This window comes from Taudactylus pleione, unplaced genomic scaffold, assembly GCF_031769625.1.
Source record: "Taudactylus pleione unplaced genomic scaffold, aTauple2 ptg000587l, whole genome shotgun sequence".
In the NCBI taxonomy this organism is placed as follows: domain Eukaryota; kingdom Metazoa; phylum Chordata; class Amphibia; order Anura; family Myobatrachidae; genus Taudactylus; species Taudactylus pleione.
In genome coordinates, this window is record NW_028284989.1 from 2214987 (window position 1) to 2287075 (window position 72089).

The following is a 72089-nucleotide window of genomic DNA, read 5'->3' on the forward strand; positions in this document are numbered from 1 at the left end:
AGGATCGATTTATATTACTTTGTTCATTTATTACTTTATTGTTATATTATATATATTATTTTATAGGTTTATTCTTATTTTAGTATATATTTATTATTTTATAGTTGTATTCTTAGTTTATTCTATATATTTATTAGTTTATAGTTTTATTCTTAGTTTATTGTATATATTTATTAGTTTATAGTTTTATTCTTATTTTATTGTTCATAGTTATTATTTTATAGGATTATTCTTATTTTATTTTATATATATATAGATTATTGTATAGTTATATTCTTATTATATTTACCTCATTATTTTCTATTTACTGTATATTTTTAGTTAGATTTTCTATTTACAGTATATATTAGATTTTTATTTATTTTTATATTGATTGTAATATAATGGGGATCCAGGGCTTGGTTCTCCTTCCTTGCTTATGGGTTTTCTGGACCTGTGTCGGTGTCATCACCACCTTGACATTGACGATTATTGAAGGGCATGTCAACACCTCTGTACCATACATCAGGTAAGCCATATAATAATAATAATGATAATATAGTGGCTGATTCAGAGATGTAAGCTATGCCGATATTTATGCTGATATTTATTTGAGCGATTAACTGTAAACTGCGCATTTACTCGCAGTGTGATTGGCAGTCGGGGAGTATTTGGGGGAGGTAACGGGGAGTGGTGGGAAAAGGCCGGCGTACACCGACGCAGCAGCGGCAACAGCGCCAATAACATACTAATCAGAGTCAGGACGATAGTGATATATGAGGCTGTCAGAGCAGACAGGCAGGGTGGATGGCAAGGCCTGGGTAATGGGGAGATATAACAGTCACATAGTTGGCACCTGTGTTATATTAATTCTCAGTTATGTTTATTCTTTTCATAGTGATACCGGGAACTACTACCCAGAGTCTCTGGTATTTACCATCGTGTTCTCCATCTCTGCTGCCCTTGGTAAGTGTCTCATATACATTGTGTATAAAATAAATTTCTTGTTAATGTTACTGAAATGCTTCTATGATAACTAGGACCCTCATCTTACCCGCACGTTCCCCTGTCCCACCCCCATCACACCTGGTGACTTTCTACATTCACCATGTAACCGCCATCCAGCGCAAACTGCCGCTGCACCCGCCTCCTCCTCGCCTGCTCTGGGTCCTAGTGCTAAGCAGTTATGCCTACAGCACGTGGCAGGATGCCCTGCTGCCAGCTCCCAGCAGCCTCTCCTCACACCTATTTTGCATTATAACATGCCATACTGTGATCATTATAATAGGAGCTGGTAGCTGTCAGCAGGTTATGTCTGGGGGTCCTCAGTAAGCTGGAACCAAGAACTACATCAGCCAGTGTAACAGAAGTGCTTAGTGTGAGTGCCCAGGAGTAGTGTATAGTTATGTGATTACAGCTCTGTAATATCCCTGGGTACAGACGCAGCTTGTTATGGTGAGATAAATGGCATGACAGGGCATGTTACACTGATCATACCTTCTGCCTGTAATCACACTGCACTATAGTGTTAGTACTGCTCAGTGGCTGAGGTTCCTTATGTTATGATTGGCTGTGATCCTGGCAGCTTGCAGGAATGCATGGACTGGCACACGGGTGTACAGGGGAACCCAGATTAGCTGCACTGCCTGTAGGCCCCGTCCCCTACTCTAGGGGTCAGGTTTCAGACCGTGCACTCAAGTTATACATTGTTACATTACTAGCGGGTCAGTAACCTGGTGGAGCAGAATGATGGATGAATTTGGGCGCTTGATTTGTTTCTACAGAAACTACACTGAGATTACCCCTCCTGCCAGTCATAGTGGGTGGTTCTGACACACCCCTGTCCCCCTCTGTTACAAAGGGACCCTGGCATTTGCATGTTGGCCAAGTTCCTCTGTGGTTACTGTTCCTCCCTGTAGGCTTGGGCCCCTACCACTGCGTTTCCTGCTGGGGCCCTTCATGCCCCAGTCTAACACTGCTTGCAGGCACCTATTCCCACCATTTGGCTATACAATAATACTTATTGCCGCTATTCTCAGTGATTTGGGAACTATTTTTGGAGCTATTAATAATGAATTTAATGCAGGGACCAGTGCTCTGATAATAAGTGATACATATAATATTTCCCCGCTAATGGGAGCAGTGAAGGTTACAGTGCTGGCTCCTGTCCCGGCAGTGTTACCAGCCATAGGTCACGTATGCTCACTGTGACTGCTGCAGGAAGTGGGAGGAGCTACCTGGATCCATCTTCACAGTCTAGAAGCTCCTCCCACAGGAAGATGGAGCTACTGTAGCTAACTGAGGCCACGGTCCCAGCACTTATAGCTTTCACACCCTGATACACTAGCACAATGGCATTATGGGGATGGCAGAGGGCTGCGATTCTGCAATATCTCCTGCATTAGTGATAATCATCTGGACGCTTACAAAATACACACACTTTCCCCGCTCAGTGTAAATGTTAGCTAAATGTATAGATATACTCTTTTACACAATGTCACCTAGTTTCTAATTATGAAGATGCGACCACTTTGCTTTGAGCTGACAGATACTCCCATAGACTAGAGTGCTCACGGCCACTTACAGTATGTGAGATAATGGATGGAGTAACGGAGTGTGTGTGCACATGAATATACTCTGCAGTCCCCCAGACCTGCCCCAGCATCGGCTCCTGTATGCGCCCATGTGCACCACCACTCCCTTGCAGTATAGAGATTATTCATCGAAAATAAAACCGGGTGTGTGCATTCTACTGTATGCAATTCCCCAAAAGGGCACAGGGCAGGGACGGAATAATAACTACATTTGCTGACAGTCTATAGAGAGAGACCCTATAAATCTATGACTTTCACTAAGCGTTGTTTATACAGATTATATTATGTGTATAGCTCATATGGGATGCAGTCAATATCCCGGCAAAGGGGATACCGGGCGCTTAGAATACTGGCACCGGAATACCAACACCTGTCAGAATCCTGGCACTGACATTCCGAGCGCCAGCATCCCGAAGGTAAGTAGCGAGGTTAGAGGGAGGGTTAGGCACTAGGGGGTGAGGGTTAGGTTTGGGGTGCAGGGGGAGGTTAGGTTTAGGCAGCAGGGAGGGAGGGTTAGGGGTAGGAGAAGGGTTAGGATGCCTACTGACATTTTTCAGTACCCTAACCCTGTCGGGATGCCAGCGTCAGGATTTTGACTGTTGGGATCCCAAGCGTCAGCATTCTGTACCCAACCTGTTCATATATATGATAATATGAGAAGCAAATGGTATTTTCATTCAGGAACAAATGTAAAACTGATGGGATAATATAATTTATTGTTGCTGTTTCAGAAGCATGCACAATGTACATCATGTACAAAAGAATGACCATCGGAAGCAGTGACGGGGAACATAGCCGCCATATTGGCCAGATGATCCTGCTGCTGGTAGGACTGATGTCACCTGCAGGGATTCTACTTCTGGCTATTTTCCAGGTTTGTAAACTCACCAAAGACTTCTTACAATAAGAAACCCCCTGGCTGATAATTTCATTACCTAGCCCAGTGGTTCCCAAACTTTTTTGAACCACGGCACCCTAGAGTATCAGAATTGTTTTCATGGCACCCGTAAGCCAAACGTTTGTTATTGAGAAATGTAGTGAAGTAGTAAAGTGAAGTACATTGTGCTGATCTGTCATCCTTAGGGTCAGTTATGTGGTGGTGGACAGGTTTTACACTTCTGTTTGTCCTCATATTTACATTACATTGACCATAAATTATTTGATTTGGAGCTGGACCACCAACTTGAGGCACCCCTGCAAGTGTCCCAAGGCACCTCAGGGTGCCACGGCGCACAGTTTGGGAACCACTGACCTAGCCTAATGGTTAGGAAGCCTTAAAATAGGATCCTCCCCTCTACGCCCTGATGGGACAAAGGTAATTTCACTGGGGAATAATCAGCTAATGTAGCTGCAGGTTTGAGTCTATATGGGAGAAATAGAAGCAATTATGGGCCTATGATTCAGCAAGGAACGCAAGTACCCAGCCAATGAGGAAATATGCTATTCAATGCACACACACTGCAACCGCAGCACAAAATGCAGACGCCTTCAATATATAATGCCACCCACCTACCTTCACTCACAGCCTGAGTAGCCTGCAAGATAGCGGAAACATCGGTAACATTGAGAACAACCATCGGAACCTTTAGTGGTTGCCCTGACCTCACTCAGGATTTGACCAACTTCCTGCACGCAGTAAGAGCTCAGGCTGCGCAGGACCTCGCAATGGCTAATTTATGCACGCCCCTGCAAAGGCATTCAAATGCACTGGCACGCCTGCGTTTGGGCGACCCACCCCCCGTTACCACCCACAAACGGCACTTCCTGTCAATCAATATCAGAAGGGTCTGCGTACACACTGCGTGTAGCCTGCGTACCCTTAACCGATCGCACTGGCTAGTTTGCGCATGAGCGACGCATGCGCAGTGCAAACAAATCGGCCATGTGTGTGTGTGTGTTAGAATGAAGATCATGATACAATATGTTATGATGCGGACTGATGACATGCACAAAGCTTTATTGGATCATTCTATACCATGACTACAGAACGTTGAAATATAAGCTCACATATATTGTATCTGTTTTTGTTTTAGATGAAACTCCATCCAGGATGGCACTCGGGAGGATCACTGCTGGCTATTGGAATGGGGTCGGCCTACAGCATCTTCCAGGCTATCTGTCTGCACAAGTTTTCTAAGTGCAACAAATATATCAGCTGCCTTAGAACAGTACTTTGTCTGCTAATAACAGTAACTATGCTTACACGTATCCTTTTCATGTGACAAATTTGGGTTCAACTGTCTGGAGGCGGAGCTGTGGGCGGGGCTTTGGTGGGGCGGAGCCAAATTTTATCTATATTTATATTTTTAGATTTGTCAAAGTTTGGGCTGTGGGGGTGGGTGTTATTATAACATCTCAATCTATCATATAATAAGTCTATACAAACACAGAAGTATAGGAGAGAAAACACCCACCCACGGCAAAGCACAATCCATACTAAATATAGGAGAATCCACATCGATTCTACATATGGAATGGTTATGTTATACCGGCACTGGTTCAAATCCCGACGCCAGAAGCCCGAACGCTGAAGATCCCAACAGGGGTGGTAAGTATACTATCCCTACACCTCTCCTCCCCTAACCCTCCATCTTTTGATGCCGTACCCTAAACACCCCCCCCCAGTGCCTAACCCTAACCCCTACCCGGTGGTGCCTAAACCTAACCCCCCCTACCTCACCCTAACCCTCCTGGGGGGGCTGCCTAAACCTACTCCCCCCCCCCCCCCCCGGGGATGCGTAACGCTAACCCCCTCTCCTCATAGCCCAAACCTAGCCCTCCGTGGATGTGCCTAACCCTAATCTCCCCCCGAGGGTCCCTAAACCTAACCCCCACATCCCCAGGGAAACTGCGCTACTTACCGTAGCCCGGACATTCGTGATTCTGGCGTTCGGGATGCCGGCACAGGTATCCTGATCTCCTTTGGGATATCGGTGTTGGCATTTTGCCAGGCAACGGGATTCCGGCATCGGTGTTTCGGCAGCTTGCATCCCATATGCCGGCAATTTAACTACATCCCCTACATATATAAGACAACCTGGATCCATACTAAAGATATTGAAGAAGGCGGATTCATAATAAATACATTGAAAAGCTGGATCAGTGTAACATAGTGATATGTCCTCATGCACCTAGCCTCAATACACCACGCAGCATGACTTGCCTGGTGTGATGAGGCCCCAGGTCCTGTGCTATACTGCTAGCGTCAGGCGCTTATTTTGATGAAATGCATCTGTCTCAATACGGTGTGATTAGGACGCACCAACAGACTGTGCTGATTACTGTGACGTGACACCTGTATATATGTGTGCTCCTGAGTCTGTATATAGGAGACTGTGCTGATTAATGTGACATATGACACCTGTATATCTGTATGCACCTGAGTCTGTATATAGGAGACTGTGCTGATTAATGTGACACCTGTATATCTGTGTACACCTGAGACTGTATATAGGAGATTGCGCTGAGTAATGTGATATGTGACACTTGTATATCTGTGTGCACCTGAGACTGTGCTGAGTAATGTGATATGTGACACCTGTATATCTGTGTGCACCTGAGTCTGTATATAGGAGACTGTGCTGAGTAATGTAATATGTGACACCTGTATATCTGTGTGCTCCTGATTCTGTATATAGGAGACTGTGCTGAGTAATGTGATATGTGACACCTGTATATCTGTGTGCACCTGAGTCTGTATATAGGAGACGGTGCTGAGTAATGTGATATATGACACCTGTATACCTGTATGCACATGAGTCTGTATATAGGAGACTGTGCTGAGTAATGTGATATGTGACACCTGTATATCTGTGTGCTCCTGAGTCTGTATATGGGAGACTGTGCTGAGTAATGTAATATGTGACACCTGTATATCTGTGTGCTCCAGAGTCTGTATATAGGAGACTGTGCTGAGTAATGTGATATGTGACACCTGTATATCTGTGTGCACCTGATTCTGTATATAGGAGACGGTGCTGAGTAATGTGATATGTGACACCTGTATATCTGTGTGCACCTGAGTCTGTATATAGGAGACGGTGCTGAGTAATGTGATATATGACACCTGTATACCTGTATGCACATGAGTCTGTATATAGGAGACTGTGCTGAGTAATGTAATATGTGACACCTGTATATCTGTGTGCTCCTGAGTCTGTATATGGGAGACTGTGCTGAGTAATGTGATATGTGACACCTGTATACCTGTGTGCACCTGAGTCTGTATATGGGAGACTGTGCTGAGTAATGTGATACCTGTATATCTGTGTGCTCCTGAGTGTGTATATAGGAGACTGTGGTGAGTAATGTGATATGTGACACCTGTATATCTGTGTGCACCTGAGTCTGTATACAGGAGACTGTGCTGAGTAATGTAATATGTGACACCTGTATATCTGTGTGCTGCTGAGTCTGTATATAGGAGACTGTGCTGATTACTGTGATATGTGACACTTGTATATCTGTGTGCACCTGAGTCTGTATATAGGAGACTGTGCTGAGTAATGTAATATGTGACACCTGTATATCTGTGTGCTCCTGATTCTGTATATAGGAGACTGTGCTGAGTAATGTGATATGTGACACCTGTATATCTGTGTGCACCTGAGTCTGTATATAGGAGACGGTGCTGAGTAATGTGATATATGACACCTGTATACCTGTATGCACATGAGTCTGTATATAGGAGACTGTGCTGAGTAATGTGATATGTGACACCTGTATATCTGTGTGCTCCTGAGTCTGTATATGGGAGACTGTGCTGAGTAATGTAATATGTGACACCTGTATATCTGTGTGCTCCAGAGTCTGTATATAGGAGACTGTGCTGAGTAATGTGATATGTGACACCTGTATATCTGTGTGCACCTGATTCTGTATATAGGAGACGGTGCTGAGTAATGTGATATGTGACACCTGTATATCTGTGTGCACCTGAGTCTGTATATAGGAGACGGTGCTGAGTAATGTGATATATGACACCTGTATACCTGTATGCACATGAGTCTGTATATAGGAGACTGTGCTGAGTAATGTAATATGTGACACCTGTATATCTGTGTGCTCCTGAGTCTGTATATGGGAGACTGTGCTGAGTAATGTGATATGTGACACCTGTATACCTGTGTGCACCTGAGTCTGTATATGGGAGACTGTGCTGAGTAATGTGATACCTGTATATCTGTGTGCTCCTGAGTGTGTATATAGGAGACTGTGGTGAGTAATGTGATATGTGACACCTGTATATCTGTGTGCACCTGAGTCTGTATACAGGAGACTGTGCTGAGTAATGTAATATGTGACACCTGTATATCTGTGTGCTGCTGAGTCTGTATATAGGAGACTGTGCTGATTACTGTGATATGTGACACTTGTATATCTGTGTGCACCTGAGTCTGTATATAGGAGACTGTGCTGAGTAATGTAATATGTGACACCTGTATATCTGTGTGCTCCTGATTCTGTATATAGGAGACTGTGCTGAGTAATGTGATATGTGACACCTGTATATCTGTGTGCACCTGAGTCTGTATATAGGAGACTGTGCTGAGTAATGTGATATATGACACCTGTATACCTGTATGCACATGAGTCTGTATATAGGAGACTGTGCTGAGTAATGTGATATGTGACACCTGTATATCTGTGTGCTCCTGAGGCTGTATATAGGAGACTGTGCTGAGTAATGTGATATGTGACACCTGTATATCTGTGTGCTCCTGATTCTGTATATAGGAGACTGTGCTGATTACTGTGATATGTGACACTTGTATATCTGTGTGCACCTGAGTCTGTATATAGGAGACTGTGCTGAGTAATGTGATATGTGACACTTGTATATCTGTGTGCACCTGAGTCTGTATATAGGAGATTGCGCTGAGTAATGTGCTATGTGACACTTGTATATCTGTGTGCACCTGAGTCTGTATATAGGAGATTGCGCTGAGTAATGTGATATGTGACACCTGTATATCTGTGTGCACCTGAGTCTGTTTATAGGAGACTGTGCTGAGTAATGTGATATGTGACACTTGTATATCTGTGTGCACCTGAGTCTGTATATAGGAGACTGTGCTGAGTGATGTGATATGTGACACCTGTATATCTGTGTGCACCTGAGTCTGTATATGGGAGACTGTGCTGAGTAATGTGATATGTGACACCTGTATATCTGTGTGCTCCTGAGTCTGTATATAGGAGACTGTGCTGAGTAATGTGATATGTGACACCTGTATATCTGTGTGCTCCTGAGTCTGTATATAGGAGACTGTGCTGAGTAACGTGATATGTGACACCTGTATATCTGTGTGCTCCTGAGTCTGTATATAGGAGACTGTGCTGAGTAATGTGATACCTGTATATCTGTGTGTACTTGAGTCTGTATATGGGAGACTGTGCTGAGTAATGTGATATGTGACACCTGTATATCTGTGTGCTCCTGAGTCTGTATATAGGAGACTGTGCTGAGTAATGTGATATGTGACACCTGTATATCTGTGTGCTCCTGAGTCTGTATATAGGAGACTGTGCTGAGTAACGTGATATGTGACACCTGTATATCTGTGTGCTCCTGAGTCTGTATATAGGAGACTGTGCTGAGTAACGTGATATGTGACACCTGTATATCTGTGTGCTCCTGAGTCTGTATATAGGAGACTGTGCTGAGTAATGTGATATGTGACACCTGTATATCTGTGTGCTCCTGAGTGTGTATATAGGAGACTGCGCTGAGTAATGTGATATGTGACACTTGTATATCTGTGTGCTCCTGAGTGTGTATATAGGAGACTGTGCTGAGTAATGTGATATGTGACACTTGTATATCTGTGTGCTCCTGAGTGTGTATATAGGAGACTGTGCTGAGTAATGTGATATGTGACAACTGTATATCTGTGTGCTCCTGAGTCTGTATATAAGAGACTGTGCTGAGTAATGTGATATGTGACACCTGTATATCTGTGTGCACCTGAGTCTGTATGTAGGAGACTGTGCTGAGTAATGTGATATGTGACACCTGTATATCTGTGTGCACCTGAGTCTGTATGTAGGAGACTGTGCTGAGTAATGTGATATGTGACACCTGTATATCTGTGTGCTCCTGATTCTGTATATAGGAGACTGTGCTGATTACTGTGATATGTGACACTTGTATATCTGTGTGTACCTGAGTCTGTATATAGGAGACTGTGCTGAGTAATGTAATATGTGACACCTGTATATCTGTGTGCTCCTGATTCTGTATATAGGAGACTGTGCTGAGTAATGTGATATGTGACACCTGTATATCTGTGTGCACCTGAGTCTGTATATAGGAGACGGTGCTGAGTAATGTGATATATGACACCTGTATACCTGTATGCACATGAGTCTGTATATAGGAGACTGTGCTGAGTAATGTGATATGTGACACCTGTATACCTGTATGCACATGAGTCTGTATATAGGAGACTGTGCTGAGTAATGTGATATGTGACACCTGTATATCTGTGTGCTCCTGAGTCTGTATATAGGAGACTGTGCTGAGTAATGTAATATGTGACACCTGTATATCTGTGTGCTCCTGAGGCTGTATATAGGAGACTGTGCTGAGTAATGTGATATGTGACACCTGTATATCTGTGTGCTCCTGATTCTGTATATAGGAGACTGTGCTGATTACTGTGATATGTGACACTTGTATATCTGTGTGCACCTGAGTCTGTATATAGGAGACTGTGCTGAGTAATGTGATATGTGACACTTGTATATCTGTGTGCACCTGAGTCTGTATATAGGAGATTGCGCAGAGTAATGTGCTATGTGACACTTGTATATCTGTGTGCACCTGAGTCTGTATATAGGAGATTGCGCTGAGTAATGTGATATGTGACACCTGTATATCTGTGTGCACCTGAGTCTGTATATAGGAGACTGTGCTGAGTAATGTGATATGTGACACCTGTATATCTGTGTGCACCTGAGTCTGTATATTGGAGACTGATGAGTAATGTGATATGTTACACCTGTATATCTGTGTGCACCTGAGTCTGTATATAGGAGACTGTGCTGAGTAATGTGATATGTGACACCTGTATATCTGTGTGCACCTGAGTCTGTATATGGGAGACTGTGCTGAGTAATGTGATATGTGACACCTGTATATCTGTGTGCACCTGAGTCTGTATATGGGAGACTGTGCTGAGTAATGTGATATGTGACACCTGTATATCTGTGTGCACCTGAGTCTGTATATAGGACACTGCGCTGAGTAATGTGATATGTGACACCTGTATATCTGTGTGCTCCTGAGTCTGTATATGGGAGACTGTGCTGAGTGATGTGATATGTGACACCTGTATATCTGTATGCACCTGAGTCTGTATATGGGAGACTGTGCTGAGTGATGTGATATGTGACACCTGTATATCTGTGTGCACCTGAGTGTATATAGGACACTGCGCTGAGTAATGTGATATGTGACACCTGTATATCTGTGTGCACCTGAGTCTGTATATAGGAGACTGCGCCGAGTAATGTGATATGTGACACCTGTATATCTGTGTGCACCTGAGTCTGTATATGGGAGACTGTGCTGAGTAATGTGATATGTGACACCTGTATATCTGTGTGCACCTGAGTCTGTATATAGGAGACTGTGCTGAGTGATGTGATATGTGACACCTGTATATCTGTGTGCACCTGAGTCTGTATATAGGAGACTGCGCTGAGTAATGTGATATGTGACGCCTGTATATCTGTGTGCACCTGAGTCTGTATATGGGAGACTGTGCTGAGTGATGTGATATGTGACACCTGTATATCTGTGTGCACCTGAGTCTGTATATGGGAGACTGTGCTGAGTAATGTGATATGTGACACCTGTATATCTGTGTGCACCTGAGTCTGTATATGGGAGACTGTGCTGAGTAATGTGATATGTGACACCTGTATATCTGTGTGCACCTGAGTCTGTATATGGGAGACTGTGCTGAGAGATGTGACATGTGACACCTGTATATCTGTGTGCTCCTGAGTCTGTATATAGGAGACTGTGCTGAGTAACGTGATATGTGACACTTGTATATCTGTGTGCTCCTGAGTCTGTATATAGGAGACTGTGCTGAGTAATGTGATATGTGACACCTGTATATCTGTGTGCTCCTGAGTCTGTATATAGCAGACTGCACTGAGTAATGTGATATGTGACACTTGTATATCTGTGTGCTCCTGAGTCTGTATATAGGAGACTGTGCTGAGTAACGTGATATGTGACACTTGTATATCTGTGTGCTCCTGAGTCTGTATATAGGAGACTGTGCTGAGTAATGTGATATGTGACACCTGTATATCTGTGTGCTCCTGAGTCTGTATATAGGAGACTGTGCTGAGTAATGTGATATGTGACACCTGTATATCTGTGTGCTCCTGAGTCTGTATATAGCAGACTGCACTGAGTAATGTGATATGTGACACTTGTATATCTGTGTGCTCCTGAGTCTGTATATAGGAGACTGTGCTGAGTAATGTGATATGTGACACTTGTATATCTGTGTGCTCCTGAGTCTGTATATAAGAGACTGTGCTGAGTAATGTGATATGTGACAACTGTATATCTGTGTGCTCCTGAGTCTGTATATAAGAGACTGTGCTGAGTAATGTGATATGTGACACCTGTATATCTGTGTGCACCTGAGTCTGTATATGATGCACAACGGAACTTGGAATGAAAAAGGCTGCGGCCTCTACATTGTAGCACTTCCTATACAGATTTAGAGGCTCAGTCACACACAGATATACGATTGTCGCATATCGAATTAATTAGTGCAGTCTGCTGGTGTGTCCTAGTTACAACGCATTGCGACTTTTAAGATGCCTTACTGGAAAAATAGAGTAAGAATAGACTCTCGGCCGTAGCAGAGTCTCACGGGACATGGCACGCCAGAAGAGGCGTTTTAGCGTAACTGCAGTAAAGATGAATGAGGACACATCTGTAAATTGAAAAACCCAGATTCGTATAAAAATACATTGGAAAAGCTGCTCCCACACTAAGCTCACACAGACAGAATAGCAGGATACATACTAAATATTGTTTGAAGCTGCCTCATGTAATTAGAGGCCAGAATGTCTGATTGTTTGGTGGTTACTGGTTAGGGACTGGCTGCCTGGTGGGAGGAGCGCCCATCTTGTCTGATTCGCTGGTCAATGAGGAGGAGGCGGAGCCAATATGATGCAATATAATTAGAATTGCAACATTTTGCTCCGCCCCCTCCCAATTGACCTGCGAATCACGGCATTTTGCCATGAGGGGGCATGGCTTATTGACATGGTGTGCCTGGTCCCGTATCCGTCTCCAACCTGCAGCTGCATGTATGGGTGACACGTATACATACACACACACATATATACACACATATATATGTGTTTACTTGCATATATACTGTATATAGATTGTGTATCTAGCACATATATATACTAGGACCCCCCCCCCCCTAAAAATTCTGCATTTGCCCCTGAAGGGGGGGGAGTTCCAGTGCTGTAGCCGCCATTTACACGCCGTTGCAAATGCAACCCACCCCTATTATGTGCGGGCGAGTTAATTGGACTGAGCCCTAAGGTTTGGTAGGACTTCAATCTTAATAGAGCATTTGAAAAGTATAATAATGTTTTCCTTAACACATCCACCCCTCAGTGATTGCCTGTAAGGTATCATTTATATATGTGTGTCCTGGAAGACAATGTGACAAGGTATGTTTCATTTGCTATTAATCTGGGAGATATTGTGGTGTACATGTATGTAATCAATGTGTATCAATTACACGTAATACATTTCTGCCTGTACAATTACACTGACCTGTGCAGACTTTCTCCTAAGTGAAGATACATTTACATCCACTCAGTATAACAGCACAAGGTGCCAGACACATAGGCCAAGTACCTGGTACCTGCTCCTCTCCTCACTCACCATGTGCCCCAGTGGTGATATCATCAGGGTGGTTCCTGTAGGAGTGAGAGCTCCTCGGTCTAATGACAGATTAACTTATTTGCTGGGAAAAAAAATGAAAACAAGAAAAAATCAGTTGTATGTTTATTTGCTCGGTGGTGCTATGACACGTCAGGGCATGGGGTTCATGTGTGAGGGGGGAAGGATCTGGAGTACATACATGTGCAGTGTTCATGCACTGTACAGCAACCTTTATGCTATTGAAGTTTTCTTAAGTGATGAATGTGTCAGTTCTCCTTGTAGGTGTTAAAGAGAAACTTGCTCTAACATATCATCCCCAGATATAATCTAATGGAGCATACACATGGTCAGATTTGTCAGATGAACGATTGAACGATTTTACCAAAGTTTTGAACGATTTTTGACTGCATTAAAATGAATGGAATCGTCCAAGTCTGACTGCAAACACATCAGATGTCAGATATCGTTATCTGACAAACGGGAACGCTCATCGTCCATCGTTCAGGCATGTCAGATATGTCAGATTTTTAAATCGTTATCGTTCAGATCTGAAGGAAAAATCTGACCGTGTGTATGCACCATAAGTGTTACAATAAACCACAGTACGAAAAAAATACATAAATGTAAGAATCACAAAAGTAAACCAAAATAAACAGATCACTACATATCATACTTGCCAACAGTTGATTTTTCCTCTCCGGGGCTGGACGGGTCGCATTATTAAGCCCCGCCCCCTCGCTGCAATTTGAGTAACTAGTATGCAGGAGACCGATATTGGTGCTTTTGGTGAAACTGGTGAATGTAGCATCTGCGGTAAATAAATCTCAGCGATCAGTAATAGAATGAATATAAGGTAATTTCACGTGTTCTATTTCTTTAAAGGTCAGCAACATCTCTGCCGTTGAAGAATGGATCATAGTGGTAACATTTATGCTCAGCATCCTGTCCTATATACCAGAGTTTCAGGTGTGAATCTTACAGATACAAATGTATATAATTACTGTGTGATCATTATGTATAAGGTTACAGTGTTAGACAGGTGTAGTAACCCCAACGGTTATAAAGACTGCAGGTGCAATCCTTCTCCTGTATGCTCCTGTAGGTATAACATTGTGTAACATACAGTCATTATACTCAGGTACTGATATTGGTCAGGGGCGCAGTGTTTGTGGTGCTAAATAAGGGTCTCCAGCCAGCAGCACAGAGTGTAAATATAAATGATGCTTTTTATTGTCATCTTAAATGAAGCAAAGTTAAGAATAAACCACTTCATCTCATTCAGGCAGGGACGCAGGGCTGCTTCTAGTGTCTGAGGCTCCCAGTGTGAATAGTCAAAATGCGCCCGCCCCCCCAACTAGAAGAAGTAATATCCGGTAGGGGGTGTGGTCTCACAGTAAGGGGGCGTGGTCTTGAAATACCACAGAATGTCAGCTGCTGAGCCCAGAGGAGCCCAAAAATATTTGTGGTTAAAGTAAAGAGCTGACAGCGTGCGCTGTCACAAGGCCACGCCGCATTTTTGTGTGCACACCTTTGGTATGACATTTGCAGGAGCATGACCTTGTGTCACACCCATGTTTTTAGTCACGCTGGGGGCGAGCCCAGCACATTGAAAATACAAGCCAGATCCACATACAATACACTGAAACAAGCCAGATCCACATTCAGTGCATCCGGAAAGTATTCACAGCGCTTCACTTTTTCACTTTTTTTGTGATGCTACAGCCTTATTCCAAAATGGAATAAATGAATTTGTTTCCTCAAAATTCTACACACAATACCCCATAATGACAACGTGTAAAAAGTTTTTTTTGAGGTTTTTGCAAATTTAATAAAACCCCCCCAAGAAATCACACGTACATTAGTATTCACAGCCTTTGCTCAGTACTTTGTTGATGCACCTTTGCAGTCTTTTTAAAAATGATGCGACAAGCTTGGCACACCTATCTTTGGGCAGTTTCGCCCATTCCTCTTTGTAGCATCTCTCAAGCTCTATCAGGTTGGATGGGAGGTTAGCAGTCGGGAAGCCGACGGACCTAATCCCGACTGCCGGCTTCCCGACTGTCTAATCCCGGCAGCCCGACGCCCGGCATACCGATCGAAGGTACGCCGGGCGCGGGCAGCCGCGGGGGGGAGGGTTAGGTTTAGGGCTCCCGGGGGGGGGACTTAGGGTTAGGCACCCCCCTGGGAGGTTAGGGTTAGGCTAGGGGAATGGAGGGTCAGGCACCCCCGGGGAAGGTTAGGGTTAGGCACTCTCCCGGGGACTTAGGTTTAGGCAGCGGGGAAGGGGAATAAGGATGTGACATAACAAAATGTGGAAAAAGTGAAGCGTTGTGAATACTTTCTGGATGCACTGTAAAATTCACTGAAACAAACAAGATCCACATAAAGTATACTGAAAGAAGCCAGATCCACATAAAATACACTGAAAAAGCCACTTAAGGATAAGATGCACTGAAACAAGACACTTCCATATAAAATATATTGAAAAAGCCAGAGCCACAACAAATTTGTTTTGAAAACCACATCCATATAAAATACATTTTAAAATCCAGAACCACATAATTCACATAATACACTCCAGCCCCCTCCCTTACCATTCCAGCCCGACAGTGCTCAGGATGCTCCTCCACTGGCTCTCAGTCAAAAGTGCCCATTATGCAGTGCCCCCTGTACAGTAGTTATCCCCATGTGCTGTATTTGTGCCCCTTATGCAGTGCCCCCTGTACAGTAGTTATCCCCATGTTCTGTATTTGTGCCCCTTATGCAGTGCCCCCTGTACAGTAGTTATCCCCATATGCTGTATTTGTGCCCTTTATGCAGTGCCCCCTGTATTTGTGCCCCTTATGCAGTGCCCCCAGGCTGGCCCCTTATGCAGTGCCGCCAGGCTTAAGTAGTGCCCCTTATGCAGTGCCTCCAGATTGGCCCCTTATGCAGTGCCCCCCATCTGAAGTAGTGCCCCTTATGCAGTGCCCCCAGGCTGGCCCCTTATGCAGTGCCCCTGGTGGTTGTAAGGGGTTCCCTGAAGTGCCCAAACACGTGTTTAGCCGAAGGGGGCTTTCTCAATGGGTGGCCTGCAGAGGATAAGGCTGGATCCGGTTTTGAGCCAGCAGCGGCCAATGAAAATGCGGCTGTGATGACTGACATATTAAGAAGCCATACAGGAAGGGTCCTAGGCCTATCCAATCGAAGGGATGTGGATTGATTGACATTTTGTGAGAGCCAATCAGTAGAATATCAGGCTGAATCATCAGAGTGAGTCTGTAGGTAATTAGCATATGTAAACAAAAAACGGACTAGGGCATATTTATCTAATGCTGGCCATACACGCTACAATTATCGGGGCGATCCACCTGATATCGGCGGATCGCCCCGATAATTGTAGCGTGTGGGGGGGCGACCGAGGGTTAAATATTGCTCGGTCGGGCATGCCGGATTGTCCAGCATGCCCGTCCGATGCGATATTTCCCGGTAAACTGTCGGCCGCATCGGGCAGTGTATGCCCAGCCGCGGCCGACAGACAGACATTCCCTGTGTTCCTTCCTACGGAAGGAACAGGGAAATGTCTCCTCCCCCGGGGGCGGAGCGCAGATGTCTGCCGAATACACTGTGAGAGAAATCTCACAGTGTATGCCGGCGACATCTGCGGCTGGCAGCCGGCCAGATAAAATGTCTGTCGGTCTGACAGACATTTTATCTGGCCGTGTATGCCCAGCATTAGTAATAACTTAAAATTAAGTTTTAATAATGATTCCCTATAATAGGGAGCAGCTTATATTGTGTAAAGGGATAGGAAGGTCCTAGACCTATCCAATCGAAAGGATGTGGATTGATTGACACATTATATTTCATTTATTGTGGTATTATACACTTGTTCCCACATGATGATGCTCCATGTATGAAATTTATCAATTTAGATAGCAATTTGGAGAACAACTGTAATTTATGTGGTCTATGTATTTTTCTGCTCGCATGTTATTTTGATAAATCATTTATTGTGGTATTATACATTTGTTCCCATATGATGATGCTTCATGTATGAAATTTATCAGTATAGACAGAAATTTTGGAACTATCACCGACTGTTACATTGAAGGGCAGATATCCTTTATATTTCCTTATATAAATCCCCTACAATATATACATATTTTCGCCTTTTTGACCACAGTATCATAATTTTTGTGTCTGACCCATATTGGGATTTAGAGATCGGATATATATAAAACTTTTTTCCTATCTCTTATCAGTCACTCATAACTGGACCCACTGTGGCCCAGATTACATCTTGTGTTTGTTTTGTTTTTTCAATGTTCACGTATAGATGTTTGCCACATTATTTCAATATTTTAATAGCATACATATTAAAAGCTAAGTTTTATATATTATAGTAGTTTGAGTGCCCCACAAAAAGAGAGTATCTTTCTCTTTCTTTTTGGATCTAACTAGATCCAGCAGGCGTGCAGGGCGTTCACGTCGCGGAATCATAGAGCAGGAATGATCATCGGTTAACCACCAAAATGGTACTGTTGATGGTTAATCCACCGATGGCCAACCCTTCTGTAGCCTGCTTGCCTCTTGCAGGTTTTCTGTATTCTCAGCTCTCTCCTCAGCTGACAGACTCAACATAGGTCACTCTACTTGTCACTCTTGTGTGGGAGGATCCTACATCCCTAGCACTCATCAGGTTGCTCATTAGTGCCATCTACAGTAGTTTGATTCAATACATATATAGATTTTTATTCATTTTTATATATATCATTTATTTTTTTATTTCTTACATAGTGGAATTGAAAGACCAACTCTGGATTTTTCAGTTCTACATGCAAATTCCCTGAGACAGGACCCGCAAATTGGGTCGCTATCACGTTAATAATTCATTATGCCGAAAGGTGACTTTGCATCAATAGAGACAGTTATATATGAGGCAGATAACAATCATCCCTTTACTTGACCCTTAGGGATCTACTGATAGTGATGTGACCCTCAGCCTTCTCTGTAACTGGTGTTATGGCACTTGTAATGTTTATAGATGTCAATCTATATAGTTCTACAATAACAGATACTGTATATGTATATAGGGACTACATATTTCACAGGGGTTTCTGCAAGCAGGGGTCCAATAATTGTTGGACTGGTGACCTCTCTAGGGTCTGGTAACGCAGTAAGTGGTGATATCACTGATCAACTTAATTTCACCATTTCTTTTGAGTTTCTGTACTTTGATAGTAATGTGATATTTTTTTCTCTCCTCCTTTAACAGCTTTTATGCATAAAACGTCCAAGCAAATGGCATCAGGACTGGATATGTCTGAGGGAAACATTGCATGCTGGGCCAGAATACCCATGATCTATCACAGGTAACAAGCGCTACAGTCATTGTGTATCTAGGCAGGTGATAACTGGATATCACATGTGCAGGACTATATATAAGTGGCATTTGGGTTGGTTTTCTATCTCCACTTATACTGTAGTAGTGATAGAAAACTGATCACTATGATATAAGAAAGTAAAAACTTGCTGTGGTAGCTGAGTGGCTCTGAGCTGCCTAGCAATAATGGCTGGCAGGGGTGCAAGCATACATGGCGACTTTACAAATCTCATCTCTTCTAGAGTCCTGCTGATGGGGCGGGGCCAGACTAAATGTGTCATTAGGCCCCGCCTATTCCTATATAATTGTGTCCTATTGGCCCCATTATGAGCGACCACAGGGTGGCGACCAATGTGTGATTGATGCTGCGTCTTTGTGAGTAAGTGGCAGATTACAGAAGCAGCCGGTGGACGTCGCTGTAAAAACCCCAGAGGTTGCGGCATCATAATATTTTTGCAGTACTGCCATGCAGGGATTTGCATCCTTAACCAAATCAGGCCCAGTATCATTACTCTACATTTCCAGAATCGACACAACCAGATCATTTATAAGCCTGGCTAGTATCAACGAGAATTGGGGGGGGCATAAGGTGAAGACAGCAGGATGGATACTAGTAGGGAGAGAAGTGCTGAGCAAACACTATGATGGGAAACAGGAGAGGAGGAGCGAGCCTAAGAAGAGCTCACTTGTCCTAGGGAAGGGGCCAGCGACCGAGGGGAGAGGGGGTTGAACCCCAGGTTGGCCCAACTGCTTTGGAGCTCCGCCCACTAGTGTGGAGGTGCAGGGCTCACATAGGGCTGCAATGAGCAGGTTATGAGGCCACAGGGTAGCTCTGATGTGGTGCCAGGAGTGACTAGGGATGGACATCAATTTCTCTATGATTGTCGAACATTGAAGTTTTTCTTACGATGGTAGTGTTTTTACCATTCGATGGCACCATTCCGATGTTTGCTGCCATCGAGTGGAAATGATTCGATGGTGTTGTGATGGGGTTTTTTCTGCAATGCTGAGAAATGCGCTGTCCCTGCTTGAAGCTCTCAGCATCGCGCATCTTGCCCCGATCCCACCACACCCCGCCCTTAGTGACTTCCCGCCTGCTGTGCTGTCCCCTGCCAGCCCTGAAATAGGGCTATGGTGCAGGCGCAAGCAGGGTCTTTTGCGCATGGGAATATCAATTGAATAGTTTTTGTCATCTAAAACTTGTAATGCGATGGCTGCTTACCATTTGATGGTGGGCTTCCGATGTCCATCCCTAGGAGTGACTCCTGATACCTCCTAACCTCTGCAGAGTCCGGCTCCCCACCTCATCCTCTCGGTCATCTGAGCTGAGGTGTTACGGTAAGTACCAAAGCTGCTCATATAACACTTATTTCTAGGGGTAAATTTACTAAGATGGGCGTTCTATTAAGAAGTGATGTTGCCCATAGCAACCAATCAGATTCCAGGTATTATCTTCTAGAAGGTGCTGGATAAATGAGAAGTAGAATCTGACTGGTTGCTATGGGCAACATCACTTCTTAATAGAACTCCCATCTTAGTAAATTTACCTCCTAGTGTCTATGTATTCTGTCACTATGGGGCAGTATCAAATCAAAAGGGAGAAGCTGCTTCTCTGCTGCTCTAATTACTACATGGGGGGGGCAGTGCACTTATAAGGTGTAAGTGTCACCTACTGTACATTATTATTATCATCGGTTATTTGTGTAGCACCACGGCGATCACAAGCAATACGTGTGAATGTGAAATATGGATGGAACGTACATAGGCAGCCATTTATGAAGGCTTAAGCAAGAGTCATGACAATAGCTGCCCAATCTTCTGGACTGTTTGGGAGACTCCTGAATTCTGTTGAGTCTTCCCGGGTTCCCCGTTCGGAGCCCCTGTCCCTGTATGTGTTTAATGATACTTGCAGGCAATCCAGAATTTGCCGAGATAAGCGCCAATAAGAAAACATTATTATCGGGTCTAGAAACCAATAATTAACAAGTGTTAGAGGAAAGCAGGCTTAAGGGGATTACAGTAGTTTTAAATTTAAATAAATTCCCTATAGAAGAAAATGATCCTTTTCGCCCGCTGTATTGGCCTTCTGACATCACGCATGTTGTGGGGCAGGCTCATAGTTGGCGTCATCGAGATACAGCCGCTCACTGTGCACATCCTCCGCCCCTGGTGAGAGAAGCATGATAGCCAGGAAGGGGCAAGCTGGAGCAGGAGGAGTCGGAGAGACGTCCTATAGTGTGTAACATACAGGAGGCTTCCAGAGTACTGTGAGAAGTGGGATCACTACATTACAGGAAATATGGGGGGAAATTATTAATATTATAGAGAAAGGTAGGAATATTATAAAGATGGCACAGATTCAATGTATAAATATACTAAAATGGACATTATATTATTATACTGATGGAGACACACATAAAAAAAATGTGTGAGCTATCAATGGTTCACCTATATCCATTCACAGACGGCACCAACGCATGCACGTAGCGTGCCCGGCACTCACCATCAAGGCCCAGCCACCAATGTCTACTATGAGTGGCTTCCTATCGATGGTGAAAACACTCACCATCGCCATCAGAGCATCGATGGTTGCTAAGCATCAATGGCCAACTCTACCTGAAGGGACCTTCATGCCCCCATCAGACACTGCTCCACGGGAGCCTCTACTCGCTTCTGCTTTCTTCTGCCTAGTAATAAGGGGTCAAACAATTTCTTTCAATCCCCAGGAACAAAACCACATACCTACTGTCCGTTCTAAATGACTGTGGTACCCAGAATTAAACATAGATTCCTGCAAACTACTGTGTAACAGAGGTACGGTAGTGTTATGATGTGGGAAGGGAAACGGAGGGAAGTGGGAAGCCCCAGAGAGCTAGATAGCAGGAAGACTAGGATATTTATCTGTCAGCAGGCGTGGTAATAAAATAATGTGCAGCCTGAGTGCTACAAGGTCCAGAACACACAAATGTTAGTACATTCTGGCGTAATAGGCAGCTGTACAGGACTATGAAACAGAATAGGAGGAAGTGTCTCAATACTGGCACAAACAGACTTGTCAGCGGCTCGGAGACACTACAGCAGTTCTGCTTTCCAGAGAAATTTGAATCAGATAATCTATTAGTATCCACTGGTGATTCTTCCTGCTTTCCCAGGCTCAGACCACATTGCTCAGAACGATCTATTACTAGAAGTGCTGGAACGTGCACTGACACCTGAGCGACGTACAGGAACCCACTTGTTTAACCCAACAGACCACAGATGTAATCACTGAAACTGGTGCAGTAACTGCACAACACATATGTTATCTTCCTGGAACTCCTGCAGTCTGTTCGCCTGAGTAACTGCAATCGTAATGGAAAACGTGCAACTCTCTTGCTGGGTCTCGGAGAGTAGACACACCCTCGGGTACCAATGTACCTTTTACTCCTATCCATACTCACAATAATCATAAAAAAAGGTTTTAATTCAACTTTGAGGGGGCGATTCAATTGTTTTAGCCACGGCTATTTCTTTTGTGCAATTCAATTGTTGCTGCATATGGGAGCAAATAGCCGCGGCTGCACACATTTTTGCTCGCAGCCTCCCGGGGTGGCGAGCAAACGTGCGATAAGTTGGCTGTTTGGTGCCCAAAGCAGGACTTTAGATGGGGTCAGCCGCTATATGTTGCAAGACCCCTTGCTTTTGGGTGCACACACGTGGCACAGGTGCCTGAACGAAGCAGCAACTGAATTGCTTTGTCGGGCGCCCATTACGTTTGGGTTCCCAAAATCAAGCTCGTAACAGTCATTTATGCCCATGTAAAATGCTGTCCTACTTCTGCACAAATGCTGGTGGTTTCGCGAATAATAGATTAGATTTGTAGGCCAAGATTGTACAGGAGTTCCTGCTAGGAATCGTGCCGGTACGTGCGCCTTGCAGGTTATTACATCCCCCCCTACAATTCATGCATGTCTGGCCATATTTTTTAATAGTAATCACCAGGGGCGTAAGTAGGTATTTGAAGGCCCCATAGCAAAAGTTTGTAAGGGCCCCTATGTACCACCCAATGGTGATAAATGTATATAACGCATGTGTAATAAACAAACTCTTGCTGATTGATGTGTGTTGTGACTTAGCAGTTGTCTTAGTAAATACCTGACAGGTGAGGTCCCTGCTTTAGTCAATCCAACTTCTTTAGATTTATAATTCACTTTTATTAGCTCACGTTATCACAGTATTTGAATACAATCAAACAGGTGTCTTTAGACTAACAAAACAAAATTATCTATTTCTTACAATACTTGTAACTTTAGTTCACACAAATGAACAATAAGACGTTCCTCATTTTTATTTTTCAGGATAGAACTGGAAGCTGCAGATTTGTCACCAGAATCCTGTAAGGACAACAGTTACTGTAGGAAATCCAGCACAACGTACAATAAAAATTAAAAAACAATTAAACACTGAATCAGTATTATTATTATTGACCCTCTCTATATGGCCATGCAATAAACTATCATATACGTCGGTTTTACAGTATTATATATCTTTTTGACCAACTCTATATAGTTTTTTAAACCGGTTTTCTGAGCTCACTAATTGACCAAAAGTTCAGCGCTATTCTCCTTTTTGTACAAGTAGTGTTGCCCGGGTCTCCTTTGTAGAAATTCTCTCTGTATCCTTAGTGTAGTTACTAGCAATCTGTCTGCCTTTCAATATAATGGGTAACAATCTCTTCCTAATGGCCCGTGCACACGTCCTGCACCCTCCCTGGTGTGCTGGATGATCGATATCAATCATCCAGCACACCACCAACTTACCAGCCACTATAGCGATCAAAGATCGCGGGTCCCTATAGTAGCCTGCTCGATATCGAGCAGGTTGGCCAGCATGCACGGGCGATGGATGATATCGAAATCGTCCATACGTGCCCGCGCATCGCTGGTCGTTGGTGGGTTTGTATGGACCATCGTTATCGGTCAAATCGTTCATTTATATTGCTCCGTGTGTACGGAGCTTATCAAAGACCTCACTGTAGCCAAACTGTATCCATTAGTATGAAAGTTTGTTGTAGCTTATTCCAGGGCTGTAACTATGGTGTTGCAGATGTGTGTTTGTCAGTGACTGCTGCTGCAGGACCAGGGCTGAACACTGAATGGCTCTCATTGTCTCAGAGAGCCAATCAGAGCTAGCATAGAGGGGAGTGAGGAAGGGTCACATCTGAAGCAGTGACAGACAGCCTCCAACGAGCCCAGTAGCATGAACCATGGAGACTATCATATGTAGAGACATAGCACACAGCAGCCAGGGGAGGCATAGCTTTTAAGAATGAAAGAAAATAAGCTACCATCGGAACACCATCGAATGATTACCATTCTATGGCAGTAAACATCAGAATGCTGCCATCGAATGGTAAAACCACTAACATCAGAAGAAAAACATCGATGGCCGGAAAATCATCGGTGTCCATCCCTACCGCTGAGTAATCCCGGCTCAGCGTAGCAGCAAGTTGCAACTGCTGGACAGCCAACAGCCTCTCACTGCAGTGTGGCCATCTGAGGGGGTGACACCAAAATAGCAGAGCAGCTCTGCTATTTTGGTGTCACCCCTCGCGTGACGCCAGTGGGTAGCAAAGGGACGCCAGAGAGACTTCTGTGTGTTAAACACGGAAGTCCCTCTAGCCAGGGTGCAAAGGACAGCTCTTATCGGGAGAGCTGTCCTTTGCGTTTAAATCGCATTTCTAAGTACACACTGAGATAATTAACCCCGGTATGTACGAATAAGAGGCAGGATGTATTGCATAGTATATCACACCCATAGAAATGGCAAATATACTGACATATTTTGTTTTGAGGTGTTTGTTTAAATAACCCTTTTGTCTCCTGTACTTTTTAAAGTTATTGATATTTTTGTTACATTGATTTGGCCTCTTTATTTAATAGATTTTGTGCTGATAAATATCAATTGTAAGAAATGAAAGGCAGATTGTATAAATCTTTATACTTATTTTAATAAAATAAACCAAAAAAAAAGTTGTGGTTTTCATTAAGTTTGGCTTTTTGGGGCTCTTCTGGATTGGCTTGGGCTTGTTTTGGGCTTGTTTTTCACTCGTCAGTTGCTTGTTTTCCATTTCGGAGTCGGCAACACTGGGAGAGAGCAGGATGCAGCCGCTGGAGGCCGGAGACCTGACAGATCTGAGGCTGCTGGGGAGCGGGGGGTTCGGGGTGGTGCATAGGGGAAGGAGCAGGAAGCTGGGCATGGACGTGGCACTGAAGACCGTGTTGAGGATTGTGGGGTGAGGAGTGTACAGTGACTGGCTGCTGTTGTGTTACTGTAGTGTCAGGGGGCTGATGTGTAGTATTATTACTCCTTTCTGTGTCTGATAATACCAGTGACAGTATTACTTCCTGCCTGTGAGTGACTGTTACCCTCTGACAGTATCCAGTCAGATTGGTGACATTCACTATGTTGATACCAGAATTTGGAATTTTATGATGCAGTGTCCCCAGTAGTGGTCTCCCCTATGCAGTGACCCCAGTAGTGGTCCCCCCCTATGCAGTGACCCCAGTAGTGGTCCCCCCCTATGCAGTCCCCCTAGTAGTGGTCCCCCCTATGCAGTACCCCTTATACAGTGCCTTGTTAGTTTGACTCTCATTGACTGCCGAAACAAACACACCGCCGCTGGGTGGTACGAGTGTACTACCCGGCACCGACTGCGGTTTGTTTCTGTGTAGTGTGGACTGCACTACACTAACCATCGGCGGGCCATAGGGAAGAGCTCTGTGGGCCACGAGTTGAAGACCCCTGCATTAGAGTTTAATTTAAAGATAAGGTTACCGCTAGTTTTAGGGCAGCGCCTGGTGCAGGCCACGCCCCACCATATGACGTCATGCAGAGGGGCCGTGGGCCACTATAATAAGAAATTACAGCAATGCAGACATTGCTTCGAGAGGCTGTAAGGGCAGCAGTGTACACTTCTGAAAGGTCCTTAGGATGCTTCGGGCGGCACTGCTGCAGCGTGCCGTTCCAGGGACCCTGCTAGCTGGGGCTGGCTGGCAGACTTAAGACCGGGGGGCTAGCCCACAGCACTGGCCCATGAGCAGTAGCCCGTACAAAAGTGGTTTAGCATTATGCCAATTATAGTATTGTGGAAATGAAAAAAATCTCATGCTTGTTGCCAGGGGTCTCATGCTTGTTATCAGGGGTCTCATGTTCGTTGCCAGGGGTTTCATGCTCATTGTCAGTTTGACAGGAGAAGATGCAGCTTTCTACATAGTGGCGTAACTATAAATTTTGCTCCCCCCTGCCAAAAACGTTTCAGGCGCCTCCCTCCCCATAAAATAAACATACCCTAAGGTGTGTGGTTTCATGATACAGTAATATCCCTTACACATTATGACACACTAAGTACTGTCCTTATAAAACAAATTATGCTAGACCTTAATGCCCCTATAACACATTATGCCACACCGTAATGCCCCTTACAACACATTATGCCACACAGTAATGCCCCTTACACATTATGTCACACAATAATGCCACGTACAACACATGCCACACAGTAATGCCCCTTGCACATTATGGGCCTGATTCAGACCCGCTCGCGAGCGCTATGCTCTGTCGTACGCATGCGCGAGACCCGGATAGCTACGGGCAATCCGTCCCTCCGGGTCTCATACCAAAGGGGGCGTGCTGTCGATGTTGAGTGACAGTGATGTCAGTGGGAGTGCATTCGGCTCTGTTAGAGCTGAAAGCACTCTGGGGCTTGCGGCAACGAGACCCTACCACATGGGTCTCGTCGCAAGCCCGATGTTTGCGATGGTCTTGACCATCGCGACCATCTTCCTGGCCGCTCGCTATAGCTGTGGGTGGTCACCTACAGCTATGCGAGCGGCCAGGAGGCCGCTCTGAAAAACAAGAAGGACGGCCCTGACTCAGAGCGAGCGCTCTGTCAGAGCGTCCGGCTCTGAATCAGGCCCTATGTCCCTCATAACACAATGCCACACAGTAATGCCCTTTATAACACATTGTCACATAAAGTAATAGCCCTAATAGCACCCATTACATCCCACCCTGAAAGATCTACTTCACCAATCCACCTCTCCACTGTTGCCAGTCTGTCTCAGCTCAAGACAGGTTGCACAGTTTCTATGTCTGTATAGAACCAGATTATTGGTAACAAAGCGTATAACCTGTAAACTGTGTGTATCAAATGAGTCCCCCTTATACAGTGCCCCCTGTAGTAGCCCCCATGTAGTTGTGCCCCTTATGCAGGGTCCCCTATAGCAGTGCTCCTTATGCAATGCCCTCTGTAGCAGTGTTCCTTATGCAATGCCCCTTATAAAATGCCCTCTGTAGTAGTGCCCCTTATTCAATGCCCCTGTAGCAGTGCCCATTTTGCAGGCCCCCTGTAGCAGTGCCCCTTATGCAATGCCCCCTGTAGCAGTGCCCCTTATGCAATGCCCCCTGTAGCAGTGCCCCTTATGCAATGCCCCCTGTAGCAACATCCCTTATGCAATGCCCCCTGTAGCAGTGCCCCTTATTCAACACCCCCTGTAGCAGTGCCCCTTATGCAATGCCCCCTGTAGCAGTGCCCCTTATGCAATGCCCCCTGTAGCAGTGCTCCTTTTGAAATGCCACCTGTTGTAGTGCCCCTTATGCAATGACCCCTGTTGTAGTGCCCCTTATGCAATGCCCTCTGTAGTAGTGCCCTTTATGCAGGGCCCTCTGTAGTAGTACACATATGCAGTGCCCCCTTTAGTTGAGCCCATATACAGTGCCACCCTGTAGTTGTGCCCATATGCAGTGCCCCCTGTAGTTGTGCCCATATGCAGTGCCCCCTGTAGTTGAGCCCATATGAGGTGCCCCCTGTAGCTGTGCCCATATGCAGTGCCCTCTATAGTTGTGCCCATATGCTGTGCCCTATGTAGTTTTGCCCCTGTAGCTGTTCCCCACCGCCAGTACTTACCTGATCCCAGTACTTACCTTACTTCTTACGGCTGTTGTCCGGACTGTCTGTCGCTCCTGCTGCCGTGCTGACTGGATCTAACTTGATCCAGCAGGCGCGGACACGCAGGCTCTTCACATTCGCATAGCATACACCTCTGGGTATTGCTATGCGCTCCCTGACAGACGCTAGAGGTCAAGTAGGACCTCTAGCATCTGTCTCCTCCTAGGCGGTGGCCATATTTGGAGGGACATTTCCAGCAGACTCCATGCGGACAGCTAAAGCCACCACGGGGTCTATTGTTTCCCCCTTACCACGGCCACCAGAGCCTCTTTGTTTCCTGAGGAGGCGGCCCGCGACGCTTAGCAATAGAGCAGCCCGGGGAGCACATGGCACCCTGCACCCCGGCCCAGCCCGCCGCTGCCTGCTAGCCAGATGCAGAGACCATGGGTGAGCAGCGGTGCCACCCACAGCGCTCTATGGGGCGACACTACTCGCATTCCCCTAATTATGGTCCTGGGTTGGGGTTAAACTATGGGTAGGGGGTAATGTTAGTAGCGATAACTTCTCACGTCTAACATACTGTAGGAACAGGCTCATGTCGGAGCTGTGTGTGTTTTTTTATACATTCGGGCAAACATTAATTTCTTATTGAAGTGATAAGAAATAATATTTATCAGGTCTAAGACCAGATAATTAATACATTTGCCCTTTTATATCTTTCCCCCTGTCCCTTTTAATTTTACCCTTTGTTTTCTTCTCATTAATTAATTGTCTTTGTGGTCTCCCTCTAGTATTATCACTGAAAGCCCCTTCCCCAGCTTAAATCGCTCAGTTGTATCAATAAACTTCATGCACAGCAAGTGTCATGCTCTTAAATTATCGCACTTTGCAAAGTTCCCTTTATAAATGCTCTTGAAAGTGCGGCTTTGCCAGTCTACACCCTTCATTAATCGCTGCAGTGTATACCAGCAGTCATGTGATGTCCAGGGTGTCCCTGGACATCGGCACGATTGCCGAATGCACAAGTGTGTACCCACCTTTGGATAACAGGTATGCTGCTGTATACTGAGCCAATAACCATACTCCCTGGAGGTGCCCCTTGCTGGCTTTTTGAATTTTTGACTTTTGACATTTTCACTTTTTGAGGAGTTTAGTTTATGTTCTGTTTTTGTTCTAGAGTTGATTCTAGCAATCTGGAGAAAGAGAGAGAATTGATGAGCAGAGCAAATTACACCTATGTTCTCCGTCTTCTCGGTGTATATGATAAACGGGAAGGGGATTGTCACGAATATGGACTGGTCATGGAATACATGCCCAATGGTTCCCTCCACAACCTGCTTCTTCAAGAGGTCCCATGGTCGTTGAGGTTTCAGATCATTCACCAGGTGGCGCTGGGCATGAATTATCTCCACCACGCTCTGGAGCCACCTATTATCCATCGAGATCTGAAGCCGAGCAATGTTCTGTTGAACAAGTCCTTAGATGTTCAGGTTAGTGGCTCTAGACTGCACTATTTTTATAGGGTTTGGGTATGAAATACCGGCAGTCAAAATCCTGACAGTGGCATCCCGATGCCCGGTATCCCAACTGGGGTCTTCTTTGTTCACATTAAAAGTATCCTAACCCTCCCTCCTTCTCCCCCAACCCTAATTCTCCCTTCTTGCACCCTAACCCTCTCCACCCCACACCCTAACCCTCCGCGTTAGTGCCTAAACCTAACCCTCCCTCCTTAGTGCCTAAACCTAACCGTCCCTCCATAGTGCCTAACCCACCCCCAGTGGTGCCAAAGCCTAACCCTAACACCCCCCCCCCAAAGCCTAACCCTAACCTCCCCCCCTCGTGGTGCTTAACCCTCCCCCGAGGCTAACAGCTAAGATGCCCCGTTGTACCTTCGTTCTGCATAGCAGCTGTCAAAATTACGACGTCGGGGTCTAGACTGGCGTTGGTATTTCAACGCCTATCTTTAGTCCTGGGTCGGGCTTCTGACGCCGGGATTTCGATGGCCGGCATCCCGTTTGCCGGCATGCTAACTACATCCTTTTTCATAGAAATGTACATTCAAAGAGCCAGGCTACTTACCTACCTGTTTGGGGAATGTAGAGCTGACCGAACAAATTACAGTTACATTTTACCCTTTCTAACAGATCTGATAAAGAATCAATGTGTGGGTGACTTTAGATTCAGTAAACTACAGTTACTTAGAGGATCGATGGTGCGACCGTCTTTGTACGCAAGCGGCAGATCAGAGAGGGGGCTGATGGGTGTCTCTGTACAGGTCCCGGCGGCTGTGGCATTTGCATATTTTCGCAGAACCGTTGCGTACGGAATCGCAGCCATGACGGGATTAGTGTTCACTTCTGAATCGGGCTTTAGCGATCCTACAACTGCCGGCGTTGCGCATGTGCTAAAAATATATCTCTACTTTATTATATCCGGATCGTAAAGTGTATGAAGCCCCTTCTCAAGTGTTAGCGATTCCGTCTGCAATTGCGAACAGCATTGCTCACTTTGGTTTGCGCCTGTGCGCAGTAAGAGTTTTCAAGACTTGTCGCGCATGTACAATAGTAGCAAAACATCGTTCAAGTGCTGGGACACCAGCATTGCATTCATCTCTAAATGGGGCCATCTATCCAGATTAAGAAAGTACCAGTGTCCCACTATGTTGAGGTTCTGACTACATATTTGAAAAATGAACCTGGTTGCTCTAATCAGTCTGTTCAACAATCTAAGAGCATCGGCCTTTCTCATTTCAGCTGACTGACTTCGGCCTTGCCAAAAATGAAAATTCCGGTTCATCAAGTCTATCGTTTGCTGGCACCGTGTCTTATATGCCGCCCGAGGCCTTCCCATCCGGCAACTCCGAATACCAATATAAACCAATAAAAAAGTTTGATGTTTACAGGTGAGGTGTATAGCCTATTCTTATTATGGTGGGGGGAAAATTACATTTGTGCCAGCTGCAAAGAGTAAGATTAGAGGCATTGCCCCATCTAAACTTTAAGGGGAAAAGGCAACCTGTTGGGAAATATTATAGCAGGAAGAAAAGAAACCAACCGCACCGGTTTTATGAAGAGTAGCGTATCCGGTTACTCAATATATAACAGTACTGTATGGGAGGTGCCACCAAACAAAAGATGTTACTTTTAAGGTGCTCTCCCTGATATATTGATGACATATTTTAATTGGTCTGCTTTAAATAGGTCCGATTACCCTAACACGGAAATACTTACAAACTTGGGGAACGTAAGTGTAACACACTAGGGATATAAAGTGCATTAAAACACGATCAGAGATGAGAGCCCAAATGGAATCGCTTGTGAGTTGTGGGGGCAGCTGCAAGATTTTGGCATTATAGCCGCAAGATTTAGCTTTTTAATAAATAGCTGCTTTACATCAAGTGACTGAGTCGCCGAAACCTCGCCATTGGCCGCAACTCAGAGGCTATGACATTTAAGCCCAGGCCTTAGATTCTGTCTAAGGACTTCCTAATAAAGGTTCCATGTCTAACACTTACAACTCTACGCTAACAGAGGCAGGACGCGAGGGAAAGCGTATGTACAGTAAGCGTGTGCTATGGTTGTTGCAGCACAATCGGAGCTGGAAGCAGCCGCTGATACATCCATCAGATTGTAAAAGCAAAAACAGTGTGCCTCCCCCTGCCCCTTCCCCCATGTCATGGGGGTCTGCGCTCCGCTTACCACATGGTGCATGTAATGTAACTAAGCTGAGCTTACAAATGAGACCACTGATCACGGAATTATACGCATTAACGTCACTGGACCTGGTGATCCCTATATCTAGCTCAATTTGGATGTGAAAACAATGTAGCTGGGGCTCCTGTGTCTGATCATTTGCCATGACCTTTATTAATGATCCTCTCGTTTCTCAAAGTGCTCATCGTCCAGGATTGTGGTTACTTACAGGCCACTCACACTGTGCTCTTGGGCCTATTGTCTGATATCACCCACATTCCCGCAGCTTTTGTGGGCACCTTTGTCCCTGCCAGGACGAGACTTTTCTTTTACTCTGGTTACCCTTTTTTATTTATTTTTACAGCAGTTTTCGCATTTTGTATCACAGAGAGGAGAAATATATTGTATACTAAATTAAAGCATTGTTATATAAATGTGGGAGGTGGGTATAGAGAAAAAAGGGAGAGTCCCCATTCATTTGTAAATATGAGACATTATGAAGGTGCAGACATACAGTAATGTAGCAACCGATTGGCAATAGTCTTGGATCGATCCCATTCAAGCCAGGCTAATAACAGTAACTGTCTGTTTACTAGCCATGAGTTACTGAACAAATCCATTTTTGCTTATGCTAGTTATTGACCCCAGCATACAGTTTATACCATAGTTGTAGTTATTATTGAAAGGATAATGCTTTGTTTAAGTGTGTGTAATACAGCAGCATAACTATAATACATAAATGCTTTTGATGAACAAAATAACATTCATGTTTTATTATTTTTGCAGTTAAACTTTTTTTTCTCTAGCCTTGGGTTATATGGCTGGATTCACCCTGTGATTGCACAGCGGCCTAGGGTCTTTGAGCCCTCTCCTTAAAGAGAAGAGCCCCCGATTACTGGAGCCATAAGGCTCCTGGGGAACTAGGGTCTTCATACCATCACCATTGCTGGGGTTTGAAAATTCGCTCCTCAGTTCCTGAAGCCATAAGTCCTCAGATGATGTCTTCAAGCCCGGTGGTAGTCAGTATGTTGACATTTATGATGTCGACATGGCTAAAATATCAACATCATAAATATCAACATTGAAAGAATGTTGACATCAGGGTAAGTTTTAGACTTGGATTTAGCGGTTAGGGAAAGACTTACCTGAGAAGCACAGTGTTGACATTCTGACCATGTCGACAGGTCATCAGTGTGAACATGCCGAATGACGCCATTATGACTGTCAGCATTCTCATGTAGACTTAATGAACGCCAACATGATCAATGGCGCCAATTATACAAAAACCCTTCAAGCCATACTCTGCCGGAAAGATCGGGTTGGCCTTTTTCTTCCTAGGTTGGCCAAAGATTCCCCTTGGGAACTGAACCTTGTGGTCTCTACCTTCCTTCCTCTCCAAAAGGAGAGATGTAATGGGGAGCAAGAGGGTTTAAGGGTTACTCCCAAACCCCACCAAAAATGAGACGCACAAAGAACCAGTCAAGTGGTACATGCACCAGTGTTGGTGCCGATACAGTATGTCATAAGGCCAGAGCAAGGAGACAAGACTTGCCAAACACAAGAAGTGAATGTGTACAGAGTTCTCATCCATCAGTACCTATGGGAGTATCCCCAGCTCAGGGGATATTCCCATAGGAGCACACTACACCTTGGGTTTTCAGCAACCGGCCCTGTGGCCAAGCGCTGGCCTATCAACTACTGGGGACGGTTTTTTTTAAGCCCCACGGCATAAGCTTGATCTTGGCCAAAATGCAGAGAAACAATAAGCCCATCTCTTCTAATAGGGTGTGGTATAAATAGGGGTGGGGAACCTTTTTTCTGCCGAAGGCCATTTTGATATATATAACATTATTTGCGGGCCTGGTGCAAGCCACGCCCCCTCCGTGTGATGTCACACGGAGCTGTAAGAGCAGCGGTGTGACCATCTGAAGCGTCCTAAGAACGCTCTTGATGGCACTGCTGCATAGATTTTGGCTGCAGCGCACTATTCTAGACACCCTCCTAGCCAAATGAGGATAGCAGAAAAAATCTCAAGAGGGCCAGACCGAATGATTCCTGAGGTTCCCCATCCCTGGTCTACAACATGGTCTTAATGTTGACATGCATGGGAAGTCGGCATGTCACATTGTGAATGTCGACAAACCATGTGGGTTTTCATAGGGGTATCGCCTAACCCTAACCGCAGCTTAACCCTAAAACTAACCCTAACCTTAAAATTAGCTAAAATAATCTGTCGACATTCAAACTTGTCGAAAACTTTGAATGTCGGCCCTCCTATCCATGTCGACATTCCGAACGTATACTTTCTAATAGGGGTGGACAAAATAATGTAGAATTCAGGAGCCAGCAAGAGCTTTATAAAGAGCCAGTGAGGCTTCCTTCAACCCCAATAGTAATAACTAGTTATCGGGGAGCTCGTGTTATCAGCATGTTATTAGGAGCATTGGATACCTGTCCAGCCCTGTCTTATACACAAAAGGTAAATTAAATTAAATTGAAGCTGCTATTTCCCTCCTATATAACACTTTCAGGTGGGTTCCTGTCTTATTATGCTCTACAAATGGTCATTGATCTTACAGGCAAACCTGGAACAGCCGTACATGGCGGAAAGTGGTTGCTGCTCTTGTGATCTAAAACCACCGTAGTACGTAATGAGAATAATCTGTAATTCAGGCTGATTCAGAGATACAGGCAAGTTCGTTTGGCGCTCAGATCCTGCGATTTTCCGATGCCCTGTAGCCAAGCATGCGCAACTTCAAGCAACCACGGGCATTTCAGGGTCGCATCTATCTCAGCCAAATCTTCACTGACTGCTGTGAGGGTGTAAATGAGCACCAACTGGGTGATCGCAGGTAGCATAAGTGTCCTGTGGGCTATTCAAAGGTGAGTGTACACAGATATCCACCTGACTCCAGATGGATCTGGTGCACCGAGGATCGGGCTGCATGCTGATACATTGTTGCACCATGCATACAGCTTACTACAATACAGGCGGAGATCCGTATTTATCTCTGAGCGAGCAATGTGCCCGCATAGTCTGAGTGACTTCCATGCATCTCTGAATCCAGCCCTATGGGGTATATGCATTAGCTTCCGATTTCCTGAGACCAGCGGGATTTCACCAATATAGCCGCTAAATTAAAAGCAACAAATTGATTTAAGGCGAAAACCCCAGAAAACAAATTGCTACTTGAAATATATCAGCTATATCACCAAAATCAGGCTGGTCCTAGGAAATTGGCAGCTATTCCTCTACATATACCCCTACATATATATTTTACTTGTTTGCGGTCACCTCTCATGCCATTGTTTCTCTCCCGTTGTGTTGCAGCTTTGCCATTTTAACCTGGTCAGTCTTGTCAGGTTGTGAACCGTACGCCGGTATGTCCCAACTCTCCATTATCACTCTCTACCTACTCCCACGTTTTTCTGCCTAGCAACACTACATAACAGTGTCACAGCCGCTCACACTAACATAGCGTTTCGCATGCAGATACAGCCGCAGTCACACACAGATACAGCCGCAGTCACACGCAGATACAGCCGCAGTCACATGCAGATACAGCCGCAGTCACACACAGATACAGCCGCAGTCACACACAGATACAGCCGCAGTCACACGCAGATACAGCCGCAGTCACATGCAGATACAGCCGCAGTCACATGCAGCTACAGCCGCAGTCACATGCAGCTACAGCCGCAGTCACACACACATACAGCCGCAGTCACACAGAAATACAGCCGCAGTCACACACAGATACAGCCGCAGTCACATGCAGATACAGCCGCAGTCACATTCAGATACAGCCGCAGTCACATTCAGATACAGCCGCAGTCACATGCAGATACAGCCGCAGTCACACACAGATACAGCCGCAGTCACACACAGAACATAGACATTGTGCTATCTGTTCCCATCGCTGTGCGAATAAGACGCATGTGAAGGTAAAAAGTTGCATGAAAAGACGGTCGGCGCTACTGAGTCACGCTGCCCCGGTATGGCGCGACTAGAAGGACTATTTAGCGGACAAGGAGCCTAGAAGTATGAGGACACATCTGTAAACTCCCAGCCACGATCTTCACTCCCTACAAACGTTGGGAATTGTTCTCTGCCACAGCCAAAATGCCAGCTGCTTATACCCGAATGGGAACTGTACTGTATGTGCTATGCTGCTTTTGCCTGCGCCTCTCTTATTTTCTCTTCTAACTTTCTTGAGTTTCTTATTATTTATAACTTATTATAACTTATTATAACTTGCCTTTCTGCTGATTTTAAAATGTTAATAGATGATGATGTCACCTTTAAAGGGTTTCTTTAATTTAGGTCAAAGCCTCTTTTTGTGTCAGTGCCCATCCTACAGTAAGTAGCATCTCAGTGGGTGGTTTCCGGGTCCTTCCCCTAATGCAGGTATTGAAACCCACTGGAGACAGCCTCCGGCGCTGGATGACCGGTGCACATCTGTGGTGTGTGCTTTGGTGGGAGATTGCGCATGATATCTCCAATAGGGGGGTATCCATTTCAAAGCGATGTTGAATAGCCATGGGAGGGAGCACCTGAAGCTATTCAACACACCCCCCTGGGGATGCGAGGAGAAATCCGATAAAAGTGCCGGGCGCAGCTGTTTTCCTGCTTAGCGTGGTGCTAACAGCCACGCGCCCAGAACTTTAGCCAGAGAATGCCGGTTCTCGCGCCTAAACACCCATGTTAAGTCGCAAGAACCACATTCTCCGACATAACGGTGCGCTGAATTCTATAGCTCTGGGACCTCCCTCCCGGCGTTATTCAATTCACGTTGAATTGAATTCCCCCCATGGTGAGGTGCTTGCAGTCACTTGAAATCTTTAAACACGGGGTAGTTTGAATGTCCATTCTCCTCTAGTGCTTCACTGCTGAGAGATCTTCCCACGACCAGAAAGTGCAGGTAACAGATTGCCACTCTGGAATTATTACTGGAGTTCTGGGAGAAGCCCGAAAGATCTTTTTGGCATCATACACTTGCTGTTATACACTAGTACAATTAGATGGATTGCACCAATTTTTTGGGGATGCAGACTCCCCCATTTTTCATTCTCCAGACATTACTGCATCTACTTTAGGAAATGTCGAAATTCATCATTGATGTCCGTCATAACCCCGATTAGCCCGGACGTTACACGCGTCCATCTAAGTGTGCTGTCTCCTGAGACGGATGCAGCCATATATTGTTTTCTCCCAACATTTTGTTAAGTTCTAACTTTCTTTTATAGCTTTGGACAACCACAGGGTCCAGGTTCTTATGGCCATAAATCCTAACAACAGGCCTGATATTAAACTGGTTGAAGAGTGGGAATCGAAGAAGATGGTTCTTGAAGCCAAAAAATTAATGCAGGAATGTTGGGATGGTGACCCTGATAAAAGACCCAGTTTTTCCGGTAAGTACTTCCGAGCTCAATAAATCACTTGGGGCCTGGATGGTTATTTGCGCTGAGAAACGATTCCTGACATCAGTTTAGGTTATGTTACGTCTCAAAGGTTCACAGAACAACCGTAATTAGGTGCAGGAAACAATGGCCCTCATTCAGAGGCGGTCGCAAGAAGCGACCGCTCGTTCTGAATGAGGGCGGTCGCTTGTATTTTTTAGTGCGGCCTCCTGGTCGCTAGCTAAGCTGTGGGTTACCACCCACAGCCTTAGCGACAGACCAGGGTGATGGTCGCGATGGTCAAGACCATCGCGACCATAGGGGCATGCGATAAGACCCTAAGGTTGGGTCTCGGCAACCACAAGCCGCAGGGAGCTTCCTGCTCTGACCGAGCAGGAAGCTCCCCACTGACATCACTGCTGTCAGTGCGGCCGCCCACAAAACAGCGGAACGCCTCTGTTTGTGTAGCCACCCCCCCACCCCGCCTACGAAACGGGGTGAGCTGTCGATCACTATCGACAGCCGCCCCTTTTGTAGAGAGCTCCGGAGCGAGAGATTTTCTCTCTCGCTCCGGGGCTTGCGCACGCGCAGTGCAGCCACTGCGCGTGCGCAGGGCCTCAACATCGACCGGGTTGCGAGCGCACAGCGCCTGCGACCGGGTCTGAATGAGACCCAATGTCCACCCATATTGAATAGGCTGAGGGTGCTCGCTCGTTAATCCAAAATCACAATTTGAACGGGAAGATGACAAAGGAGGAATAAGTCCAAAGAGCAGTACGAACTAACGCGTTTCGTCACCAGGATGGAATTAACTACTTTTTGTATAAACGGGACGAAGCGTTATCTGTTAGTTTATACAAATTCTGCTCGTGGAGAATACAGTTTTATAATTGTTGAACATTAACTGCTGTATGCCAGGCTGTTATAGACTGAGCCTAGATTTATACAAGTCCCTGCAGGTGTGATTTGTTTTTTGGAGTACATAGAATTATTAATTTTCCTATGATTGTCTAAATAGGATGTAGTCAGGTTACCGGCGGACGCAATCCCGCCTGCCGATATCCTGACACTGCAAGCCCAACATGGGACTAAAGATACATAGGCAAATGCAGGGGGGGGTTCCGGTTGCCTGGAAACCCCCCTCCCCAGCCCATAACTACAGTAGAAATTGTTAAATAAAATAATTTTACTGCATGTTCTTCTCAGAATCACAAATCAAATAAATAGCACTCCCTGTTGATCTTTTAATATGTGTCAGCCAGTATTAAATACACCTGTGCACCAACTAGGAGATCTGAAAAACATGCACTGTTATGGGTGCAATGCTATAGACCATCAATAGGGTAAATTATTAATACAGTATAATACACTATTCAGTGCATAAGAAGACCAATATATACATATATGCCCAGGGCAGTGCTAGGTTCTTCTGCTGCACCCCCAGACTGCCGGACTTGCTCAAATATTCGGGAATGGAGCCCACATCTGAAATAAAAAGATTTAGCTCAGGCAGGTTGGCCCTATTGCCACTTTTAATGGCTTACTGTGATCGCTGGTCTTTGATATGCTGGAATTATGACGCACATTACACTTTGTATAACACATATTAAAGATGGTTAAGTGCTAATTGTTCATGGACTGGCCACACTCACTCTAAAATCAAGCATTTGGAAACCCCCCCTCTAAAAATCCTGCGTTTGCCACTGAGATAGGCATTGAAATCCCGACGCCTATCATTAGCATCACTACGAAATCCCAACACCCGCCATACTGAACGAAGGTAAGCCGGGTGCCTTAGGTTCTAGCCGCGGTGAGGGGAGGGTTAGGTTTAGGGGCCCCCGGGGGGACTTAGGGTTAGGCACCCCCCTGGGAGGGATAGGGACAGGGTAGGGAAAGGGTGGGTTAGGCACCAGTAGAGGGGAGTTAGGGTTTGGCACCCCCTCTCCAGGAGCATTAGGTTTATGGAGGGGGGGGATTGTGTTAGGCACTAACAGGAGGAGGTTAGGGTTAGGCATTAGGGGGGGAGGTTAGGTTAGGCACCACTAAGAGAGGGTTAGGGTAGGGAGAGGGGAGGGTTAGTGTACTTACCCACCCCAGTCGGGATTTGGCTCCTTCCGGCTTGTGGTGTTGGCACAGTATATGATTACATACTGATTCCGTGTAAACTGGCAGTGTCTGGATAGCACATTGTTTTAATTACAGTCTGACTCAGGAAACCATTGCAACAGTGTTGCCCTTTTTATTATTTTTGTTTGATTTATTTATTTCTGCTAAATAAATTATTTTGCTACACTTTGAACCATTTGACCTTTTATTAGCTCCACAAGCGCTGTTTGTTCTTTGATTTGGTTTACAATCTCCTATATATTTATATCTCCCAGAGGTTTATTCTAAGCAGCTGCATTATAGAGGTTTCTTTTGTGTTTCTTCTTACTCTTCACTATTTAACCAGCGCCATATTTCTTTAATTTATAGAACTCCACCACATTTTTGGAACAGATAATTGTAATTTCTTATATCCGGCAATAATAACTTAACATTCCACAGGAATGAGCCAACAAAAGACAGAGAACTACATATGGCCAGGCCACGTAGAACGCCTTATTCAGAGTTAGGAATAGACTGTATTTTTAGTTGCATACAGGGCACATATTGCCAGCTTTTACCCATACAGTAGCACCGAATTATTGGGCTACTATGTTTTTACACTTCAATTTAGAGTTGAGTTAGGACCTGCTCCTCCCAAATCTAAATGTGTACATATTACATTTATGTAGCACTTAATGTTGTTACCAAGGTGCACAATTTGTACTTTCCAAATATAATTACTCCTAGCTCTAAATGAGTCCCACAGTCTAATTAGCAAATATGTTTGGTATCCTATGGGAATTTTTTGTACATTTACAATAATCATAAACTTGATCTTTTCTTTGAATCCTATTAAAGCAGCAATTACATATTTTATGGGGTTTTTTAACATAAATCACAGCTCTAGGAATAATGTTGGTATTTACCAATTTCCCTTGTTTTTGTGTCTGTAGGTTTAATGATTTATGTTCTGCACTGCCATGGTAACCACAGTCACATGCGTCATGATGTTGGAGCAGAGAGGCTTTACATCACCCCTCCGTGCTCTGTCTGTCCTGTGACAACCTCCTTTTCCCCCATCTGCCATCGCATGGCATGCTGTGTATATTTAGCAGAATGACTGTGTCTGGGAGGGCAACTAAAGCCAGGTACACACGAGACGATCTGTGTACCCAGTGACGGCACAATATATCGGGCGGGTCGTAAACACTGAGTGATCTGGTGTATGACCTCCCGATACATCCAGAAGCACGGTGTCCGATGAGGGCTCTTCAGATCTGCCTGCAGATGCGATGAACGACGCACAGGAGCGCGCAGTAGTGCGTACACACTGGACGATGTAGATGATTTGTCGTTCCGAGTCGCCTCAAAATGACAATATATAGGGCGGTATCCAATTAGCCCCGAACATTGTTCGGGCGCTAATTGATCCCCACGATCGGTGAAAAACAGGGATTTTTTGCTAATTATACCCATTTTTCGTCTGTTTTTTTTCACTTTATTTTATTATTTCAGGTGAAATAATAGGATAGTTCTCCCGTAAACACATAGGAGCCACGATAAGCTCGCGGACCTATGTGTTCTCATCTTTTTTTGGGCGAAAAAACGGCAATTATCGTGGATTATTTTTCGGGACACATAAGGTCCCGAAAAAAACCCCTGATAAGTGCCGGCACAGGACTGACTTCAGGGCTAATTGGATACCCCTGGGTGAGCTAATTAGCCACTGTAATTTACCGCTGTTAATTGGATACCCCCATAGTCTAGTGTGTACCCAGCATTAGAAAATAAGAACAAAATTAGATAATCGGATGCATACTTAACCACTTGCCTGGCACGGTAGTATCAGATACGACCATACCAGACCGTATCTGATAAGACCAGTCAGAAATGTCCACGGGGCGGCTACGGAAAGCTAATCTTCTCGCAGCCGCCTATATCAGAGGGACCTCCTGGTCCCTCTACGGAATTGGTATGAAATACCGTCAGCCGCATGGCGGGCGGTTCGATTCCCGTCAGCGGCAGCCCGACAGAAGCAGAGTGCGACGCAGCGGAAGCCCGACAGCGCTGGAAATCCCGATCGTGGATAGGTAAGTATCCACTAACCTAACCCTAACCCTCCTTAGGGGTGCCTAACCCTAACTTCCCCCCCAAGTGCCTAACCCTAATCCCCCCTCTAAGTGCCTAACCCTAACCACCCCCTTCCCCGCTGCCTAAACCTAAGTCCCCCGGGGGGGTGCCTAACCCTAAGTCCTCCCCGGGGGTGCCTAACCCTAACCCTCCCTCCCCCTAGCTTAACCCTAACCCTCCCGGGGGGGTGCCTAACCCTAAGTCCCCCCCGGGAGCCCTAAACCTAACCCTCCCCCCCCGCGGCTGTCCGCTATCAGTACGATCGTGATGCCGGGCGCCGGTCTCCCAGCGTCGGGGAAATGCGGGCGTCTATATCTAGACGCCCGGCATTTCACCCATGCCGGGATAAGACAGTCGGGAAGCCGGCTGCCGGTATTTAGGCAGTCGGCTTCCCGATTGCCTCCCCCCTCTACACCCGCGGCTGCCTCTCCAGCGTGTCCCGATCACTGCTGGCCACAGTGATCGGACACCCGGACCCACCCCCCTTCCCGCGCGGCTGACATCCATTGTAGTAGCAGTCATGGCTGCTGCTGAGTCCTGATCACTGTGGCCAGCAGTGATCGGGATGCTGGCATCACCCCCCACGGCGCGATACCGCCCCTCCTGCTTCCGCCGGCCGCACTGCGATGTGTCTCCGGCTGGCGCCATATCCCTCTCAAAGGGCAGCCTCACTCCTGCATAGAAAGCAGCAGCCGCGGCTCCTGGAAGCCGGACACCGCTGCTGCTGCTGTGACTACCCGGCCTCACCTCCCCCGTTCAGCTGCTCACTCGCAGGCAGCTATATGATATCCTCCTGGCCAGGGGGCAACCCCACCTCCTCATTCCTTCCAGCCAGGTGCAGCTTCGGCTCTTCTGCCTGCCTTGTGCCCGATCACTGCTGGCCACAGTGTTCGGGCAGTAAAGAGTCTATATATATATATATATATATGCAGTATGTGTGTGTATATATATATATATGTGTATATATATATATATATATATATATATACACACACACACTAGGGATGGCCACTGACCATCGATGTTTTAATCATCGATGATCTTAAAAAAAAGCACAAGTGGTTTTGCCCTGCTGACAGGCATCGTTGCTGCACATTGATGGCAGCCCCCCCCCCCCCGATGTTATAGCAACATCGGTGTCTGCGGTCTCAAATAATCAATTATCTTTTTAATCAATGGTTTCCCCACTGACCATCGATGGTACACCTGTCAATAGCTGCCATTACAGTATACCATAAAAATTTCTATTTTTACGGTATACTGTTAAAAAAAAAAAATAATAATAATAAAATTGTTTTGGATAAGTTTTAAAAAAGATATTCTTGACCTAATTCAATCATAAAAGAAACCTGACAATTTCTGAGCAGTTTTTTGAAAAATAATTTGTCAGTTAAGTGCTTAAAAGGTACTTCACTTTCATGTGATAAAGCTGCTTTAAGCGCAACCCAATTTAAACTGGCTGCAGTACTTCTATTGCACTGTATTTAAATGAGATGATTTAGCAATGGTAATCTGGCACGACGTTATACCGGTTTTACATGTAAAACATCCTTACTAATAAACACAAACTTCTTGTTTTGTTACTTCCATTACAGCAATCATTCACCGGACACCAGAGATGCAGGAAGCCTACAAGGATGAGATTCAAAGGGATGTTCAAAATGTTTTGCATGAACTCCAAAACCGATCTGCATTATCTGCTGGGGTAAAGAATACAGGGCCTGATTCAGAGCCGCTCGTAAGCGGCCGCTCGTTCGCTCCGAGCGATGTTCGCAGCCAACCGGTCAGTGCGGTCGGAAATCGTGTGCTTGCAAAATAGCGAATGCCTGCTAATTTGAGTGACAGAATGAGGCGTATGTTGGTGGTAACAGGGGAAGGTGCTTGAAAACGGGGAGTGGAGATCAGAACGCAGGCGTGCCAAATGGTCAAAACGGGCGTTTTAAGGGTGTGCATAATTAACAAAGCAGCGTCATCGAGACGCCTGGCGTAGTGAGACGCCAGGTCACATGCGACTCTGCTAGCAGCGGGCGCCATGTGTCTTTATTTTGCCCGAAAATGTATCTAATTCGCAATGTAATGCGACTAGAATGCACCAGCAGACTGTGCTGAGTAATGTGATATGTGACACCTGTATATCTGTGTGCACCTGAGTCTGTATATGGGAGACTGTGCTGAGTAATGTGATATGTGACACTTGTATATCTGTGTGCTCCTGAGTCTGTATATAGGAGACTGTGCTGAGTAATGTGATATGTGACACCTGTATATCTGTGTGCACCTGAGTCTGTATATAGGAGACTGTGCTGAGTAATGTGATATGTGACACCTGTATATCTGTGTGCTCCTGAGTCTGTATATGGGAGACTGCGCTGAGTGATGTGATATGTGACACTTGTATATCTGTGTGCACCTGAGTCTGTATATAGGAGACTGTGCTGAGTAATGTGATATGTCACACCTGTATATCTGTGTGCACCTGAGTCTGTATATAGGAGACTGTGCTGAGTAATGTGATATGTGACACCTGTATATCTGTGTGCACCTGAGTCTGTATATAGGAGACTGTGCTGAGTAATGTGATATGTGACACTTGTATATCTGTGTGCACCTGGGTCTGTATATAAGAGACTGCGCTGAGTGATGTGATATGTGACACTTGTATATCTGTGTGCACCTGGGTCTGTATATAGGAGACTGTGCTGAGTATTGTGATATGTGACACCTGTATATCTGTGTGCACCTGAGTCTGTATATAGGAGACTGTGCTGAGTAATGTGATATGTGACACCTGTATATCTGTGTGCACCTGAGTCTGTATATAGGAGACTGTGCTGAGTAATGTGATATGTGACACCTGTATATCTGTGTGCACCTGAGTCTGTATATAGGAGACTGTGCTGAGTAATGTGATATGTGACACTTGTATATCTGTGTGCACCTGAGTCTGTATATAGGAGACTGCGCTGATTAATGTGATATGTGACACCTGTATATCTGTGTGTACCTGAGTCTGTATATAGGAGACTGCGCTGAGTAATGTGATATGTGACACTTGTATATCTGTGTGCACCTGACTCTGTATATGGGAGACTGCGCTGAGTAATGTGATATGTGACACTAGTATATCTGTGTGCTCCTGAGTCTGTATATGGGAGACTGTGCTGATTAATGTGATATGTGACACCTGTATATCTGTGTGCACCTGAGTCTGTATATAGGAGACTGTTCTGAGTAATGTGATATGTGACACCTGTATATCTGTGTGCACCTGAGTCTGTATATAGGAGACTGTGCTGAGTAATGTGATATGTGACACCTGTATATCTGTGTGCTCCTGAGTCTGTATATAGGAGACTGTGCTGAGTAATGTGATATGTGACACCTGTATATCTGTGTGCACCTGAGTCTGTATATAGGAGACTGTGCTGAGTGATGTGATATGTGACACCTGTATATCTGTGTGCTCCTGAGTCTGTATATGGGAGACGCTTGCTGATTAATGTGATATGCGACACCTGTATATCTGTGTGCTCCTGAGTCTGTATATAGGGGACTGTGCTGAGTGATGTGATATGTGACACCTGTATATCTGTGTGCACCTGAGTCTGTATATAGGAGACTGCGCTGAGTAATGTGATATGTGACACTTGTATATCTGTGTGCACCTGAGTCTGTATATAGGAGACTGTGCTGAGTAATGTGATATGTGACACCTGTATATCTGTGTGAACCTGAGTCTGTATATAGGAGACTGTGCTGAGTAATGTGATATGTGACACCTGTATATCTGTGTGCACCTGAGTCTGTATATAGGAGACTGTGCTGAGTAATGTGATATGTGACACCTGTATATCTGTGTGCACCTGAGTCTGTATATAGGAGACTGTTCTGAGTAATGTGATATGTGACACTTGTATATCTGTGTGCACCTGGGTCTGTATATAAGAGACTGCGCTGAGTGATGTGATATGTGACACTTGTATATCTGTGTGCACCTGGGTCTGTATATAGGAGACTGTGCTGAGTATTGTGATATGTGACACCTGTATATCTGTGTGCACCTGAGTCTGTATATAGGAGACTGTGCTGAGTAATGTGATATGTGACACCTGTATATCTGTGTGCACCTGAGTCTGTATATAGGAGACTGTGCTGAGTAATGTGATATGTGACACCTGTATATCTGTGTGCACCTGAGTCTGTATATAGGAGACTGTGCTGAGTAATGTGATATGTGACACTTGTATATCTGTGTGCACCTGAGTCTGTATATAGGAGACTGCGCTGATTAATGTGATATGTGACACCTGTATATCTGTGTGTACCTGAGTCTGTATATAGGAGACTGCGCTGAGTAATGTGATATGTGACACTTGTATATCTGTGTGCACCTGACTCTGTATATGGGAGACTGCGCTGAGTAATGTGATATGTGACACTAGTATATCTGTGTGCTCCTGAGTCTGTATATGGGAGACTGTGCTGATTAATGTGATATGTGACACCTGTATATCTGTGTGCACCTGAGTCTGTATATAGGAGACTGTTCTGAGTAATGTGATATGTGACACCTGTATATCTGTGTGCACCTGAGTCTGTATATAGGAGACTGTGCTGAGTAATGTGATATGTGACACCTGTATATCTGTGTGCTCCTGAGTCTGTATATAGGAGACTGTGCTGAGTAATGTGATATGTGACACCTGTATATCTGTGTGCACCTGAGTCTGTATATAGGAGACTGTGCTGAGTGATGTGATATGTGACACCTGTATATCTGTGTGCTCCTGAGTCTGTATATGGGAGACGCTTGCTGATTAATGTGATATGCGACACCTGTATATCTGTGTGCTCCTGAGTCTGTATATAGGGGACTGTGCTGAGTGATGTGATATGTGACACCTGTATATCTGTGTGCACCTGAGTCTGTATATAGGAGACTGCGCTGAGTAATGTGATATGTGACACTTGTATATCTGTGTGCACCTGAGTCTGTATATAGGAGACTGTGCTGAGTAATGTGATATGTGACACCTGTATATCTGTGTGAACCTGAGTCTGTATATAGGAGACTGTGCTGAGTAATGTGATATGTGACACCTGTATATCTGTGTGCACCTGAGTCTGTATATAGGAGACTGTGCTGAGTAATGTGATATGTGACACCTGTATATCTGTGTGCACCTGAGTCTGTATATAGGAGACTGTGCTGAGTAATGTGATATGTGACACTAGTATATCTGTGTGCTCCTGAGTCTGTATATGGGAGACTGTGCTGATTAATGTGATATGTGACACCTGTATATCTGTGTGCACCTGAGTCTGTATATAGGAGACTGTTCTGAGTAATGTGATATGTGACACCTGTATATCTGTGTGCACCTGACTCTGTATATGGGAGACTGTGCTGAGTAATGTGATATGTGACACCTGTATATCTGTGTGCTCCTGAGTCTGTATATAGGAGACTGTGCTGAGTAATGTGATATGTGACACCTGTATATCTGTGTGCACCTGAGTCTGTATATAGGAGACTGTGCTGAGTGATGTGATATGTGACACCTGTATATCTGTGTGCTCCTGAGTCTGTATATGGGAGACGCTTGCTGATTAATGTGATATGCGACACCTGTATATCTGTGTGCTCCTGAGTCTGTATATAGGAGACTGTTCTGAGTAATGTGATATGTGACACCTGTATATCTGTGTGCACCTGAGTCTGTATATAGGAGACTGTGCTGAGTAATGTGATATGTGACACCTGTATATCTGTGTGCACCTGAGTCTGTATATAGGAGACTGCGCTGAGTAATGTGATATGTGACACCTGTATATCTGTGTGAACCTGAGTCTGTATATAGGAGACTGTGCTGAGTAATGTGATATGTGACACCTGTATATCTGTGTGCACCTGAGTCTGTATATAGGAGACTGTGCTGAGTAATGTGATATGTGACACCTGTATATCTGTGTGCACCTGAGTCTGTATATAGGAGACTGTGCTGAGTAATGTGATATGTGACACCTGTATATCTGTGTGCACCTTGATCTGTATATAAGAGACTGTGCTGAGTAATGTGATATGTGACACTTGTATATCTGTGTGCACCTGGGTCTGTATATAAGAGACTGCGCTGAGTGATGTGATATGTGACACCTGTATATCTGTGTGCACCTGAGTCTGTATATAGGAGACTGCGCTGAGTGATGTGATATGTGACACCTGTATATCTGTGTGCTCCTGAGTCTGTATATAGGAGACTGTGCTGAGTAATGTGATATGTGACACCTGTATATCTGTGTGCTCCTGAGTCTGTATATAGGAGACTGTGCTGAGTAATGTGATATGTGACACCTGTATATCTGTGTGCTCCTGAGTCTGTATATAGGAGACTGTGCTGAGTAATGTGATATGTGACACTTGTATATCTGTGTGCTCCTGAGTCTGTATATAGGAGACTGTGCTGAGTAATGTGATATGTGACACCTGTATATCTGTGTACACCTGAGTCTGTATATAGGAGACTGTGCTGAGTAATGTGATATGTGACACTTGTATAGCTGTGTGCTCCTGAGTCTGTATATGAAGCGAACGGAACTTGGCACGGGAAAAAGCTGCACTTTAGCTCTTACTATATAGATTCAGGGACTCAGGGCCTGATTCAGAGCCGGACGCTCTGACCAGAGCGCTCGCTCTGAATCAGGGCCCTCCTATCTAATATTGGAGCGGCCTCTTGGACGCTCGCATAGCTGCGGGTTACCACCCACAGCTTATGCGAGCGTCCATGATGCTGGTCACGATGGTCATGTACAAGCGTAGCCGCAATACAAATGCTGCACATGCGTAAAGGCTAACAATCACTCGATCTACGTAAATATCAGCATTGCGTAAATCTCCGAATCCGTCCCTTTGTCCTGGATCTAGAACATTTCAGGCCAATTTTTACACTTTTTTTCTTTTTTTCTTTTCAGAATCACAATCAAGATGCACTTGAAGCAGAAGGTTAGAAATATATATTTTCCCCACAGCCAAACATTATTTTATAGAAGTCCTTTCACACACTGACTAAGGCCCTCATTCAGAGCCGCTCGCTATTTGCGGTCGTTCGTTCTAAAATAAGGGGTGGCTATTCAAATGAACCGTTCGCTAATTGCGGTCTGTTCACGCCTCTAAGTCTGAACGAGAGAGCAAAACTTGCGGTTGTAATTTTGAAAAATACGCCTCCTTGCCGGTCGCACCATACGTCATGTCCGCTATTTATTAGATTAATCGAGTACATCGAACAGCGTATGAACTGCTCGCTATTCTTGTGGCTGGTTTTTCAACCGCTATTTTGCGAGCAGTTCTGAGTAAAAAAAAACCAAGTGACGTGGTCAATGACGCTGCTGTATTAATTATGCACTCCCTTAAAACGCCCGTTATGACCTTTAAGCACGCCTGCGTTCGAATTCCACACCCCCGTTTTCAAGCACCTTCCCCTGTTACCACCCACATACGCCTCCTTCTGTCACTCAAAATAGCAGGCATTCGCTATATAGCGAACAAACGATTTTCGTCCGCATTGACTGGTTCGAGCATGCGTATTAAAATCCGTACGCATGCGCAGATGTGCAAACATCGGTCAGAACGAACGAGCGGCCGCTTACGAGCGGCTCTGAATCAGGGCCTAAATCTGAACAGTAGCAATAATATAGCACATTAGTGCATTAAAGCAAAGTACACTGTGAACCTTTATTTATCCAAATGTGTTTGCAACTGAAAGGAAAAAACATTCATCTGAATGCTCCTGTTTACCCGAGCCAACATTGTCCTTCAGGAGACTATGGGGGGGGGGAGGGGGTATCCAATTAGCCACGATAACTCCTTTTTAGGCAAAAAGTTGTGAAAACTTTTCTCCAAAAAAATGGTTAACGTGCTATCCAATTATAAGCGGTTTTCTCAGTTCCTGAGTCTTCCATAGCAATTATTCTGAATTAGTTTTCACCATCTCTGAGTAGATGAAAAGTTGTGCGAAATCCCCATTTTTGGCCTAAAATGTTGGGACATAGGGCTCGATTCATACCCGCTCGCTAAATGTGTACGCTCGCACCCAGCGTATGCAAATCCGGCACACACCCAGCGAGGCAGGCGATCGCGCGGCATAAGCACGCCCACTATGTCTTGGCGTGCGATCACTTTGTGTATGCAGACGCCCACCAGCCTGTCTTAAGACGCCCACTAGCGCACGTCATCTCCAGGAAGTGTATGCAACCATCAGTACATCGGGTTCCATCGGAAGCGAACGCAGCGCTTAAGGTTGACTATACCCTACCGCAAGAACTGCGAGCACTTCATTGTGAAATACAACAAGGTGATGTGTACTATGATGCTGTCTGATAATTATGCATGCCTCTGACACAGCATTGAGACGCTCAGGCACGCCTATCGTTCGCACCTCCACTCCCCCGTGTATAATGCACCCACAAATGGCTTCTCTTGTCACTCACTTTGCTGGGCTGTCTATGCGCAGCGAGTGAACGCTTCCCGATCTCTCGCACTGGTTCGTGCACTGCGATGCGTCCACATGCGCAGAATGAGAAATTCATCCAGCTATGAGCAAATGCATCCTAGCGAGCGGGTCTGAATCAGGTCCTTCGTGCAGAACCCCTGGGACACCCCCCTTAATGACTAATTAGGCAAAACAAATTGGGTGAGTGGGGGGTAGGTGAAAACTAAAAAAATGCAGGAAAATGGGTGAAAATAGTGAGTTAGGTATTTTACGGGGCTGTATGGATGGGGCGGGTGTTTTGAACATTGCATTGTATTAACATTTTTTGAAGTGCCCTAAAATGACTAAAAAATATACTTAACGCCATTGTATTTACCCTTAATGTAACTACAGCATTACCTTTGGCCAACAAAATGTATTTCTGTCTTGTTTTTTGTGTTATAGCACAATGCATATAACAGCCATTTGACACCATTTAAGAATTAAAACCCTTTGATTATGGCCAATAAAAGACTTGTATACTGTTACACAATATTAGTTTACCTTTTTTGGGGGTACAGGCTGATTTTCCCATTTTCCCTATATGTTTCACCTTAGCCATCAGCACTGTAGCCATTACTACCATATAGATTCACGAGGTCGTCACCTATAGCAACCACGGTTCCGGTACAGAACTTTATGCTCATTGGGTCGGTGATGCATCAAGGAGAGAGATAGAAAGCAAAGCAACCAATCAGCTCCTAACTGTCATTTATCTAGCACAGTCTTTGAAATGAAAGATAGATGCTGATTGGTTGGTTTGGGTAACTTCTCCACTTTATATCTCTCTCCAAGGCTTGAAACCTCTCCCCTTGGTACTTGAATGCCCTAGGATTAATGATGGGCAACAGGCAGAACCAAGGGTGCATGTGGCCCTCGCATCCCTCACTTACGGCCTCCAGCTCCATGCTGCTTTTGTGTCACAGTTGCAACACTTTGTTAAAATAATCCGCTGATATGTTATTCCATATCTCTTTCTTTGAATGCATGTGCTGTTTTTGTTTATTACTGAAATTAAGGGTAATGTGGGGTGTTTTTGAAGTTTAGAGGGTCGGCCCCATGCAGCCCCCCAAACTGTACCGAACACTGATTTAAACACTTGGTGCTCCAGCTATTGTATACTGCAGGCAGCCTGGTGGTGATGTCACAGCGGAGAACCAGTGTTTTAATGGTCGCAGTGGAAGTTGGTAAGAGCTGTACAACTCCTGTACAACTTATTTCAGGGCTCACAATATTAATTATAAACTCCAGTAAAGATATCACTTAAACAATGTGATTTCGATGATAAACTTACTATGAAATGACCAGACAGACCTAGTATAGCAATAAAATTTTTGGATCACGATGTGTAGCAATATGTTTTATTGTAATTGCCTTAGGTAGTGGGATGAAAAAAAAAAATGACACCACTTGTATCAATCTCTTTATGCTACAGCTAAGTATCGATCACCGTTTTCTCCCCACAGAATTCCTACGGACACATTTTGCTAAGATCGTTGTAGAAAAACCCAACCTCAGCGGTATTTTAGATGATCTCTACGCTAGCCGTAAAATAACAGAAGAGGCTATAGCGGCGGTAACAATTGGCACTCCCCAGGAGCAGGTCAGGAAGACTTTACACATGATCATAAAAAATGGAAAAGCAAGCTGCTATGAATTCCTTCAGCTCTTGTCGGTTCACCATCCTTCACTGATGAGATCGCTGAGGGACTAGAACTTTGTGGCAGTGGAGATCTCGGATGCTGGTTTTGGAGGTGAGAGAAGACAGCTGGAAGCATGATACTCTACCACTACCTGACTTTACACGCTCATGGGCAGTGTAGCCGGTGAGTGGAATTAAAGCCTCAAAAATATTTTCAGACCTCGAAGTGGAAGGTGAACATGGTGCTAAGCCTAAATTACCTACCGTCCATTGCCATAGTCCCATTAAAGTTGACTACACATCCGTAGTACATCATCTTGAGCAATAATTTTGTTGACCCAGCGAGTTATAAGATACCAGCAGAGCCAGATTAGCCACAGGACAGCTGGGATAGTCGTCCAGGGGCCCCCACACACTAAGGGGACCCCCACACATAGCTACATCACCAGCGTGCGAGGCAACTGTGGCATATGAAAACTGGGGTCTCTGTGGCATAATGTGAACTGAGGCAATACAGTATGGGTAACACATTTGGGGTGCTGGGAGTATTTACACATTATAATTTTTAATAACATTGCCATTATATGATAATTTTATTGATAAGGGGCACCCACAAGTTAGTTGCCTTCATGCCCAACCAACCCCAGTCTGGCTCAGAATACCAGACGTTGGGTTGGGTACGGGATGCCAACGCTTGGGATCCTGGCGGTCAGAATCCCGACAGGGTTAGGATACCGACACTTGTCGGTCAGTATCCTAACCCTCTACCTAACCTCCCCTTAGTGCCTAAGCCTAACCACCCCCTACCTGCACCCTAAACCTAAACCTCCCCCCTTAGTGCCTTACCGTACTTACCGGAGAGATGCCGGCACGGAGATTCCAACAGGTATCGGGATTCTGGCGCCGGCATCCCGACTTGTCGGGATTTTGACCGGATCCTCAGATGTTATCTTTAGATTGTAAGCTCTTACGAGCAGGGCCTTCCTACCTCATATACTCTTCCTTCCTTCACTCGTATAACCCACTGCCAACAACGGCACCGGACCTTTGGGCTCAGTAGGTGCTGCTCTTATGAGTATTATGACTGCTGTTACAGCAATGTCTGTGTAGCTTGAATCCATCTCTGCAATGTTTTGTACTGTAAGTTATTTCCACTTGTTCTGTTTGCACTTTCTCTGCCTATGCACTGTGTAAGGCGCTGAGGACCCCTTGTGGCACCATATAAATAAAGGATTATGATAATACATCTTCTTTATGTATATTTTTGTGACAAGCAAATGATTTCAAAAGATGATGATGTAACACTTCTGCAAATATGCAGCACTCGTCACTGTAACATGAATAGATAATAAAATATATAACTGCACAAAGATGCTTGCAATAGCGCTATGCTGCAGAGTAGATGAGGCAGACTCAGAGGCAGAGGTTCTGCTGACCGTATCAGAGGTTCAGGAAGCTTATCAGAGACAGAAGATACACACTGGTGCGCAGTGCGCAAATGCCAGAAGGGCCGATGGCCTAAGGACCGGCTCGAGGAGGGGGGAAAGGAAAAGTTCCCCGCCCTCCACCCCACGGCTCCGGAATCACAATAATATCACGGAGACGGAAGGGGTGGAGGCATGGATGGGCCGGTGGCTGCTGTGCTGGGCCGGGAAGAGACGGGGGCGTGCCGCGAGGCCAGCCCCCATGATTCGCGGCACGCCCCCTTGATTTAACCATGCCCCCCTTCACACGCGAGTGCAGGGCGGACTGCCAGAGCTGAAATACAGCCCCAGTCCGTCCCTGCTGGTGCGTGAGCACACAGAGGAGTATTGATCCGACGGTGTGTTAGTGGCGGGTGCAGCATTAAATAGGGCACTCCTGGCTGTCATTGGATGCAGAGATCATGTGTGCGCAGCATTCAGAATCTGACTGGATAGATCAGTCACCTGAATGTATCCAACATGGCCACGCCCGTGTAGTCCAGGAAATGAAAAGAAACAGGAGAGCAGGAAAGCTGCAGTCCGGGTTTTGTGACACAGACTTTAGGATAGTTCCGGCTAAGTGCGTGTATGTTTATGCACTGTAGGACAGCCAGATAGCACGCTGTCGCAACACCGTGAAGCAATGCCAGTGGTGACGTCTTTAGTCAGCAAATGACATTCATGTAAAATTTAGCATGTTTTGCAGGGCCATATTAAAAATGGGGCAGATGAGACTACAATCCCAGGCCTCCACATAAAAATAGGCCCCTAGTCATAACAGCATTATGATTCTCAACTGGCCACTTAGGCCCTCATTCAGAGCCGTTCGCTATTTGCGTTCGTTCAAAAACAAGGGGTGGCTATGCAAATGATCCGTTCGCACATTGCAGTCTGTTCACACCTCTAAGTCTAAACGAGCGAGCAAAACATACGCTCGTTTATTTGATAAAAACGCCCCCTGGCCGCTCGCACCATACGTCATGTCCGCTATTTATTAGATTAATCGAGTACATCGTACAGCGTATGAACTGCTCGCTATTCTTGGGGCTGGTTTTTTCAACCGCTATATTGCGAGCAGTTCTGAGTTAAAAAAAACCAAGTGACGTGGTCATATTGACGCTGCTGTATTAATTATGCACACCCATAAAACGCCCGTTTTGACCTTTAAGCACGCCTGCGATCGGATCTCCACTCCCCGTTTTCAAGCACCTTCCCCTGTTACCACCCACATACGCCTCATTCTGTCACTCAAAATAGCAGGCCCTCGCTATATTGCGTACAAATGATTTTCGGCCGCACTGACTGGTTCGCGCATGCGTACTAAAAACCGTACGCATGCGCAGATGTGCGAACATCGCTCGGAACGAGCGTACTGCCGCTAGCGAGTGGCTCTGAATGAGGGCCTTAGTCCGCCATAAATCATAAATATTAAAATTGCATTTCTAATTTCCTCACATTTTACTACTTTTATGCATTTAGGGAGACATTGTGGCTGATGGTGCACACGCCCACATGACACTGGCCACGCCCACATGACACTGGCCACGCCCACATGACACTGGCCACGCCCACATGACACTGGCCACACCACTTCTCACTATATGTAGGACATTAATCATTTTCAGCCCCAGGCCCATGTGGTCCTTAAACCGCTTCTCATTACTACTGTCATTACCAGTTTAATGTGAGCGCATATGCTATTGTTTCCACATCTAGAGCATACTTGCCTACATTGTATTTAGCTTTTGCGGGAGACTTGGGGAGAGGAGAAAGATCGGGTCGTGATGGGGCGGGGCCTGACATCTTGCGTCATTAGGCCCCGCCCCTTTGTGGTAAATTGCCGCGATTGACGTAAATTTGCATAAGGGGCGGGGCTAAATGTTGTGATTCGTGCAGAATCGCATAACTAAGCCCCGCCCCCTACACAGAGACCCGCGATTGCGCAGAAGTTCTCCCCATTCTGCCCACTTCACTAGGAAGTGGGAAGAAATCGGGAGAAATGCCTACCCTTCGGGGGTGCGGGGGGTTACCCGAAAAATTGGGAGCCTCCCGCGAAAACCGGGAGGGTAGGCATGTATGATCTAGAGATGTATCTCACAAGTCGCTCAGCAAACACAGGGAACTGGTTCTGGTTTTTAGACGTATATAACGACCTGCACAATTGATGTAAAATGCGTCCAAATCTGCCTGAGCCCCAAATCTCTATTCAAATGCAGTTACAGTATATACATCTAAGAACCATCACTAGAATATGGTTGTATCACAGACAAGAGACACTGATGTTCCCCCTCTTATAAGAAGACTTTCCCCTAGACTTTAAGGCAGGTTGTGGTGGGGAACCTTTTTTCTGCCGAGGGCCATTTTGATATATATAACATTATTTGAGGGCCTGGTTCAGGCCACGCCCCCTCTGTATGATGTCACATGGGGCGGGACCACAATCGCTGGTTATTACAGCAATGCCCGGAGCATCCTGAGGACTGTAAGGGCAGCGGTGTGACGGTCTGAAGCATCCTAAGGACGCTTCAGGCAGCACTGCTGCATAGATTTTGTCTGCAGGGTGCCATTCTAGGCACCCTGTAGACAAATGATCCAGGCCAAATGATTCCAAGGGCCTTATAAGGCCCCTGGGCAGGAGGTTCCCCATCCCTGCTCTAAGGGGTAATTTACTAAATTGAGAGTTTTTAGAAGAGATGTTGTCCATAACAACCAATCAGATTCTAGCTATTATCTTCTAGAAGGTGCTAGTTAAATGTTATGTTTCCCATAGCAACCAATCAGATTCTACTTAACATTTAACTAGCACCTTCAGGAAGATAATAGCTATATTCTGATTGGTTGCTATGGGCAACATCTCTTCTAAAACTCACTTCTAAAAACTCTCACTTTCGTAAATATACCCCTAATACTTGAAGCATTCCCTGAAAACTCCCCTCAAGACACGTACAGTATCACATACCCCAACCACCTTATCATCTCGCTAAGCTACTCTACCATCTGCACAGTTCACGCAAAACTTACATTATATTCTTCCTATACAATGTACTGATGCTCCATTCGAACCCAAATTACTGTATGCATGATCATATCGTCCCAGTAGGTATTATTTATATTATTTTCCCCTTACGTGGCTATGGGCTCTCTTTGGAGGCACTGCCTGTCCCAATAACCTACAATGATGAGTATAGTACAGAGATGTTCGTACAACTTGGGGCCTTACACTTAAACTTCATTTTTAAGATCTTTTCATTTATGTATGATTACTCAGACCACAGCACAACATAGTCACAGTATGCATGGCTGAGAGCTGATAATAATATCTCACTCATATTATATTATATATTCTGTATATATGAAGCTTAATAACTCAGGCGGTTATGTAATAGGTTCAAGGATAAGGAACTGGCACGATTTCTGAGTTAGTTGCTAAATTTAGAGCTTCAATCAGTTATACGGCTGGTTTTACCTTATCACTGATTGCCTCTGTAGTTTTAGCGGCGTGACGAAATCACGCCAGTTCTGTAATATCTGACCCTATTTCATAACCCCCCCCAGTATTTAATATTGCAGCAACCCACCTGCAGTATAGCGATACACTAATACATCCATATTACATATTTTCTTTATGATTCTTAAACAATATATGTGTATAATAAAAAGATATATATTTTGTCTGTAATTTCCAACCCTCGTGGTACTAACAACACAGTCCACAAGGTGGGAATATTACGATATATTTGAACATATTCTTGAAGCTATCTCTTAGCATAATTACTGTTTACAGGAGAAAGGTTATGCGGGTTGTGTAACTCCCAGCGGATCTAGCATTTGGGTACCAGGAGACTTAATTAAATTATCATTGTGTATCAGAAACCACTTATCATTTGTTATATGTATACATGGAAGCTCCAGAGTATACTATCTAAAATAAGATTAAATGAAGTAGCTCACATCCGTAGCATCTCTTCTATTTCATTTATGAATACTTAATAATATAACAGACACTATGGGCCTGGCTGAGAGGTGGGCGCAGTGGCGATTTTGGACGCAAGCGGCCGATGTTTTCAGTCTGCGCAGGCGCCCGAGTCGCACCACGCATGGGTCCTGATGGTTACCTCCCGGGTACACAGAACAAATTTTGTCGCAGAGGGAGGAGATTCATCGGGCGTTTCTGGGTGGTTGCGGGAATGCCGTGGTCAGCGACTGTATCTTTTTACTCACTTGCTCTGGCAGACATAGGGCTTCTCTAATGTCCAATGGTGCGACCGATGTGTATCCAATGGTGCAGGCGCGTCCAAAAAACATCGGACAGCCGCACAAACATCGGCAAATCAGGCCTTTACCAGGGCCGAAACTAGGATATCTGTCACCCGGTGCAAGGCAATTTTGCACCCCCCCGTGTGCGTCTCTTGACCCCAGTGCGTCTCTCAGCCCCATTTCCCCGGCCCCAGTGTATCTCAGCCGGGAATGCTGTGTGCATTGCACTGGCCTAACAGACACTAGAGATCCAGTAGAACCTCTAGCATCTGTCGCCTCTTTGGCGGCTGCCATTTTTGGACGGCCGTTTTCTGAGTCTGCAGCCCCCAAGCCACCTCGAGTCAGCTTTTTTCACCCCCTGCAATCCGACACCCGGTGCACGTGCACCTCTAGCCCCCCCCCCTAGTTGCGGCCCTGCCTTTACAGTATCTCTGTAGGCCATTATCCCATTCCTTACACCAAAACTGAGGGCCTGTAAATGTGCACTTTTCTGTAAAGATATATAGTATACAACACTCTAAAACCTGTGTTGAAGCTCTGTTGACTAGACGTTCATATCCAGAAATGCTGCCTAGATCAATAAATGAAGTCCAGAATGAAAGTGTATAGGGTAAAGATAATCATCAACATGGACCTAGGAAGACAATGTTCCTGATTCAGAGGCGGAGGAAATGCAGATGTTTTTTGTACTGTGCAGGCAACGGGTTAGAGACGTGGTCGCAGATTTAGTAGTAGGCATCCAGGGACATGTAAAAAAAAAAAGGATCAATTCGGAGCCACGAACTGAAGTACCGTTCTATAAGAACGGTACTTCCCGAATGAGAGCTTAGCAGCGGGATTTCACCATGGAAACCCCGCCGCTAAACGTTCATTGGCTGAGAGAGGGCACGCCGTGTTTTTTTATAAAAAAAAACTTTTTTTCTATATCACAGATGCACGGATGGTTCTCACTGAACCATCCCTGCTTCTGTGCTTATTTTATTACAGACAGATGCATGCATCACGGATCTCCCCGTGCGTGCATCAGTCTTTTTTTATTTTTTAACAAATGATGCCTGTCGGACGCACGATGCATCGCATGAGCAAATAAAAGGCACGATCAGCATACGAATATGATGGATCATATGATACGTTTTAGGAGCTGCGATTCATCGCACGTCGCATCGAATATCGGGCAATCGGCCCGAAATCGTGCAGGTGTATGGCCAGCATATGGCAAGCATTAATGGGGAGGTAACGGGGGCTACTGAAATGCAGCCAGCAACGGCGTAATCTGTATGCGGCTTCACCATCCCTGGCGGCCTTGTTGCGCCGGATAGTCTGAACCATCATGAGGTTGATCACAAGTTTGATGGTGCGACTGATGCTGCTGCTTTGTATGCTAGCGGCAGATTAGTGACGCCGCCGGAGGTCATCTCTGTACAAATCCCAGCGGCTACTGCATTAGCATATTCTCTCAGTACTGCTGCTCATTCTTTTCTTCTAAGTATGCATCAGGACCAACGGTAGGGACATGGTCATCTTTTGGCTGATAAGGCTTTTAGAGTTTCCCCACCAGTCCAACAGGACTGACTCCTAATTAGACTGTCCAAAATAGAGAGTAGAACCAGAAAAGGCTGCCTGGACTTCCTCTTATAAGCCTAGTATGGCGCCCGCAGTTGAGTGGCTTTTATGGTTAGGGCCGGCTCTAGGGGTGTTCGACCAGTGCGGTCGCACAGAGGTGCCACTCGTAGAGGGTGCACCACTCCCCAGCATCCCGATTTCAGCGGGACAGTACTGTGGCCCGCGGGTGGTCAAATCGGGAGGCTAGGGACCCCCACCGCTGCAGCTGTGAGGTGGTGCCGGACCCCCGGGGTGTGAATGGGTGCCGCGCGGCAACCATTCACTGATGGGAGAGGGCTGGGGGAAGCCCAGCCAGTGACGGAGGGCTGGGCTTTACCCCCAGCCTGACGTTATTTGGAGGCGTGCCATGCAGGCACGCCTCTAAATAACGTCACGTAGGGGGCATGGCCTATGGTAATTAGGCCACGCCCCCAAATTTGGTCGCGCGCGGCACCTTCAGTCGTAAGGACGCCTTCTCAAGGGCCGGCACAGGGTGCTCCGACCCCTGGAGAGGGCCCTGTATATGGTTATGGATCTAGATAACACCTCCATACTTTGATATGTATCTGCTTAATTAGGGGTTGCTACTGAACCTTCCCAAGATTTTAGATGGCAGCAGGCAGCTTAGGGAGATGGGCTCTGGGAAGTCTGCCTAAAGTTGGGAAAGAACAAAAAGCTGTCCTATCACCTGCTGCCTGATGTTCATTTACTCTTCATGTCCCACAGCTTCCTAAACCTCAACCTATCTGAAGCTGAAGTTATCGTCTTCCTCCCTTACAATACACCGTCCTTCCTCCCTTACAATACACCGTCCTTCCTCCCTTACAATACACCGTCCTTCCTCCCATACAATACACCGTCCTTCCTCCCATACAATACACCGTCCTTCGTCCCTTACAATACACCGTCCTTCCTCCCATACATTACACCGTCCTTCCTCCCTTACAATACACCGTCCTTCCTCCCTTACAATACACCGTCCTTCCTCCCATACAATACACCGTCTTTTCTCCCATACAATACACCGTCCTTCCTCCCGTTCCATCTCCATTGGCAATCCCTTCCTTTCCTTTGTTTCCAATGTCCAATATGTAGGTGTTATCATTGACACAACAGCCAGTTCCTTTCCTAAAGCTGTCTTTTACACCTCTTCATTATTTTCCAGGCTCTGTCCCTTTCTCACAATGGAAACCACAAAAACACTCATCCTTGTCCTTATCATTTCTCGTTTTGATTACTGCAATCTACTATCTTCTGTCCTCAGCCATTCCATTAACTCTACTGTCTGCTTCATTTTCTTTCCCCACCGCTCCACCTCTGCTGCCCATCAATCACTCCACTGGCTCTAAACTTCTCTCACCCACCTTCAAATCCCTAAACCACTGCTCCCCTCTTTGCAGCTCAACAGTCATTCCCACACCCACTCATGCCCGCTCTCCTAATGTCTGCCACCTTTCATCCTGCCTGATCACATCTTCCCCATGCCTTACTCCAGGATTTCTTCTATGCTCTATCTGACATCAAACCTCCAAACTTTCAAACGAGATCTCATAGTTTATCTGGGATGCGGTCAGGATACCGGCACACACATCCCGACACGGGACTAAAGATAGGCGTTGAAATCCCGACGCCTATCATTAGCCCCACTGCTAAATGCCGACACCAGGCTTACCGAACGAGGGTAAGCAAGGTGTCTTATCATGTAGCCGCGGGAGGGGAGCTTTAGGGACCCCCGGGGGGACTTAGGGTTAGGCACCCCCCTGGGAGGGTTAGGGTAGGGAAAGGGGGGGTTAGGCACCACTAGGGGGGTCAGGGTTAGGCACCCCCTAGGGAGGGTTAGGTTTAGGGTGCGGGGAGGGGGGGTTAGGTTTAGGCACCAATGGGTGGGAGGTTAGGGTTAGGCACCACTAAGGGAGGATTAGGGTGGGGGGGTTAGAGTACTTACCTGATGCAGTCGGGATTCTGACCCGTTGGGCTGCCGCTGTCGGTACTTGATCCGGCGGCTAAGTAGCCGCCGGCATTGCATGCCGATTCCAGTTCATCTATCTACCTAAGACTACTACGGGTAGGGTACGGGATCATGGCAGTCGGGATGCCGGCGGTCAGACAGTGGCATCCCGACGGTCATAATCCAGAGCCAATTAGATAAGTACCCTAACCCACCTTTCCCGCAGTCTAACCCTCCCCCTCTGCAGCCTAACCCTCCTCCCCGCAGCCCAACTCTAAATTCCCCCCCCCCTAGTACCCAACCCTAATACTTACCACATACTTGCCTACCTTCCTGATTTGCAGTAGAAACCCTTGCAGCGGTGGGAGCCGAATCGAGTCATCGTGGTCCCACCCCCGGCTACACAATGCCCCTAATTTTGGCATTGTGAAGTGGGGGTGGTGCTACAATGACGTGATAGTGCGGTCACGCCCTTGCTCCACCCCCACTGCCACATCATCTCCCTCAACACGCCCCCCTTTATGCAGCGCCACGCCCCCTGCTGAAGAAGACTGGCTTCCCCCTCCCGGAATGCTGGCTCTGGATGTCGGCAGGTATGACTTACCGCCAGGATGCCGTGGGTCGGGATTCTGGTGCCGGGATTCCGACTGCTGCATGGATTCCAGCGTCTATGTTCTGAGTGCCGGCATCGGGACCGCCAGGATGATAACTACATCCCCCTACCACCCACCACCATCTCTGCAATATTAAAGCCTCCTCCCTCTCCCTTTGTGTCCCCACAGCCCCTTTAAAATGTAAGCTCGTTCTAGCATGTACCTCTATCCATCTGTGTTCCCTACATAATTATGAAATCTGCAGATGATAATTATGTATATTTATTAGGTTATGAACTTGTCTGTATCTGTCTTGTATGATCACCCACATACCAAGTCATTGTACTCAAGGTTCCATCCTCTATGTATGGCACTACGGACTTCTTGTGGCAACATATAAATATAATATTTAGGCCCGTATTCAATTTGACTCGAAAAGCCGGAATCCGCAGGAAAAGTTTCGCCGATGACGTCATTTCGCCAGGTGGAAAAGTATCGCTGTATTCAATTTGAAAGACTTTCCGCCTGCAATGTAATAGGCGAAAAAGTTTCGCCTATGAATAGCAGGCGGAAAAAAGTGCAGAATTGGGGTTTTGGGGTGCAACATTGCGGGAACCCCCGTGCAGCCTTCAGACAGTCCCTAAAAGGTAATCTGTCAAATTTAAAAAAAAAAAGACTTAAGAACACCACAAAATTCACTTTGAATTTGGGGGCAAACAAAAAAAATGTTGGGGGACAAAGTTACAAACTAGCGAACTAGACTCTGGGGGGGGTCCCCAAGTATGCCCCAAGTGTTTTTTTCATTGCAGGGGCTTATGGCAGGTGGATTTTTCACAATTTTTGAAACAACTTTAGTAACTTTAAAATATGCTGACCCCCATTTTCAAGTACCCCAAATTTGCTGGGATAAGTTATTTTCTGCAAAAAAACTCCTGCATACTTTTCTGCACCACTTATACAAAAACGCTATTTAGCAGCTATTGAGCCCGTTTAAAAACACCAAATACCTTCAGCAAGCCAAATCGGGGGGTATCATAGCTAACCCCCATGTCAGAGCATCTTTTGGGGGGTGTCAGGCTGATTTCCCCAAATCTGACAGTACTTTCCGCTTGTTTAAGTTTCGCCGGGTCCCGTTTTCGCGTACTTTCAATTTGAATACGGGGGCACGCGCACGATACTGCAAAATACGCGATGGGAGGCGGAAAAGTATCGCGGGTCCGCTCAAATTGAATACGTGTTCCTGATTCTTTCATCTGTAATGTAGTAAGTTAGCAGTATCCTATAGTAGCCAGGGAGATATTAGCGCCAGTCACATATCCTCATGCACTTCAGCAATGAAAATGAACACCCAATGTAGGTGAAACACCATACCTTTACACTGTGTCTTGTATTATTAATAATAAAGTCCCTTATTGATGTGCTCATTTTATTGAGACGGATTAATTGTATGAAAACAAGTCTTGACGTACCTTTTACATGCAAGTATGATATAAAAGTTACGAAGTAATAAAGCAGTGTTAAAAAAAAGTGCGCAAACTTACAAACAAGACATGAAAACAAAAAGACAGAATGGAAAATAAAAAAATACAAATAATGTGTAAGTATCCTGTATTCACGTTGGTGATAAAAGGTACTGTATGTACAATAATGTAATAATCAATAAGCATATTAACAATAATACAATATATAATATAATCTATAGTGTTACTTTATGCATTATGTTGTTAATATGAACATTAGTTAATGAATTAGCAAACTGAATTTGTTTTGTTTCTTTTTTGAGTGTGGGGGGGTTTTGACACTTCTGGGGGCAGCAGAGGCGATGGCACCTGACTGCATTTATTTCATTCTGATGTAATCTTGTCTAACTTCTCAGCAATGTTTCTGTTTGTTAAACTAGTCTTTGAAGTTTCGTTAAGTTATTTGCCAGCTGCTCCCAAGGTTTATTAATACAATAAATAATTTCTGCTTTGTTTGCAGTGCTCAGGGGTCTTGATAACAGGGATAAGAAAATGATCAAAGGCGGATAGGTTTGGGAACACAGGAGCCGCTGAGGGCTTACCTGGAATGCCCAAGCCTGAGTAAAGTTAGAGATAAACAGTAGGCACCCGTCACTAGTCTCGCCAGGCTAATTTTTTTTCTTTATTATAATTGCCAGGCGGAAGCGCACAGTGACACCAGCACCTGAGACCTTGCTCCCTGGAGTCGGGAGTGTGAGAGATGAGTGTTGCAATTAAACAAAGAATATAATCAGACAGAACAGAATCCCAGAGCACTGCTATCATGGCAACTGGCAATCTCTTAGGTCCTAGCTGTTATTCAGACGAGCCTGTGTTACTATTGTGATTTCATTGCTTTCCATTCTCACAAACTGCTGTGAGACATTAAGGGGTCTATTTACTAAGCAGTGTTAGGAGACCGTGAAAAGTTATAAGAAAGTGATAAGGTACCAGCCAATCAGCTCCCAACTGTCATTATTCAAACACAGCCTGTAAGATGACAGTTGGAAGCTGATTGGCTGGCACCTTATCGCTTTTCACGCTGTCTCCTAACACTGCTTAGTAAATAGACCCCCAAGTGAACAAATGTCCCCGTGACTGCCTGTTAGATTCATTAATATGTAATTGCAAAAACATTATTTCTGACATAGCAAGTGCCTCATATTCAGGGAGAGTTTTATCAAATGTAGGGGGAGAAAGCTAAAGCGTAGAGCGAGATAAAGTACCAACCAATCGGCTTCTCTCATGTTACAGGCTGTGTTTAAAAGATTACAGGAGCTGAATGGTTGTTACTTTGGACCTGATTCAGAACCGCTTGCTAGATGCGTATGCAAATCTGGGAAGGCGGGCGATCGCACGGTAAGGCATAAGCACGGCCACTATGTCTTGGCGTGCGATCGCTCTGTGTATGCAGACGCCCACTTGTGCACGTCATCTTCAGGAAGTGTATGCAACCATCGGTAACATTGAGTACCATCGGATGCGATCGCAGGACTTGTGCTTGACCATACCCTGCCGCAAGCACTGCGAGCGTAAAATCCAGCCAGGTGATGTGTACTATGACGCTGCCTGTTAATTATGCACACCTCTGAAACGCCGTTGAGACGCTCAGGCACGCCTGTGTTCGCATCTCCACTCCCCCGCTTTTAATGGCCAGCCCCTGTCACCACCCACAAACTTCCCAATCTCTCGCACTGGTTCGCGCTCGCACACTGCGATGCGTACGCAAATGCACAATGCGAACCATCGGCAGCTACGAGCGAACGTATCCTAGCGAGCGGGTCTGAATCAAGTCCTCTATCTCTCCCCAAGCCTTGATAAATCTCCCTCCTAGTCTGGAAAATGACCAAACAGAGGGCCTGATTCAGAGCCGCTCGTAAGCGTCCGCTCGTTCGTTCCAAGCGATGTTCGCTCATCTGCGCATGCGTATGGGTTTTAGTACACATGCGCGAACAAGTCAGTGTGGTCGAAAATCGTGTGCTCGCAATATAGTGAATGGCTGCTAATTTGAGTGACAGAATGAGGCGTTTGTGGGTGGTAACAGGGGAAGGTGCTTGAAAACGGGGAGTGGAGATCCGAACGCAGGCGTGCCAAACGGTCTAAACGGGCGTTTTAAGGGTGTGCATAATTAACAAAGCAGCGTCATCGACCACGTCAGTTGGTTGTCTTTTAGCCAGAACTGCTCGCATGATTGCGGTAGGAAAATGCAACCACAAGAATAGCGAGCAGTTCATACGCCTTTCAATGTACTCGATTAATCTAATAAATAGCGGAGATGACGTATGATGCGAGCTGCCAGGGGGCGTTTTTAACAAAATAACGTTCGCATGTTTTGTTCGCTCGTTCAGACATAGAGGCGTCAACAGACCGCAAAGAGCGAACGGTCAATTTAAATAGCCAGCCCCTTTTTCTGGACGAGCGAGCGCAAATAGCGTCCGGCTGTGAATCAGGCCCAGAAAACAGAAAAACGACATTATTTAACCTGGATTAATAAGAAAGCACATTCAGTATCTTGCTGTGTTTGTATTAGATAATACAATATAAATTGTAATGATTGTTATGTACAATGTATTTAATTTTCCCAGAATATTTACTAAATAATACAATTAAATTACAGTATCGTTTCATACATTGTATTAAAAAAAAAATCTCGTAACTAAAGTTTGCAAATTAAATTTCCTATATATCCCCAGATCTGGAGCGTGATTAAAGTGTTTAAAGTACAAGAATGTGAATGATTCCAGAGATTACTGTGCTGGCAGTTACAATATTAAGCAGTAATATATAAATTATATAATAATAAGTGATAATGATAAGTAAAATGTGGCAGAACTGTAAATAAAAATATGAATTAGTTACCAAATGAACCCCCCACAACCTCCGGCGCTAATTAGTGACTGCAGCCGTCACCTTCAACTTTGTGAAGTGTAAAATGACAAGTACACAATACCTTCCTAAAATTGACAGCGCTAGACCACAGTACTAATAGATAAGTTATCTAGTGCACAGGTTCTCAAACTCGGTCCTCAGGACCCCCAACAGTGCATGTTTTCCAGGTCTCCTCACAGAATCAAAAGTGAAATAATTAGCTCCACCTTTGGATCTTTTAAAATGTGTCAGTGAGTAATGACTGCACCTGTGCTCCTGATGGGTGTTCTGGAAAGATGACCTGTGTGGGGTCCTGAGGATCGAGTTTGAGAACCACTGATCTAGTGCACTCAAGCTTAAATACACATTGCGTTTATGAATACATATACCACATCACGTAGTGTGACATTGGGGTCCATTTATCATGAACTATCCCCATTTTGGGGGGATAACCACAAATAATTAGTATCGGAGATAGTGTATCTGCTATGGTCTCTGCATTTCCAACAGCCGCCACCACCCCCTTAGGTTTCTATGGGGGATACGATGCTGCTGGATCTACCAAGCTCTGGAATGCGAAACATTCCATAGCTTGGCCCCCACTGCTAACGCCATCTAAAGATGGCGTTGTGCTGCTGTAGCCTATGGGCACAGCATCACATATACAGATTTTAAAAAGTACAGGGAGAAGGGTTCCTTAGGAACCCCCACACTGCAATGTCTGCAGTGCATGCGTGGTCTGCAGACCACATATGTGCTGGAGTCCTGGCACAGAAGTAGAGCCATCACTCCCGGCACATCACAGGTTCCTTTCGGAGTCCCTGTCCTTGTGGGTGCTCTGTGATACATTTGGCCGATATGTTCGCATACTGCGATGCGTATATGGCCGCTAATATCGCGCCCAGTTCGCATTGTGTATATTATCATTGATAAATAGGCCCCTTTATCATGCCCTTGATAAAGTCACACTATGTGATGAAATGTGTTAGGCGGAGGTGGACTTTGTAATGTAAATTATTGAACGTGCCAACGAACAGCACTGTAAGTTATGAGAATACCCACTAATGTTATTTCACGGAGTGGAACTTATTTAACTATATTGCCTGCTGATTGGTGCAGCCATCATTTCCCTGTGTGGGTACACGGAGTGCCCGGCGGAAAGGTGCCAGGAGTGGAAGCTGAATTACAGCCTATTTATCAGCCAACTCACGGCAAGACCCATCGTATACCCGTGCTAGAGAGATCCTGGCAGACTAAGGTCTGCGGCCATAATGAAGGTGTTTTAATATCTAAATGGAGAGTGCTGTACCCAGTATGGGTTGGGTACGGGATCCCGACATTTGGGATGCAGGCGGTCAAAATACTGTACCGACAGCGATATCCTGGAAGAATCCCAATGCCTACAGGTAAGTACCTCTACCCTAACCCCCTGCAGCCTAACCCTCGCTCCCTGCACCCTAACCCCCCATCCCCCGCAGCCTAACCTTAACTCTTCCCCTAGTGCCTAACCCCACGACTAATAGCATCAGGATGCCAGCTGTCGGGATTCCGGCGCCGGTATTGTGACTGCCGGGATGCCGATTAGATCCCACCAAGTATATACAAACACTCCTTGGATAATAAACCTAAGAACGGGAAAATACATAAATTGAGTGGCTCCTGTCTGACAAGTCAGTGATAGCCATATACAGGTATATATTTCTATAAATTGCTGTAAAGTGCCTCTTTGCGGTCTGGTGCTGGACCTAGAGTGAACACTATGCAAGTTAGTAGAATGTAAAACCTGTAAAGTTGCGTCACTATGTTGAGATAAAATATCTCTCTAAAGAATAGTCCCTTTGCCGAGCAACAATAGTACATGACCAGAATTTGTCAGTATCCGGACAAATTAATTCTAAGGGAGGAATTCAATTACCGTGGCTAATAACGGGAGGTAATCTCGGGCTTTAACAGCCGCGGCAATTTAATTAGCCTCCCTCATTAGCCCAATAGCCTTGTTATAGCACCTTAAACACGTGCGTTAATGCACAGGATCCGTCATAAGTTTACGGACCTGTGCTTAACTGACAGTTATTACCCGATAACGCCACAGTTAACGGGGATTTCTTTACCGGTCTCAGAACATTCAGTTAACGGGGCTAATTGAATCCCACCCAAAATCTAAATGTCGCATATGTGACATGCCTGATAAGTGACACCAGGACATGAGGGGATCATCGCTGCAGGAAGAGATCTAACAAAATGTCTCAATTGATGATATGTAGAAAAAATACAGTTGAGCCAAACCATAATGCTCCTGCAGAGTTTAATAGAAACACAAATTCCCCACCAGGCTCAAAAACATCAGCTGTTGTTCTAATCCCTTTTGTTTTAAAGCGTACAAAAGCATAATTCTCCAAACCAGGCAGGAACACAGAGTTACCCTAAAAGGGAATTATATTAGACCGCTTTGGATTCCTTTGAAATTTCTTATTTATTGCCCACCAAGCACAGTAAGTGTCCCTAAAGAAAGAGAAATATTAGCAAAGAGGTACAAAGGAACCTAGATTCTAGGAGCATGACGTAAGGCACTAGTACAATAAGGGGCCAGGAGTCTAATGGGGGTATCCGATTAACTCTGAAAAAAATATTCCAGATACATTTTTGGAAGAGTTTAGCCAACAGTTTAATATCAGAAGTAGATAAACGGATCGGGATCATTTGCATAGAATAGAAAAGTTTAGGGAACGCTATAGTCTTTATATGTGTTGCCCTTCCTAATAACGATAACGGCAGAAGGAGCCGGGATGAAGTTTATAGACCGGCAAACTAAATGCTGCCGGTCTATATCCCGACAGGGGACTTAAGATAGGCATCAAAATACCAATGCCTATCTTATTCTTGACGCCGGAATGCCGAAAGCCGGAATAAGGTAAGTCCAGGGCGTCCTTAGCATTAGGGAGTGTAGCAGGGTTAGGTTTTTTTTGGGGGGGGAGATTAGAGTTAGGCACCCCTAGGGGGGAGGGTTAGGGTTAGGCACCTCCCTGGGTAGGTTAAAGTGCGGAAAGGGAGGGTTAGGTTTAGGCACCCACCGGGGGGGGCATTTAGGGTTAGGCACCACCCCGGGAGATTTTTGGGTTAGGCACCCCTAAGGGACGGTTAGGGGGGGGGAGAGGGGAGGGTTAGGGTACCTACCAGCCGGTGTTAGGATCTCCTGACGGGCTTCTCTCAGGATTTGAAGCGGCGGTATTTCATACGGATCCCGAAGGAGCCAACTATCCAACAGTCTAGAAAGGGCTGTTATCAACTGGGTAAAATTAGCGTAAAGTTTTGAAATCTGGAAGGGAATATGTATGCCTAGATATTTAAATTGAGTAGTCACTACTTTAATAGTACTCAAAGGGCCTCCCTCCGACAGAAAAGTTCTACCTTTCCGCCAATGTTTTTGTTAATAATTTGTAATCTATGTAAGGAAATTGGATGGTACGACTCCTGGTCAGTCAAATCCCTGTCTGGCTTAGGGAGTACATTAAGGACCTCATTCAGAGGCGGACGGAGGATGCAAGCGGTCGCTCAGAAACTGGGCGGCCACTTGCATCCTGACCGCCCGCTTCTGTTGCGGTCATTAGGCTGTGGGTTAACACCCACAGCTCTAACGACCGCTCGGGTGATGGTCGCGATGGTCAGAGACCATCGCGACCATCGGGGCTTACGACGAGACCCTAGGGTAGGGTCTCACTTGTCGTAAGCCCCGGAGAGCTTCTGGCTCTGTCAGAGCCGGAAGCTCTCCACTGACATCACTAGTGATGTCAGTGGGGCCTTCCCCAAACATCAGGCGTTCCCATGGGAACGCCTCCGTTTGGGCTGCCACCCCCCCGGCCCGCCTTCCAAACGGGGCGAGCTGTCAATCAACATCGACAGCTCGCCCCCTTTGGATCGAGACCCGCTACGACCGGCGCTGTCGGTTGTAGCGGGTCTCACGCATGCGCACGACGGCGCCGGCGCCATCGTGCACATGCTCTGTGGGGGGCCATCGACCCGGTCCGAGCGCATCGGCGCTAACGACCGGGGCTAAATGACCCCCTAAGAGTGCCCAAATTAAAATAAGCAGGCATAAGGTCGAGATCTAAAATTTTGGTAAAGAATGAGGTAAGTATGTGTGTTCTACTGGGGGACGGGAGTTTATAGAAGTATGCTGTAAAACCATCTGGGCCAGGGGCTTTCCCTGGTTTTAAACTCAATATAGCTTAAGTTACTTCTAACTCAGTAATAGGGTTACCAACATCTCACTGTGTGATTCAAGGGCGGATTTGCCACAAGGCAACATAAGCGGCTGCCTAGGGCCCGGCAGGTCCCAAAGGGCCCGTGGCCGTGCCCCACAAAACTAAATGGCATATAGTCAAAATCCATTACTTTGCTGTGCCTGTGTAAATCCTTCCCAGAGGAGCACAGCGCGCACTGCGTGACGTCACGACATCACGCGGACTCTCCACGCACACCCACAGTGTCTGCACTGTAGTGAAGTCTGCTCTGCATACGCACAGTGCATTGGACGGGAGATGAATGGCCTCCAGGCTCCAGACAGCCCCACTAGGGGGCCCTGCATCCACCTGCATAATGCTGTTGGTGCAGAGAAAGACATTAAGGAGGAGGCTGCTGCGCTGCCTATGAGGAGAGGGGAGCTGAGCCAGGTCCGTGGCTGCGCTGCCTCTGAGGAGAGGAGAGCTGAGCCAGGTCCGTGGCTGCGCTGCAGTGGTGAAACTGCTATCTCTGGCGATGCAGGTAAAAGATCCCAGCAACCACCTGCTATAGTCTGGTGGTAGGGGGGGTTTGGGTGATGTTTCCAGCACCCACCTGCTAATGCTATAGACCAGGGGTAGCCAACCTCGGTCCTCGTGAGCTACCAACAGTTCACGTTTTTCAGGTCACCCAGCAGGTGCACAGATGTATTCACTACTAACTAACACATTTGAAAAGATCCACAGGTGGAACTAATTATATCACTTGTGATTCTGTGAGGAGACCTGCAAAACATGCACCGTTGGTAGCTCTTGAGGACCAGGGTTGGCTACCACTGCTATAGACGGTGGGGTGGGGGTGTGGGGTTGTTTTTTCTTCGTGTTGTGTGAATGCATTATAAATGAATAAGTCTGTGACTCAGTAAGTGTGTGTGTCAGTAAAGGGTATTGGTAAGTAAGTGGTGTCTGTGTCAGTAAGGGTGTTTGTGTCAGTAAGTTGTGTGCGTGTCCGTAATGGGAATCTGTGTCAGTAAGGGGTGTCTGTGAGTAAGTACCAATAATAATGTGTCAGTAAGTACCAATAATAATGTGTCAGTAAGTTGTGTGCGTGTCCGTAATGGGAATCTGTGTCAGTAAGGGGTGTCTGTGAGTAAGTACCAATAATAATGTGTCAGTAAGTACCAATAATAATGTGTCAGTAAGTTGTGTGCGTGTCCGTAATGGGAATCTGTGTCAGTAAGGGGTGTCTGTGAGTAAGTACGTATAATAATGTGTCAGTAAGTGGAATCTTTCAGTATTTGGTATCTGTGTCAATAAGTGTGTGTGTCAGTATGTGGTATCTGTCAGGAAGGGATGTCCATGTCAGTAAGGGGTGTCTGTGTCATTAAGATGTTTCTGTGTAGGTAAGTATTTTCTGTGTCATTAAGCGGTATCTGTGTCAGTAAGCAGTGTCTGTCAGTAAGTGTATCAGTAGGTGGTTGTGTCAGTCAGGGCTCTATATCATTACATAATTATCACTTGTGATAATTATGTTTTAAACTCGCTGTGAGTTTAAAAAATGTTTTGTAGGCATTCATCATGCTGCCCTAAGAGTAGTATCACTTCCGAAAAGCTGCTCTTTTTGCTGAGTCAGCTCTTCGGAGTAGTAATACATTTCCCCCTTACACCTGCCATATCCCTATGGATTTTCCCGCAGCCAGTGTCCCGCCACTGTGTGTAACCCCCCATCCTTTCCCTGGTGTCTGCTCTGTCTCCCCCATGTCCTCTCTCCTTCCCCTGCTTCTGTCTCCCGTGTACCACATACTTTCCCCGGTGCTGTGTCGGCTCTGCCCCCCTCCGTGTCCTCTTTCCTCCCCCTGCTGCATCTTCTCTCCCCTCTGGTCCGTCTCCCTTGTCTCCTCCACCAGGAGCCTGGACGGGAGCATTCACCCCCCTGCTCCCTCTCACCTGTTGCTGCCGGGAGCCGGGCCAGTGTGTGTGTGTGCGGCTTTGGGACAGTGTGTGTATCTGGGTAGGGGGGCAATGAGTGTGTGCGGCTTTGGGACAGTGTATGTATTTGTCTTGGGGGGCAATGTGTGTGTGTGTGTGTGTGTAAAATTGCATGCAGCTAAGGGAGCGGGGCCCCAGACTGATATCTTGCCTAGGGCCCCATGAGGTCTAAATCCGCCTCTGGTGTGATTGAAGAACCTGCGGGATAAGAAGTCCCTCCCAGAAGCTCACATTATTAGATGTTGCAGGGAGAGGTATAGAATTTAGAGCAGCATAAAAATCGTTCACCCACCATTGGAGGTTGTTGGTGGCCACGTAATAAGTTGTTAAGGAGCCAACTCGATTTATCACCAAATCGATAAAA

The 72089-nt window shown here is 45.7% G+C and overlaps 2 protein-coding genes across 2 annotated transcripts; both read left to right on the plus strand.

Moving 5' to 3' along the window:
* The first annotated feature begins 383 nt into the window (after positions 1-383).
* On the plus strand, positions 384-18859 carry LOC148481246 (DNA damage-regulated autophagy modulator protein 1-like). Its single transcript, XM_088453707.1, has 6 exons — positions 384-508; positions 878-945; positions 3305-3447; positions 4607-4762; positions 14398-14481; positions 18773-18859. The coding sequence occupies exons 1-6, from the start codon at positions 384-386 to the stop codon at positions 18857-18859; spliced, it is 663 nt and encodes a 220-aa protein (XP_088309833.1).
* A 6161-nt stretch (positions 18860-25020) lies between these two features.
* On the plus strand, positions 25021-52522 carry LOC148481247 (receptor-interacting serine/threonine-protein kinase 4-like). The gene is made up of 8 exons (XM_088453792.1): positions 25021-25154; positions 28987-29299; positions 30563-30711; positions 34833-34882; positions 36749-36913; positions 42715-42824; positions 48092-48122; positions 51114-52522. The coding sequence occupies exons 1-8, from the start codon at positions 25021-25023 to the stop codon at positions 51359-51361; spliced, it is 1200 nt and encodes a 399-aa protein (XP_088309918.1). The 3' UTR covers positions 51362-52522.
* Positions 52523-72089: the final 19567 nt, after the last annotated feature.

Bases quoted from the DNA above. Each gene is read 5' to 3' on its own strand.
- LOC148481246 (XM_088453707.1), top strand. From the start codon at position 384: ATGGGGATCCAGGGCTTGGTTCTCCTTCCTTGCTTATGGGTTTTCTGG. The intron at 509-877 runs GTAAGCCATATA...TTCTTTTCATAG, and splicing joins ACCTCTGTACCATACATCAG to TGATACCGGGAACTACTACC. The intron at 946-3,304 runs GTAAGTGTCTCA...TTGCTGTTTCAG, and splicing joins CTCCATCTCTGCTGCCCTTG to AAGCATGCACAATGTACATC.
- LOC148481247 (XM_088453792.1), top strand. From the start codon at position 25,021: ATGCAGCCGCTGGAGGCCGGAGACCTGACAGATCTGAGGCTGCTGGGG. The intron at 36,914-42,714 runs GTAAGTACTTCC...CTTCCATTACAG, and splicing joins TAAAAGACCCAGTTTTTCCG to CAATCATTCACCGGACACCA. The intron at 42,825-48,091 runs GTAAAGAATACA...TTTTCTTTTCAG, and splicing joins GATCTGCATTATCTGCTGGG to AATCACAATCAAGATGCACT.